At 33.5% G+C, this 71,275-nt stretch overlaps 4 protein-coding genes across 7 annotated transcripts; 2 read left to right on the top strand and 2 right to left on the bottom strand.

The window, feature by feature from the left end:
• Positions 1–10,727: 10,727 nt before the first annotated feature.
• LOC126773722 (kinesin-like protein KIF12) lies at positions 10,728–33,368 on the top strand. Its single transcript, XM_050494822.1, has 13 exons — positions 10,728–11,000; positions 11,836–11,977; positions 20,733–20,825; positions 21,405–21,558; positions 22,614–22,745; positions 27,169–27,309; positions 27,683–27,824; positions 28,113–28,349; positions 29,160–29,275; positions 30,494–30,598; positions 30,982–31,099; positions 31,527–31,746; positions 33,015–33,368. The coding sequence occupies exons 1-13, from the start codon at positions 10,838–10,840 to the stop codon at positions 33,136–33,138; spliced, it is 1,887 nt and encodes a 628-aa protein (XP_050350779.1). The 5' UTR covers positions 10,728–10,837; the 3' UTR covers positions 33,139–33,368.
• A 35-nt stretch (positions 33,369–33,403) lies between these two features.
• On the bottom strand, positions 33,404–35,050 carry LOC126773728 (PHD finger-like domain-containing protein 5A). The gene is made up of 3 exons (XM_050494831.1): positions 34,879–35,050; positions 34,607–34,797; positions 33,404–34,464 (listed from the first exon to the last, which is right to left on the bottom strand). Exons 1-3 carry the CDS (start codon positions 34,928–34,930, stop codon positions 34,375–34,377), a joined length of 333 nt encoding a protein of 110 aa, XP_050350788.1. The 5' UTR covers positions 34,931–35,050; the 3' UTR covers positions 33,404–34,374.
• A 764-nt stretch (positions 35,051–35,814) lies between these two features.
• LOC126773723 (probable ATP-dependent RNA helicase DDX47) lies at positions 35,815–39,238 on the top strand. The gene is made up of 8 exons (XM_050494823.1): positions 35,815–36,020; positions 36,196–36,454; positions 36,687–36,853; positions 37,247–37,483; positions 37,735–37,958; positions 38,204–38,336; positions 38,573–38,701; positions 39,054–39,238. Exons 1-8 carry the CDS (start codon positions 35,892–35,894, stop codon positions 39,216–39,218), a joined length of 1,443 nt encoding a protein of 480 aa, XP_050350780.1. The 5' UTR covers positions 35,815–35,891; the 3' UTR covers positions 39,219–39,238.
• Positions 39,239–40,493: 1,255 nt separating this feature from the next.
• Positions 40,494–61,107, bottom strand: LOC126773721 (CCR4-NOT transcription complex subunit 3). Of its 4 annotated transcripts, none has more exons than XM_050494821.1 (16): positions 59,920–60,271; positions 59,291–59,523; positions 58,158–58,313; positions 57,527–57,706; positions 56,231–56,438; positions 55,509–55,606; positions 54,556–54,650; positions 52,968–53,050; positions 49,266–49,372; positions 48,829–48,858; positions 45,791–45,951; positions 45,160–45,310; positions 43,564–43,656; positions 42,931–43,047; positions 42,584–42,793; positions 40,494–42,411 (listed from the first exon to the last, which is right to left on the bottom strand). In XM_050494821.1, the coding sequence occupies exons 1-16, from the start codon at positions 59,942–59,944 to the stop codon at positions 42,313–42,315; spliced, it is 2,046 nt and encodes a 681-aa protein (XP_050350778.1). In that variant the 5' UTR covers positions 59,945–60,271; the 3' UTR covers positions 40,494–42,312. The 4 variants fall into 4 exon arrangements, with proteins under 4 accessions (XP_050350778.1, XP_050350776.1, XP_050350775.1 ...); XM_050494819.1 differs by lacking the exon at positions 59,920–60,271 and adding an exon at positions 60,893–61,107 and having other exon boundaries at positions 40,652–42,411; positions 42,931–43,056; XM_050494818.1 differs by having other exon boundaries at positions 40,652–42,411; positions 42,931–43,056.
• Positions 61,108–71,275: the final 10,168 nt, after the last annotated feature.

Here is a 71,275-nt window from a genome sequence, read left to right as displayed (position 1 = left end):
AAAAACGGTCGAGCACCGAACCGAAACTGACACGTTATTGTTTGAACCTCACCTGCCCTCTCTTAATAATATTAAATAATAACATGCATATGCTAATATTATGACGATAATGTGCAATGAAACAGAGATTTATATATTTAGATAGAATTCAGTGTATTAACTCGCAATATTCGATTAAAATTCACGTAATTGTAGCCACTGGGCCTTCTCAATGAATAAAGAACCGGGCTTAAATTGTGTGGGTGTCAATATTTATTTATTTAAGCACATTAATAATATAAATTTTAAAATTGTTTAAAAATAGTATCTTATTTACAAAGTTCTGATAGTCTAGTCAAAATAGACAAAAAAGTTTTCTATTATTGACCGGACCCCTTGGGCTGTTGTCGTCTGGAGTCCTTACACAAGCTGTTCGCCTAATAAGTAGGTTAAATAGGAATATTATATTAGAATAATTCTTTAAAGATGAGCATTGTTATTTTTGTTAAATATAGATATTAATTATAAATGTTTACGTCTACCAACATTGCAAGTTGGAGTACAAATAAAACAAGCGAATTCAGGAGGAATCCTTCCTAAGTCATCCGAATGTTCGTCGAGCTGCAATACAAATGCTTACATGATAAATATATATGATGTCACACGTTAATCAAAGTGGCTGCTGGCCCAACATATTATAATAGATGTCCGCAACAAAATGGATACCTCATTAGTAAAATCAACTCGTTTTAGACCCGCCTTAATTCGCGGGTATGGCGGATGACAGATGAGAGTATTCGTAAAAACATCATTAAACAGACAAAGTACTGTGAGGTCACGTCTATGTCATTGACACGAAATTGTTATGTTTCAAAATAATTTCACTCCACTTGCGAACTTTCCTGTCTTTACTCGGATACATATTTGGTAAAATTGATACCTTAATTTTTTCTTGTAAGTTACATATAAGTAGCATGAATTATTTGTAAGATAATATTGTCATTTGTCACAAATATGGAATGACAATAATTCCCCTCCAATTAGCTTTAAAATATTTCAACTGAGCATACTATACTTTTATTCCAACTACATATTGTGGTGGTCAAAAAAGTTTTAAGTAAATAAATATACATAGTATATTTATTAGCTTACTATAATAAAATAAAAAATTGTGAAAGGTTCAATTTTTAACTACACACGGCTTGGCCACACTTTTGCCCTTCTAGTGTGAATAAGGAAAAACTCCGATCAGAAGGTACTGATGTTCCATAGCGTTAATACGCTATGGAACTCCAAACCTTCTCCTCAAAAAAGGAGAGAAGGCCTTAGCCCAACAGTGGGACATTCACAGGCTATTACGGTAATCAGTAACAGCCTTTAAATAATCAGTAACAGTCCCACTGTTGGGCTAAGGCCTCCTCTCCTTTTTTGAGGAGAAGGTATGGAGCTTATTCCACCACGCTGTTCCAATGAGGGTTGGTGGAATACACATGTGGCAGAATTTCAGTGGAATTTAACACATGCAGGTTTCCTCACGATGTTTTCCTTCACCGTCAAGCACAAGATGAATTATAAACATAAATAGCGTATTAATTAATATTAATTTATATATATATATTTTTTTTTAATATATAGGATAAATATTTCAAAACTTTGATTTATTGAAATAATATATATTTGATTGAAATATTTATTAAGTTTTATCTTAGAAATTTTTTATACAATTATGTATAACAGTATATTCTGATCTTATATATTAATACTTCCTGATAATATCTCTATTTAGCTATGTTATCTTGCTTTTATCTCCGCAATTTGGATTTACAGGAAGTCACCCTACTGCATCTAACTTGGCTTCTGTTACATGTTTTGTTACTAATTTGGATAGTTACCACCCACTCATTAGATATTCTACCGCAAAACAGCAGTAATTGGTATTGTTGTGTTCCGGTTTGAAGGGTGAGTAAGCCAGTATAATTTCAGGCATAAGGAACATCTTAGTTCCAAAGGTTGGTGGCGCATTGGTGATGTAAGCGATGGTTAACATTTCTTATAATGCCAATGCCTATGGGCTTATCCGCCTACCTATACTATATAAAAAAAACTTTAGACACTACACTGATTTCGGCAAAGTATTCGACACCATCAGCCAAAGCATTTCAGTTTCAAGCTCTTAGCGTCGTTCATAGCTAAGTGCCGGAACATCTAGATTTGTAGTTAGCGCGTTTTCTTCCGAGTCATTTACGGTCGTCTCGGTTGTTTCCTAAGGCCACTATTCTTACCTAGGCCCCATACTTTTAATATTTTTCGTAAATGATATTACTTTCATTTTTGAACACGGTAAATATTTCCTTTACACAGATGATTAAATTTTGAATTTAAATTTAATTTTGTGCAACTGGCTTACACGTTCGTAAACAATATTTTTCACTTTAAAAAATTATTTAGTAAATATTCATTTAAATAAAATTGAGAAATTATAATAATTAATTATCAATTCAAAAAATAAACACATTTACAAAATCAAAGCTCGATTGACGATTGCTTTCTTTCATCAAGCAAATCGATGTCAATATTCCGATTAAAAATATCGATTAGATGTCAATCGTTTGATAGGCGTTCTCGTAATCGCTGCATTGTTGTGATTCGTCAAATATGTTGCGGACCATTAACCAACAATAAATTAAAAAAAGAAAACATTTTTTTAAAATTATATCCAACGTTTCTGTTAAACCTTTCTTGGCATTCTATTAACTGATACTTATAATAAAAAAGTAAAAGTAAGCAACCCTTATATTTTTAAGAAGGCTTGAAGGTTATTTCAATGCGGGTTGGTTGTTTGAATACATTATGTATTCATGAAGGTTTTCTCACGATGTCATCGTGGAATTGAATATAAAAGCCTACGTCTTATAAACAACAAACTTTCTTATTAGCTTACCTATTCTTAACTTAGGAGTTTCGCCATGATACCTCATTTAATATATATATTTCGTACCGATGTGTTTTTTAAATACTCACAGTACTTTAAGGTATAACTTCCACTTTCCACACATACACACACACAAACACACACACACACACGCCTATGTGGTTGTGGGTAGATATATTTTTGTGGTCTTATCCTTTTGTGTAGAATAGTTTATTTAAGAATAAGATATTTTTATTATTAATATATGTCTACATTAAATAATAGTTCAAATAGAGTAATTTTTAGTGATTTATATTCCAACAATAAATAACGCACATAACTTTCAAATATCAACATTACTATTTTTATAGTAAATTTCCATTGAACTTGTACACTACTGTTACTATATATAAAAAATATATACATTATTTTTTAAGCTAAGCTTTAATGGCCGTGTATTACAAATATTTTAGTTTGCTGTCTGTAAATATATAATTAAGAAGTATGGTAATTCACGATCTCCATGCCAATGTACATTTGCTATTGAAAGCGCAGATTTCATAAGCATATATTATGATAAAACTTCTTCCTAACTCGCCTGACATATTAATATTTAAAATCAATTAATTCTTGCAACACAAATCATCACATCATATCGAAATGCTTACTATGTAGCTATGTAGTACGTTAAGTTAGCAGGTTTTCATATTTGAGTTATTAAAGAAACTGGGCAAATTTGTTTTCATATATTAGGTCCTTACATATGAAATTGGCGTTTTGTACGGGAGGAATATAAAGTCATTTTTTTTTGTTGTAAAATATATTTAATTAATCAAAGTATGCACCGTTGTTATCTATGCACTTTTGCCATCTCATAGGTAGTTCATCGATCCCTTTACTGAAAAAACCATGGGGGCGAGAATCAATAAACTCTTAGAAGGCGGTTTGGACTGCCGCATCGGAGTTGAATTTTTTTCCTTGTAAGAAGTTGTCCAAATTCCGGGAAAAATTGTAATCTGTTGGAGCAAGGTCCGAGGAGTACGGTGGATGTCGCAGACATTCCATTGTATCTCATCTAACATAGTGGTTGTTTGTTGTGCAGTGTGTGGTCTTGCGTTGTCGTGAAGCAGTAGTGGCCTAGAGCGATTGACCAATCTCGGTTGTTTAGCAGCTAGTTCTTCCTTCATGTTTAAAATCCCTTCATTATTGTGTCGGTTGAGGAAAGTAACACAGCAGTCGACGCGTGTTTGCAAGTTCGATTCACTCAATTCATCAGTTGAGACTGTTTTCAAAACTCAAATGTACCAGCTAAATGTAAAATTTATAAATTTGAATTTGGAATTCTTAACCAAAGAGGAGATATTTCAGATCAAAGTGGTCAGTACGACAAAACGCTAATATTAAAATATTGAACAGCTTCGTTGGTCTAGTGACTTGATATAAGGCCGCAGATCCGGAGGCTCTAGGTTCAATTCCCAGTTCGGGCCACTAAAAAGTTATTGGGTTTATCTATCAGAAAATTCTCAGTAACAGCCCGTGTCCTGCGGTGCATGTCCTGCGCCTGAACTCTTTCCGGTCGTATCGGATTGCCGTCCCATCAGATTATGAGAGTTAGGGAATAGAGATTGCACCTGTGTTTGCGCACACACTTGTGCACTATAATATCTCCTGCGCTTCTTGAGATTGGCTGCCGTGGCCGAAACGGAGGAGCAGATTCTATTGATATTTACAATAGTAAATAAATCAAAGATATAAATAAATGGGTTTTGAACCTTTACCTGTCACGGCATTGTCTTTCACACGTATAGCGTAATTATTGTCCTGAATAAATCATCCACTGACAACACTAATGGGCTGTTGTCGTACGAGTATATGTTATCTGTGGGTAATTATTTGGTTACTTGTTTGAAGGGAATCAATAATTTCAGGATGCTATTTATCGTTTGTTACCTAGCTGTAATATGAAACCATTGGATATATCTAAATAAAGCATCAATAATATTGTACTTTGTAACAACAACGAAATGGCGATCGCAGAGAAAATGTATAAGACACCGGAAACTGACTTCGGTTGGTTAGTAGGTTTTGTTTTCATACGGAAACTGTATTTGTGGAATGGTAAAATTGGTTGTATGTTAAAAATTGATCGTTATCATATATATATATATTGTATGTACACAGTTTGCCAACGTAATATTTTCGCTTAGTTTCTATCTCTATTGTTTAGGTACAATTAGTTTTAATAAAAGGGGTGTCCAATGGGGTAGCGTTTGTTGACCCTGAACATGTATAAATGGGAATGGGAATGCAGAGTAGCATACATTTTTTTTAATGAATAAGTGAATACTTCTTGAAAAAAGCAATAATGTTTTCTAAATTTACCTTAGTGTCAAAATTAAAAAAAAAAATACCGATGTGGATAAACCAAATAATGAGACGCCTGAGAATCGGTCATTCTTATATACACACAAATACTACGAAAGTCAGTTCAATATCATGAAAAATGATTGTACATTGTGATAGCAAATTGCTTTTAGAATTCGTTCTTAATTTGCTACAAGCAACCGTTAATGAAATCCATTTTAATGGCTGTAGGGCTGCCAACAATTTGCATTGAAGAGTAGTGAAGTTTCAACCTTAGTAAAGTATAGGCTGTATATCACGAGGTCCTGGACTTCATCTCCGGATGGGAACTAAAAAAAGTTATCGAATGTCAAGAAATTCTCAGTAGTTACCTGGAGTTTGAAACGTTACATTTCCTCGCTTCGAAATAGCGCCTAAAGCCGTCGGTCCTGCATCTGAACTCTTTCCGTTCGCGTCAGATTTACAGTCTAATCGAATTATAAGAGTAAAGAAATATACACTTGTGTCTTTGCACACATTTATACTTACAGGGTAGAAGGGCTTTGTGCAAGCCCGTTTGGGTACGTACCACCCACTCGTCACCTATCCTACTGCCTAATAAAAATATTTTAAAATCTAGCTTAAATTGGTTATTAAAATATTCCGCTGTGGCATAGACAGGAGCTCATTTTAAGCCAATCTAACCTAAATTATGTGATATTTTGTTATATATTCATACCTTCTTGAATTTTATCCGTGCAGTGACGGAGAAAGAATACATTTCACTGCCCCTCTCTTTCCCATGGGTGTCGTAAGAGGCGACTAAGGGATATCTGAGCGACCATCTGCTCATCTGGTGGTAGGATGCTAACATCCGCCTGGCTTGTTACCACCGTACGCATGGTGAAAAACTCGTGAAGTGGCTTGCAGCCGCGTTTCGAGGTCAGCCAGCGTACAGCCAGTGCCCGAGCGAGTATTGCTGCGATGGGTGTTGGTCCAGTGGAGACGGCTGTTGAACCAATGCCGGGGGAAACTGTATTGACCTGCCGGACAGGGAGACCCGAAGAAACGGCTGTTCCGCTGGCCGCCCGTGGCATAGTACAGGGGCCCGAGCGTGCCTAACCAGCTCTCGAGGCTGCCCCACCAGGCCACGCATAATCTCGGGGTGGACCGTCGTGCCGGTTGGTGACCGGAAGGTGGGGTCCCGGCGGCCACTTCCGGGGGGGTTCGGGGGCCCTTCCGTCCGGCGGATCAGTTCCTTTTTCGTTTCCTTTTTGGCAAACATTTGGGAAAACACGCCTCCATACTTTGCCCATCCCTATCGTGGCAATACGTCGCTCGCCTCACGTCTCTTTTCCGAATTTCCAAATGGTAGCGCAAATAAGGAATAACGGTCGTTCAGCGGTGGACACCCCCACCATACCCACGCTGTTTGAGGTCGAGTTCTCTAACATCCGAGGACTCCACGCTAACCTCAACGCTGTCCACCACCATATCGAGACAGCACGGCCAGCAATGTTGTTTCTCACGGAGACGCAAATACTCCGCCCTGCCGACACCAGCTACCTTAACTATCCCGGCTACATGCTTGAAGAATCTTTTAAAGCGAAAGCCGGAGTATGCTTGTTCGTCAGGGCGGATGTTTGTTGTCACCGATTGCGCTGCTTGGAGGACCCCTCCTTCTCCATGTTGGTGGTACGTGTGGACCTGGTTCGTCAGAGTCGAGTCTACGTGTGCCTCTACAGATCCCACAATGGTGACTTGGAGACAAGCCGATTATTCGACCATCTTAGTCGGGTGGCAGATGCTGCGCAAGAGCAGTTTCCTAACGCGGAATTGGTGTTTTTGGGGGATTTTAATGCTCACCATGAATCATGGTTGAAATCCCTCAAAACTGACCATGCTGGAAGAACTGCTCATGCTTTTGCTCTCACACACGACTTGACCCAACTGGTTGATCAGCCCACCAGGATCCCAGACATTGATGGGCAAGCGCCTTCTCTACTGGATCTTCTGCTGACTTCTCACCCGGTGGAATATAAGGTTGTGGTTCAAGCTCCACTTGGTTCTTCGGATCACGGCCTTATATCTACCAAAGTGCCACAGGTCAAGCTGCCGCCATCAGCGGTATGCAAACGTCGCGTTTGGCACTATAAGTCGGCAGATTGGGACGGTATGCGCGATTACTATGCGTCAGTCCCTTGGAAGGAACGTTGCTTCAGTGGGAATGACCCGACAGCTAGTGCCGCTGCTGTTGCTGATGAGATCATGTTAGGAATGTAATACTACATTCCTAGCTCAGATCTCATCAATAGGGGTACGCGTAACCGTTGGTTCACGCGTGAATGTGCCGACGCTGTATCATCTAAGCAGGCGGCATATCGCGCGTGGATCAACGGCTGCATTAGCGGGGCATCTAACATTGACTCACTGAAAGCAAACTACAATAAAAATTCCAAGTCCTGTAGGAAGGCATACACGAGAGCGGATGCACAGCGCATTGTACAGATTGGTCATGACCTTATTTCGCATCCTAGGGGCTCCCGTAGCTTCTGGCGTCTGACCAAGTCTGTGCAAAACAATTTCTGCCAACCTTCGCTGCCACCGCTCAGAAATCCGGACGGATCGCTAGCTCACAGTCCGCAGGAGAAAGCCGACCTCCTGGCTAAACTCTTTGCCGACAACTCTGTGATCGATGATTGTAGTGCGCAGCCACCAACAATACCTTCATGTGGCCACACGATGCCTGACATCAAAATCAGGCAACGTGATGTGCGTGCGGAGCTGCAATCACTCGATATACGGAAAGCTAGCGGTCCCGATGGAATACCAGCCATTGTGCTGAAGAAGTGCGCGGCGGAGCTGTCTCCTGTGTTAACGCGCCTGTTTCAACTTTCTCTCTCTTCGGGATGTGTGCCGGAGGCTTGGAGAAGAGCTAATGTGCAAGCGGTTCCCAAAAAAGGGGATCGGTCTGACCCGGCAAATTATCGGCCAATAGCTATCACCTCAGTACTTTGTAAGGTGATGGAACGGATTTTAAACAACCAACTGATCCATTACCTAGAAGATCACTGTCTAATTAATGATCGTCAGTACGGGTTTCGACCAAAACGGTCCACAGGTGATCTTCTAGCGTACGTAACGCACCTCTGGGGTGAAGCTATCGACAAGCATGGAGAATCGTTGGCTGTCAGCCTCGATATCTCCAAGGCTTTCGACAGGGTCTGGCACAGAAGTCTTCTCTCCAAGCTACCGGCATATGGTCTGCCTGCTCAGCTATGCACCTGGATTGCCAGCTTCCTACACAAGCGTAGCCTTCGTGTTTTAGTAGATGGTTGCGCTTCACAATTCTATGTAGTGAATGCTGGCGTCCCCCAGGGATCTGTGCTATCTCCCACACTCTTTCTTTTGCATATCAATGATATGCTCTCTCTTGGGAACATACATTGCTATGCAGATGATAGTACAGTGCATGGTGGATACCACGCCCGCGCAGTGGCTGGGCGGGCGGAAACTGAGGAGAGGCGGGAGAATCTTGTTATTGAACTTGATAGGACATTAGAGCTCATCGCCAAATGGGGTTCTGATAATCTTGTTGAGTTTAATGCCAAGAAAACACAGGTGTGCGCTCTCACAGCGAAAAAGTCACCATTTTACCCTCATCCCTCCCTCTGTGGCACACCGCTGATGATACAAAGCAAAATCGCCATGCTGGGGATGGACGTTCGCTGCGACCTTAGTCCAAGGGATTACATCGAGGCTATTATAAAAACAGCTTCACGAAAACTCGGAGTTCTGAACAAGGTGCGGCGTTTTTTCACGCCACAACAACTGTGCCTGTTATACAAAACACAGGTACGGTCTTGCGTTGAATATTGCTCGCACCTTTGGGATGGCTCCGCTAAGTACCTTATGGAGGCCTTGGACCGGTTGCAGCGACGTGCAGTACGCATTATTGGCGACGTAAAGGTCACAAACACCCTTGAACCTTTACAATTGCGTCGTGAGATAGCAGCACTGAGCGCTTTCTATCGTCTGTATAACGGCGAGTGCTCTGAGGAATTATTCTCTCTAATTCCTGCTTCCCCCTTCCTTCTTAAGTCCACGCGAGCTGGTTCTCGATGTCACCGCCTAACTGTGACATCAATTCCATCGCGCACAAAGAAATTTGGTAACTCCTTTCTTTGTCGCACTACCAAAGAATGGAATTCCTTACCAGCTCACGTGTTCCCCTCCTCTTACAACCCGGGTTCCTTCAAACGAGGCGTGAAGAGGCATCTTGCGGGCCGGCAAGGCGGGGACGGCTAGTACAGAACATTCTTCCCGACTGTACTGGCCGTCGTCGCGTTTGGACTCTACTACCACTTACCATCAGGTGGAGTAGAGTCATTTGCCTTCCCGGGGCATATAAAAAAAAAAAAAAATTATACTGTTTTGGACGTTGCGTCCATATATTTGTTTTTTTTTTTCTTTTTTGATACCCCTGATAAGATTTGTACCACTTAAGGAAATGGGTCAAGGATAGTACTATAATAATAGAAAACCAAGTTACTAACTTAGTAACCTAATTAATTAATTTACTCAATAACGGTTATACTAATGCTAGCATGTTTGCTTTCTTTAATTTTCATGTGTTCTGCTTAATTTCGTATGTCTTAACTCGTCTGCCATTTCTCGACTTGAAATTTTCGAATTAATTACTAACAAACGTGATACGAGCGAATTTTACGTCCAAACGTTACACACGAAAACGTTGCACTTGAATTCTACCTTGAACTCTCGTCGCGACCAATAAGCTTAAACTTCAAAAAGAAACATTCTGAATTTAAAAGTACAGAATGTTACTAAATATATGCGGGTAAGCGATTTCGATTGTATACCTATATTATTATTGATCATAACTCACGGACGAGTAGATAGACGAAATGTCAAAAGGACAGTTCTTAGTGTTAGTTTCTCTTTTCCGTTGAATGAACACTTAAAACAAAAACCAATAGTACTTTATTTTAATTAGTTTGACCTATTAATTTCACATAAAAATTACAATAATCAATAATAATAATCACATTTATTTAACCAAAGCTACTTAGATATCAAATAAGTTACTTTCACAAACCTGAAAGGCTGAAACCGATTTAGTCAGTGCCTCGCGCGCGTTATTGTCACACGTGTCGCCATCTTGTTTTTATATTTCCCGCCGTTTTTATATTATGCAAATCGAATTTAGAATTTCAAAGAAGAAATTATTTCGTGTCTTTAATAATTAAAATAATGCTGTCAATTAATTGATATGTGAAAAGACTGATGTGTAGTGAACACGCATCGATTTATAAAAATACTGTTATTTTTTATTCAAGTGACATTATTAATACAATATTAACTATAAAAAAATCTCCTTTTTTTATAAAAAAAAATATAGTAACCATTATTTGTGTAATAAATGTTCTAACCCGCATTCGCTAAGCACTTAATGTTAAACAATACTTATCGAAAACAAAACGGTGTAAATAAGTAAAACAGATTATCTACGTGTATACCTAAAAATATATTTCCTAAAAAAATGTCAAAAATGACAATATCTCTAATATACGCCCAAAGTAAACAATGGTTGAAGCCATGGCACTGACGAACTTGAGTTTGTTTCGTCCGAAGAAGACTGATATGGTGTATCGTCAACGTCAAGCGACGCCTATGAAAGCGCCGCCCACTGCACTGTCAAAAATCCTCTCACGAAGCGCTGAGACCTTGGTAGCTACAACTAGATGCGGTAAGATTTTTAACAACATACATCTTAGTGAGCCAGTGAAATTACAGGCGCAAGAGACTTAACATCTTAGTTCCCAAGGTAGATGGCGCATTGGCGATGTAAGCGATGGTTAACATTTCTTACAATGCCAATATCTATGGGCGTTGGTGACCACTTATCATCACGTGGCTCATATGCTCGTTCGTAGGTAGGCACCTATATTCCAATATATTTTCAATAAGAAGAAAAAACTTAACTACAAATGTTTCTATAGAAATCATGTCTTTTAAACTTACTAGTACAATATTAATGTAAATTATAAATTAAACAGCTCTGACGTTTACTGAACTGACTGCTGTTTCGCTGTATAATGTTATATTTAATTACATATTCAGTATTATGATATAAAAAGTAAGTTAATAAGAAAAACTTGTCCAAAACTTCGAATTTTCTGATTTGCAAATAAAATAGCTCAACGTAATACAGCCCGCTTAACGATGTCCAAGTATCATAAATGCAGAATCGATCCTGAGAACAGCCTACTGGCATTCCCACTAGCTTTTTTTTTTAATTTCAAATACGTTGGCAGACTGGTCCGCCTGATGGTAAGTGGTTGCTAAACAACTTTAATAAGTAAGTCCGATTGAGTTTTTTTCTTAAAATATTTCAATGTGTAATATTGTTGAGGTATAATTAAATTTGTTTTAAAGTGAACATAAGCATAGCTCTAAATCTTCTTAAAAGAAGATTTAGACCGTATCCATCACACCTATTAAATACGTGCAGTATTTTTTATGTAATGTTAAAATGCTTTTCATTACCTTATAACAATACATTTTTATTTCGTTACGTACAGGCAAAGAAATCAAGACCCGCAAAGCAAGAAGCACCGAACAACCAGGTGAAAGCATTGTGAAGGGGGGCAGCTCCCTCGTCCTGCCATCACTAGGCAAGTGGGGTGACGAAGACAGTCTGAAAAGCAGGTCGAGAAATGGGAGGTAAGCAACTATCACATATTATACTAGAAGTTTTATTTTATACAGTTTAAGCCCAAAAAAATCGTACCGAGTTTAAAAATATACATATTCTTAGATCTATATATAATCTCTACAAAATCAAAACTTACAGGATTTTATTTAAAACCTAAAAAAACTTTAATAATAAATAAAAAAAGACTTTTATTTTAAAGCCTTGTAACCAATATACATAAAATATACCAAAAAATTAAGCGCATTTCTGAGAATTTTAGTTATAGTATAATATTACTATATAAGTTTCAACTCATCCAATTTTATATCAGACTACTAATGTGACAATCGTTAATTTAACGTTTTTGTTTAAAATAAGTAACAAAATTTATATCCTTACACAAAATAGATAAAATTACACCTCGAACGGGTCGATTGCTATTCTATTGGAGTCTCTACAAGTTTACACTACAAGACGAATTATTTCCTAATTACAATTAATTTATATTATATTTTATGCTGTACATTGTCTGTCAGTATTTAAAACAATACATATATACATAAACAACCATGTGGAATAGAAGACTTATAAAACATTCAAAATAATCATAATTTTTTTAAAAAAAGAAAAAAAATTAAGAGTATATAGAGGAGGAGGTCAAACTAATGAGGTTCAATGGTAAGGCGAGTAGTATTTTGTAAGATCCACTGATTATGTCCTTCTGACTGATTTCGGCCACGGCGGCCCATTTCAAGGGTGATTATCGAACTGCACAGGACATATTATAGTGAACATGTGTTTGCGTACATGTGCACTCTCTATTCTCTCACTTTTATAATCCGATGGGACGGCAAATCCGAAAGGACCAGAAAGAGTTCAAATGCAGGACCAACGGCTTTTCGCCCTTTCCAAGGCACGGGAATGACCATGTTATAATTAGGGCAATATTTGTTGTTTTATTTCAAAATATGTTAAACGTAAACACAACACGTATTATATGTGTTGTGTTTACGTTAATTAATTTTAGAGCCATACTTGCGCGTCACATGGGACATTCTCATGTTTTCGTGTTAGCTTATAAATTAAACTTAGATTAATGATTAGAATTATTTCTGGTCAACATGGATGGCCAACGGCCAGTGTCTATTTTATATTAACTTACCAAAGCGTCGATAGCGCAATGGTTTACGGGCAGCCTGACGAAATAAATATCGCAGATTCGATCCTCTTGGGCTATTGTAGTTCTAACTCCTAACACAAGCTTTACGCTTAATTGGAGGGGATAAATAGGAATATTACTAATTCTTAAATAATGTATATTGCCAATATAATATTATACTTTATTTCATTATTTTTTTTTTAAAACGTTTATATTTTTTGATACGCAATTGCAACGTTTTCCAATTTTATTTCGTTCCATTTGAACGAACATAATTCTTATTTGAATTATAGATATAAATATTTAAATTTATAGGTAACAGCGGTAGTCTAAAATTAAAAAAAAAATGTTTTTGGTCTCTTTCGTAAATAGCCATATTAACTTAAAAAATGATAGTTATTTTGCAATCACAGACATACACTTCAATTTTAATTTTTGTATATAAGCCTTGTATATAGTACACAATAAAGATAACGTATGTTAGTTAACATAAAGTTATGTTTCTATACTTTTGATCCACTCAACCGATGTTGATGAAATAAAGACTAAACGGTACCTTAGAATACTCCTTATAATAATTCAATTATTTCCGTTTGATTCGAGTAAATTAAGCCTAAAAAACACAAAACTCTTAGCTATAGTACTCAAATCCACGGAAAAAAAAAATTAAATTGGTATACGAAACGGAAGTCAAGTGAGTGTCCTAAGTAAATATTTAATGAATGCAATCAGTTCACCCTAGCAGTTAGCCGGCACTTCGTAAGTCGACACGCGAACCCCACAAATTGCCTAATAAGCTAATGCAGGAACACAGGTTCTGTAATATATAACAAAATACTCCTTGAGATAATATACTTTGGATTTTATTTAAAGTTGATAAAATATAACATGTGCCTAGACCACATCATACGTACAAACTCCGAGGATCTTGGAACACAGGATTGGTAGAAGAAAATGTACATGAATGTACATTTAAAGCACATATTAGTTACGATAGAACAGGGTATGAATAAATTCACTAAGAACCTGTAAATGTGTAAACTGTTTGGTGGTAGAATATATGATAAGTAGATACAGTACAGTAACAGCCTGTTAATGTCCCACCGCTGGGCTAATGCCTCCTCTCCCTTTGCTCCAATGCGGGTTGGTAGAATACACACGTGGCATAATTTCAATGAAATTAGACACATGCAGATTTCCTCACGATGTTTTCCTTCACCTTCAAGCACAAGATGAATTATAAACACAAATTAAGCACATGAAATTCAGTGGTGCTTGCCCGGGTTTGAACCCACGATCATCGGTTAAGATTCACGCGTTCTTATCACTAGGCCGTCTCGGCTATTTTATAAGTGGGTGCTACCTACCTTCCAGCTTTCACAAAGCCCTACCACAAAGGTGTATTTTGTGGTAGGGCTATGTGCAACCATAATAACATTACCAAAAATCAAATCAAATCAAATGTTAACATTTTATTTGTTAGTGACGTTTTATGTTCAATTTCCATTAATCTATTTTCAATTAAGCTCTTCAATCGTCTGGAAATTTTACTTATTTATTTACTTATTTATTATTTATTGATTTAATATGTTCTTCCCAGATTCTTGAGGTACCTACTTTTTTTATAAAACGGTAGGTTTTTTACTGTTAATAATACAGAATACTAAGGAATTATAATGTTTCTATATTTTATAATAATATTTAAATTTCTATATTTTTTTATATTTTTTTCTATATAATATTTAATATATATTTCGTACGCAAATATATTTTTTCAATAGGAGTTAATGTAAAACAAATAAAAATAAATAGAAATAAGTCAGGTATTGAAAGTTTACTGTAATGAAAATAAAGAAAGCCTTAATTAAAATAAAAGGTTTATTTAAATCAAAAATTAAGCTACTGTCCTTCGACATGAAGATAAATATTTAAAGCGTGATTATTAGATTTGTTATTCTATAGAAATAACAACATAAAAGCATAGATTAGTCATATATGTATGCGTATCCGATGGTACTGTTATTTCTTTCGATAGAAGTTCAAATCATATTGAATAACATTTTACGTAATATACCAGTTGAAGATATTGATTCTGCTATTAAGTCAAATAGCGTAATACGTTAATAATATGATTTAAACAAGGATTTAGAAGGAGAAACGGATAAATTATTAGTAAAGTTTTAATAGAAAATAAGAAAACCAAGCAGGAATAATTATTTAACTATATAATCACTATATCTTAATTACTTTATGTAAAACCTCTTTCAATATTGGGAAAAATTTAAAATTATTACACAGTTATTTTTTTAAAGATTTAAAGAGAATCTGAATTGAACAATAATAAGCCGAATATTAAATAATATAATATTAATATTTCACTGAAATTCTGCCACATGTAAATTCCACCAAGCCTTATTGGAGCAGCGTGGTGGAATAAGCTCCAAACCTTCTCCTCAAAAAGAGGAGAGTAGAGAGAGGAGGCCTTTAGCCCAGCAGTGGGACATTCACAGGCTGTTACGGTTACGGTTACGGTTAAGCCGAATAATTCTTTCGGCGACATATTCCAATTCGATATTCGAATAAGCTAATCTCGTTGACTACTCTCTCTTGAGATTGGCCGCCGGGGCGGAAGTCGGTCATGATGACATTTTCATTATTATTCGAAAACTCTTATATTTTAAAAATCATATTAATGCTATAATAAATATAAAATTATGTGTAATCATCACACCTTCTATTGTTGTAAAATAATTTCTAACCAATTTCTCCAAAACCGAATGATTCAAAGAATTTCATGAATCACATTACTGACTCCAACACGCATTGCGGTTACTTAAAAGCCTTAGCTTCAGCGTTACTCATGTTCTTAATAGAACTGTGATTTTAATTGAAAACATCGAAACGCGAAATTTGGATATATCTAAGAAAAAAACAAAAGACTTGTTTAAGTTGGAAAGCCCTTAATTTTAGGCGTGACGGTAGAATGTCCTTACTACTTTTTTATTCCGTAAGGAATATTTTTGAAAAACGTGTTCGATCACTACAGTATATTTGTTACTACGATCAAGATAATATAATATGAACATACACATATATAATATGTATTTAGTTAAAGTTAAGTCAATTAGGCTGTTGTAAGTGTGAGTGATTTGCTACTTTTTCCAAAAAATAAAATTTAATAAAACTTTATTAAATTGTCTTTTAATAAAGCATTTCGTTCAACTTAAAATACGTAATTACTACCAGCCGCGCCCGTGGTTTTACCTGCGTTAAATTTGTTTTAAACATGGAATTTTAAAAAATCCTAATCAGAAATCGAAGATTGCTTAATTGTTCGATATTACACAATGAGATATATATACATATACGTATACGTATACATACGTATACGTACACATGTATGTATATATGTAATATATAATATAAATTCTTTATTCTTCTTTAATTTATTTGTAAACGTGTTGTTTACGCGATATCTTTAAAAATGTTACGTTGGAGCGAACGAAGCTGAAAATGTGAAATTGCATGATGAGTTAGTCTATAATTGCGATGTATAATGTTAATGTATTATTATTTTAAATTTTTATTTTCTGGGACAGACATGTAAAAACATTGTACATTGTGTTGGCTTCCTATAAACAAAAAAAATATATATTTGAAAAATCCTATAATAATCTAATTAGTCACATTTAACAATTTTTACATTTAAGGGTCAAAATAACAAAAAATGCGATTCGATACAATGCGAATTCGCAACATAGTTAAACTGAACTGAACTGAACCACGCGTGCGGCAAAGTGTCTCACTACAGTGGTAATGTGAATCTTTTTACATGATCTACAAAAAATTCTTATGTTTTTGCGATTCGTCGTTTAAGTTCGCACATTTCTGACAAACAGACAGACCGACAGACAAAAATAAAAACAATGCTTGTTTCGGTTTTGGTCAACAGTCATATTAACTTTAAAAAGTACAAATATTTTTAAATATTATACAGACATTTTAATTAAACTTATTTCCTAAAGGTGTGCTTAATATTATTTGGAAACAATGAATATATACTATATCTATGAAAATATTCGCACACATTTTAACACCTAATACAAATTATTTTCCACAAAGATTTAAGACCTACAAAACCTTGGTCTATATTACAAATAAAGCAATACAAAAACTGAGCTGGTACGTTATTGTGTGATAGGATGGATGAAGGTTAGTTATTTAGACTACATCGTTTAACCGTAATACTTTATTGAGCCACGCAGACAATTAATGGTTTAAACTGATTTATATTGAATATAGCGGCCACAGCTGATCAGCCTATCCAATCACAAGAGAAGTATCTCTCACCTTATAGCGCGTGTTTTCTATAATTTTATCTTAATATAATACACTTAATAATGATATAACATTTATAGTGGAGTTCATTTGATAAAGTATTGCATTTAGGTGGGAACCTTGACATTAGCCGCCGTTTTAATGGAAGATCGATGTGTTAAGCTGTCAGTTCGAGGAAGTCATTTGAATATTTAACGAGCCCTTCAGATATACGTATAATGTGTTAACATTGAAATCGAGTTTAGTCCAAAAAAATTGCCAAAATGTAATACTTTTTTTGGTATATTAATATTTAAGTTAAATATAATTATATAAGTAAACTAATTATTTAAATAGAACAAGGAATATATATTATAAAAGGTAGTGAACATCGTATTGTCTGTTAGTAAACGTAGCAATATAAAAACCTACACAATTAATTACTAATTATTATGCCAATTACCTTTTTCTCTTCTTTCTTCTTTTGGTAAACATATTATAGGCTTTAAAACTCTGCATCAGGTTCTGGGAATGATGTTTTTACATTATAAACTCTTAGATATCTCTAAAATGAGATATCTAAGAATTCGTTGTTTTTTAATCTAATTAAATAGTTTTTAAATTATTTGAGATTCTATTATATAAATATGTATATACATTGTTTCTTAATATTTTTTGATTACGAGATCGAGGTGGCAAAATAGGTGGTAGGTGGTTATTAATATGTATCAATATTAACATTTTTAATGCAATTTATTTTTAATTTGTACAAAGAGTGTATACAACAACAAATAACAATAACTTTTTACTCGCCATTTATTAAAAATCAACAAAAGAAGCTACGATATATTGAAAGTTGCTTTAATAATAATAGTTTTATTCAAAGTTTCGTTTCCTTTTTGACATTGACGTTCGACAAACAACTATTAAATATGGCGGCTGTCAGTAATTACTTTGTGTGTATATGACGTAAAATATTTTTTTTGTAATAAAAGCCTGCAAGTAAATGTACACTGCTGAACAGTCATTTAAATGCTTCATAGTTTTAATGATCCCATATGGCATTATTTATAGTGACATACCACAGGCATTGTAATTTAGGTATATCTGTATAAATAGGCTTGTCTGTCAAACGATTTTCTTTTTTTTTGTTTTGTAGCTATTGATAAGCGTTAGTGTAGAGAACACTCAACCAATTGAACAAAAATTGGAAATAAGAGTAAAAAAAGTTTTCTAAAGATATTAATACAAGTATTCCTCAAATAATGATTTTACGGACGAATTTCGAAAACTGGGCAAACAATAGTAAAAACAATTTGAATAATACTTGGTCCTTATCCAATAAGCCGAGATGACCCAGTAATAAGAACGCGTGAATCTTAACCGATGAATTTGGGCTTAAACCTGGGCAAGCACTACTAAATTTTTAATGTGCTTAATTTGTGGTTAAATTCATCTCGTGCTTGACGGTGAAGGAAAACATCATGAACCTGCATATGTCTAATTTTACTGAAATTGCCACATGTATATTCCACCAACCCGCATTGGAGCAGCGTGGTGAAATAAGCTCCAAACCTTCTCCTTGAAAAGTAAAATATTATTTCCAAATGATTCACCTTGAGACTAGACAGCGGACAGTGTTTGCCCCTGAAAAACAAGCAAATTATTCAATAGATAACTTATCTACATGCTACCCTGCCACTCTACTGGAAAGAGATACACCTTTGCTTCTAAATCGTCAGAGTTCCTCATACTTTTAAATAATCCAGAATCACTCACGTTATTTATCGATGAACACGCACCACTTTTTGGAATGCCTACTATTTTCATCCAGTTGAACTCATGTCACCGTATGCTAGTGTTCCCGACGCATGACGAGTATTTCTCGATAAGTTTTTTTTTTATTCAGTAGATATGCGGAAGAGCATATGGCCCACCTGATGGTAAGTGTTCACAAACACCCATAGACATTAGCATTGTAAGAAATGTTAACCATCGCTTACATCGCCAATGCGTCACTAACATTGGGAACTAAGAGGTTATGTCCTTTGTGCCTGTTATTACACTGGCTCAATCGCCCTTCAAGCCGGAACGCAACAATAACAAGTACTGCTATTTTGCGATAGAATATCTTATGAGTAGGTGGGTACCTACCCAGACAAGCTTGCACAAAGCACCAGTATAATAAATGAATCCGGATAAGTTGATAATAATAGCATAGATTTATAAAGTACTTGTGTTTGCCTGCGTGTTACGGGGAGGAGTTAGTGGTAAGCATAAAAAAGTAATGTCCTTCCTTGGGGTTCAAAGTTGAACCTTGAAGGGTTTATACCGAATTTCATCAAACAAACATCAAACGTGTGTGTAGCTTTTTTGTGATTTGTATTTACGTTATTTAAAGTGCCATTATTATTTTATTATGTTTAAGCTCTTAAAGGAGTGACATGATTATTATATGACCAAATTACAAAAAAAAAATGTCCATATTTTTAATACCAGGCAGCATCTCAAACTTAAATGGAAATTTGAACATTTTTTATTACAAAATATTTTGTACTTAAGGTCCAAGGAAATTACATATTCAAACTTCTACGCTTTCGACCGCAACTAAGATAATTTACACTGATTTCTGTTATTTGTTAATCAGCATTAAATTATATTAAAATAATGGTGTAAATATGAAATAGTTAGTATGTAAATATAATGTGACCGTTATATTCTATGCGAATGCACTTGGCTTAGATCCGTGCCATCGATTTCTTTGCATAAAATATGAATTATCGTTCAAAGTTTGTTTGTTGCTTAAATTCGGTTTATAAAATACTTGGATGTCATGTTCAGAAGTCAAATCAATATTATAAGTAATGTTTGAGATTGTTAATAATTTATATTTTGTGGTATATAATTATTGAAAAGAAATATTCGTTAACAAAACACTATACACTAAAATATTTAGAACAGTTTGTTGTTATGAAAGGAAATTTTTCTTTTTTGTTATAAAACAATAATATAAAGATTAAATCAAACAGACAATCGCTAAAACCACAAAGTATTCGATAATCCACCAATGCAAAGTCATAACATTAATCATACAGTTGATGTAACATTTGAATATACTTAGATTTTATGGTAAATCTTGATAATAATTAATAATATTATTCTTTTTAATATGAAAAAAAATATCTGATTGGGACAACCTTGGTAGACTTCCACAAACTTAAACAATACAGACAAAAACAGTAAAAACTTCCGTAAGAAATGGTAATTTCGGTAGCAACAGTATTATAATTACGTATTTGTATTTGCAGCGGTAGTAGTAGAACCGGCAGCGTGGACAGGAGCACACAAGGATCCATAGCCAATCTAAACGCTGATGAAGATAATATAAATGTTGTAGTCAGGTAAGATTATACATAATGTGTAATCCCAAATAACGTCATCGTATCAGATATATCACACCGTTTTTAAGTGCAAAACTTGTGTATATTTAATATCTGTTTGAGAAAATGAATAAAGACCACATCGAAATCTTTGTCAGTACTTCAAGCCGATTATAAATAGAATAAATCTAGGGTAATATCATCTCCAATGCCAGGAGTATATGACGCAATACCCAAAGTAGACATGGGTTTCGACACTTAGTATAATGACTTCAGAAAGAAGGTCTCGAGGTCAGAAGGCTTATGCTTCATTTTGTAGTTGTTCTATTAATTAATTTCATCGACCCTATTCTAGTACACGTTGTATTTACAAGTGACTGGCATAAATGGTTAACATTTAAACATTAACTGTCATACTAAGCTCGAATTTTTGTTGTGTTATATGTGTACTACTGTTGGAGTGCCTTCTAATTATCTAAATAAATAAATAGCCTTATATGCTAGCCAATTAACCAAGTAACCAACTTATATACAATATTAATAATTCATTGACATTTGTACATTATATTGTGTGGAAGTTAAATATCGTAATATTTCTAGAGTTCGTCCAGTTAATGACAAGGAACGTTCGCTGCGTGAGCGACACATGTTAGAGTTCCCGGGTAAAGGGCAGATCATCTGCCACGGAACGACGCCGGGACAGAAGCCTAAACTATTCTCATACAACGTTGTCTTTGAACCAGCTGCAACACAAGTAAGTAGACTCAATTCACTCCAATTTCACAAGATTATGCCAATTATTTCAAAATATTCAATCATTTACACCTGACTCAGCTGCTACTCAGTTGTGTCATTTGGTCTCAAGCGAATTTGTAAAGAATTTTAACGCTTCATCGCTTATTTATAATTCTAAACAACAATATTTTCTTAAAATTGTTAAGCTATACCTAAATAATAAAATTAATACTCCGGTTTCTACAAATTTCGTGAATTTCTTTAAATAGTCTAGTCACACAAGACATTCTATCGACAAAAAGCAATGTTTTGCTCTGTTTTTATTTTTATTTTTAAAAGAATGTTAGCAATGCCCGTTTTAAGGAAATTACAAATATTCATACTTACCCCAATTAAGCGATGATGAAGATGAAGTCATTTGATCTTCAACATTAGAAATAAATTATTTAATTATTATAAAATGCATGATTATTTAAATTTATACTTTAAATAATTTCAATTAGGATTTCGCCAAATGATTTTTTAAAGTTTTTTTTTTATTATAACAATGACATTTATTTATAATTAATAAAATTAATTTTAACATATAAAAAAAATTACTGATGATTTTTAATTTAATTAGATTAAATCTGGAAGTGCTATGTACACTTGTAATTGTCATGCATATAAGATATACTATTATTGTTTTATAAGTTCATTTTCTCAATGCTTTATATGTATGTTGTAAGTGTGCCTTTACAAATAAATAAATAAATGATAATATGTCAAGTAAGTTGTCGAGTAGGTTTTTTTTCTAAACATTATAAATGCCAGTTAGCATATTTTTTTTAATATAACCGTCAACATTAGAAAGTAATAATGTTATGTCATTTAGATATATTTATTGTTGGTAAGTTTTTCTGCAAGTAGAGCGGAAGTCCACCATTCGTAACCATGATAATACTAATGTACCTTCCATTAGTATAGTCATAGTTAAACAAACTATTGTAAAATAAAAATCAAGTAATATTTGTAATTAATAAGCCTTATTGTAAATATTCACGCAATTGAAGATTTTATGACCGTTTTTTATAGGAAGATGTTCTTGAATATTCTGGTATAAAACGTCTACTAGAGATGGCGGTCGAAGGGTTCTCGTGTACAGCCTTCTGTTACGGACAAACGGGCAGCGGGAAGACTCACACTCTCACCGGACCACCGGGACTCGTGAGTTATTTCTAATTACGCCCAGATTTTTTAGCTATAATAAATTGCCCTCCCGGCGAATATAAAAAAAAAAAAAAAATACCATAACGATACTCCACTATTATATTGTAAAGTAATTTAATCAATCTAGCAGTAACAGCATGTGAATATCCCACTTCTGGGCTAAGGCACGATCTCCTTTTTTGAGGAAAAAGTTTGGGCTTATTCCACCAAGAGGATCCAACGGGTTAGTGGAATACACGTGAATACATTTCAGTGAAATTAAACACATGCCGGTTTCCTCACGATGTTTTCCTTCCCGTCAAGCACGAAATGAATTATAAACACAAACTAAGCACATTAAAATCATTGGTGCTTTCCCACGATCATCGGTTAAGATTCACTGGGCAATCTCAAACTTTATATAATCAATCATATTGTTCATAAAAAAAACAAATGTATTCACAATTAGGACGCATTAAATAGATACATCGAAGAGGCGTTGCATGTATTTTTTATATTTATATAATAAATACTAACGAAATTAATTATCTGCACGATCTGCTATCTTGTCGACCAGATTGATATATGTTATAAGTACAATAACAGATAGGTGTAAACTGACATTGTAACTAGTGGCTTTAACATCTCGTTCTTGCAGTGCCGGTGTCTCGTTTGCTTTCGTAAAATAACTTATTTTTTCTATTTTCTCCTATTTAATATAGAATACAGTCCTAGGAGCACCGGAAAAAATATTTTATCGTCAATCGAAAGCCAGAAGGACGTAAAATTCGGTGCAAAATTTACCTAGATTAAGCGAAATAAAATTAATAAATCAAAAGTATTCTTCCTCAATTATATTAAAAATCTTCTATACTACTAAATAAACTAAAATAAATCATAATGTATTTTTGACGATTTAGTTCTTAAGCTTTCAAAGCCTATTCCAGAATCCAAACTCAACGAATACTGGCATAGTTTTATAAGACACGGTAAATTGATTAAATATGCACGACACAAAAATTAAGCATGTTACCTTTATCAAAATATCTTTTCAATGACAATCATTTGGAATAAAAGAACCGCGTAAATATTAAACAATGATTTATAAAAGTCGAACATAATGTGGATAAAGGCTTATTAAAACTGTGGACGTAAAAACACATCGCGTGATAAAACCACTATGCTGTCATGTTCATAACACGCTTATTATCATTATAGAAAACATTTTGAACTTTTAACGTTTTCCGAAGCTTTCGATTAATATCCTTGTTATAGTATACAAAAATAAATATTATATAAACAATAATTGCCTCTACTGGTCCGGAGGGCTGGTTCATTTTTCGCCCAGAGAATCGGAATTGCGATTCAAAGGGGAAACGCTGCTATCATTCTTGCCATCAATCCACCCTATTACGATTTGTACGGTAAATATTTTTTTTGTGTATGTATAATAAAATATTTATTATAATTTGGAAACATGATATCCTGGATATTTAATGGAAAAAATAGGAAGAAGAGCGTCACAAAGGTTGTTATCAGTGTCTTTCATTGGTGGAAACATACATTTCATATTATTCGAAAGATTAATTACAGGATTCTGTCAAGGTTAACTCGGTCCAAAATATTTTAATTTCAATTATCTCAAATTATAATGAATATATGTTTTACTTTCAAATTTCGATAAATTGGACTTTATTGTATTATTATCACTATGTGTCGTTAGGTCTTATCTTTCAATTCACCATGTACATATTGATTGTGACAGAGGAAGGTAGGTACCACTCATCAGATATTCTACCGCAAAAGATAGGTGGCGCATGGGCCATGTAAGCGATGATTAACATTTCTTACAATGCCAATGAATACTATAAAAAAACTCTACGACTATTTGTAGTAAACCTTCCTAGCTGTTTTACTCACACTGTCTGCACGGGATAGCAGGAATATCATTTATGTCTTGGAAATAAGCAATGAGCTGAACAAAATCGTAAAGCGCTAAAAAATAGCCTTTCTAGGTTTAGTTTAAAAATATATTAATAATTAATTAATGCATATTTTTATTATGCACGGTAAGATTGTGTCAAAACTGCGGTCGTTTCCAATAAACGATTCTTGATTTGTTATATATTTCTACTTTTAATATTGTACTTCATAAATCTAATTTAAAAATATATACAATAAATTTTATTATAATTTGATTATGATAATCAAATTAATAAAAAAATATTATAAGAGTAAACTAAAATATCATCACGAGATCTCATAAACTATCCGCCCGTTTGATTCAAAATTGGACGTAGTTTTTCAAAAAGAATCCAACCCACAAAATGTTATTTTTGAGTTATTCAAGTTTAAAGCTGTATTTGCTCCTAGATGTGCTTGTTTGTATTTATCGCTTCCTGGAGAAATATTTGTATAAATGTATCATTTTTCATACAAATAATAAAAAATAATAATAATTTCATACAATATTTCTCGAGATATTAAAATAAATATATGCATGTATCTTTTTTGATAAAAACCATTTTCAATGAGAACAAGTCCATATTCAATTCAGCAAAACGATCCAATGTAGCAATTAATACTTGGATAAGTAATTTATTCAAAAAAACAACATATTTATTTGTGTATTAGTATCAAAATATTAATTTGCTTACGCATTTTCTACCATAAATAGTAATTTATGACTTTTTTAAGTGAGTATCTTATAATTACCATGACGCTTTTTTTGATAATGCTATTATAATGCTATTGTCTAATGAATCTTCATCCTGTCTAACGTCTATATTGAAGTCCGGTTCACCACCAAACCCATCAATATCGTTTGAAGACTAGGATTACCTTTAAGCGATTTGTAAAAATCCATACAGTGTTTAGGAATATACTCAAATAAGGATTTTGAATTTTCATATAAATAGTGTATTTCTCTTCTCTCTTCGGCAAAATTTCCTTTTTTTGTAGCCAGTTAGCTTTGGTCTTATCCGAGAAAACTTTTCTATTTACTATATTTTTCTCTAATTTTCTCCTACTTAAAAAGTCGTTCTTGTCCATTCTTTGGACTTGTAGAGGATTATTTTTTTTTACTATTTTTTATGACTGAATTATATTCATCTACTAAATTGATATCAATTCTTTCGTGATATTTCATTTGTGTCTCAATTTTGGACCGGATTCAAGATCTTTGAGTGTGACTGTATTTAATGTTTTGTGTGAATTTAATAATGCCTTTAGCAAAAGTACAATTTTTATATTACGGTTTTGGCCCCCGCAACGTTCACTCCACAAAACTATTTTTTTTTACTTTCGGATTTATATTATTTTTTATATATTTTATTAAACACGATCCCACTTCTTGGGCACCTCAACCTGCTTCGCCTTCTAGCCATACATAGCAGTGACCATTGTTATCGGAGCCCGAATGAATGCCGCAGTTATACAGCCATTATTGACGTTTGTAAAAAATTATGTTCGTAGGGATTCGAGGTAGTGGAAGTGTTTTTTCTAAGTCGAACATTCAAAACTTTCCTCCGATTTCGCTTTTATTAAATCTTTTTCATATTGTTTCTTAAATCCTCAGCTCGTTTTATCTGTTTCATTCTTTCTTCATTTCGTTTTGTTTGTTCTTCAGTACAGTATTTAATTTTATTGTTAAATGCGTCACACCTACTACAAGTACTTATCTTTTTTTACCGGTAGCAAAATATGACTAAATAACATATTTTTTATGATATCATCAAGTAATAAATTGAAATGTTTTAGTTTTTTATCACAAATGCGAAGATTCGATTTAATTAAATTATAGATACATTATTGTTTTATACGATTTATGTGTATGGGATCATTTTTATTTTTTTCATCAACACTTATTAGATATACGGAAATGTATTTAGCGAAATAGATCCAAGCGGCTTGATTCGTTTTTGTGATTTAATGCACAAAGAAAAACAACAAAGCATTGATTTGAATTAAATATCATTAATATAAAACGATCCATATGACTTGGATTCTTTTTAACATAATCGTGTTGGGCCAGTTACTTGAACTGACAATTTTACAATATGATCCAAAGAGAAAGGTTCGTTTTTACGAAATTAATATACGATTCCGCCATATTGTGGGTTACCTACGTCACATAAAACGTCATCTATTCGTGTTTTACTTGCGGTGTATTTGCTCGAAAATATCAACCTTTACGACTACTTTGGTATACTAAACTCATTTTTGATCATGTTGTGGGTTTGATCCTTTTTGAGAAACTACGTCCAATTTGTCACGGTTACTCCTTTTCCGTCCTAGGCGCTCACTTAGAACATAAAATACATTTTTCTTCTTATCTACCCGTGCAAAGCCTTTACCAAAACAAAATTATCGTTGTAACTCGATATGAAAAAATATGAATTTCTACAATAAGATGTATAAGCTAATCTATTAAAACATCTAGGTGGAGAGTGGAGCAAGCCCTTACGCAGCAGAGCATGGGCTCGTGGTGCGTTCCTTCGTGTATCTGTTCCAACTTCTCCGGGACAAACCAGACAGCCACTTTATTCTTAAGGCGTCTTTTTTGGAAATTTACAATGAAAAGGTTCTTATCTATCCGAAGCTAATATGATATGCATACGTTTTTACTTGTCACGATTATAAATATCGAAATAGTTTTGCATTAATCATTTTACAAAGCGTAAATATTTTTTCGAATGGAGATCCCATATAATAAATAAATAAAATAAACTGTAATTATTTCAAGTATGCTCTTACAAAACACTTTTGTTTTGATACACGAAATTAAATTTTAAAGATTGTATAAAAATCAACAAATTTCTATATAATCCGTCTATATTATATAGGACATGAAGGGTCAATTAAAAATCTTCTAAACCTTTAACATTTGCCATGCTTCGTGAACTTGTCAAATTACTCTCTTGAGTCTAAAACTAAAAATGTATCGGTTATTTCAGGTGATCGATTTACTAAATCCGGGCAATTCGAGGAAACCGCTTCAAGTGAGATGGTCCAAGGAAAGCCGCAGCTTCTACGTTGAGAATCTTTTCATGGTCGATTGTGAGGAATTGGACGATCTGTTCGCTGTTTTAGAAGAAGGTAAGTTTATATATGTCGCAGGGTTACTTTAAAGTATTTATTTATTTAATTGTAATTTTACTTGACTTTTCGAATGACTATAAAAAAACCCTAATTTCATTAGTTTTATTAATAATAGTAGCAACACTAGGTGTCCTTTTATTGGAGAACTTGCTATTGTTTATTTAAATAACATATTTAAAAACGTTTGGTCATTTTATATGGATATCGTTAGGACATGTTCATAAGATCGTATCGATAAAGTTTCAAGATGACGTCACTACTAACTCGAAGGTAATGCTAATTAAGGCATGCGCAACCGCGCGGTGGGCGCGCACGCGATGAACGCGCACTCGTCTCGCTCGCACACCGTGCTCAGCGTGCGCGTGCGCGGCGACGTGCGCTCGCACCGCGACGTCACGTGCTCCACGCACGGGAAGATCAACTTCGTGGACCTGGCCGGCAGCGAGGTCACCAAGCGCACCAACAGCACCGGCAAGACCTTGGAGGAGGCCAACAACATCAACCGGAGCCTCATGGTCCTGGGTGAGTGTGATTTTTTCAGCATTGAAATATTCATTTTATGCCAATTTTTTTTTTTTATTGAATAGGTAGGCTGACGAGCGAATGGGCCACCTGATGGTAAGTAATCACCCCTGCCCATAGACATTGGCATTGATAGAAATGTTAACCATCGCTTACTTCGCCAATGCGCCACCAAATTTTGGAACTAAGATGTTATGTGCCTTATGCCTGAAATTACACTGGCTTACTCACCCTTCAAAACGGAACACGACAATACCAAGTACTACTGTTTTGCGGTAGAATATATGATGAATGGGCGGTATCTACCCAAAGGAGCTTGCACATAGCCCACCAGTAACCAGTAAATAATATTAAATTTATTAAATCCTGGATTATATTAAATATAGATATCAATATTCTCTCTCTCTTTAAAACCGACTTTCATTATTATAAAAATTTGTTACGAACTTTGCAGAGATCATTCCACAAAGGTTTAGTTCAAGATGTTAGAAAATGATAGCTGTGCTTTCCTAGCGCTTATAACACGTGAGTCTTAACCGATGATCACGGGTTTAAGCGCTAGAAAGCACCACTGAATTTTCATGTGCTTAATTTTTGTTTAGAATTCATCTCATACTCAGCGGTGAAGAAAAATATGTGTCTAATTTCACTGAAATTCTGTCACATGTGTATCCTCATTGAAGCAGCGTGGTGGATTACGGTCCAAACCTCCTCCACAAATATAGAAAAGGCTTTAAATCAGCTGTTATTTTTCTATTTTTCCTAAAATGATAAATTTCTTAAATATAAATATTTATCAATCATTTTCAGGATACTGCATAGCACAGTTAAGCGATGGTAGAAAGAAGGGTCACATACCGTATCGGGACAGCAAGCTCACTAAGCTGCTAGCTGATAGTTTAGCTGGGAATGGTGTTACATTGATGGTGAGAGTTTTTACTACTAGTAGTAGTAATAGTAGTCTCGTTGCGAATCATTCGACATCTCCTTGACCGACCGGGTTCTCGACGAACAGGACCAAATCGTATGCAAATCTGCGATGAAATAGGCTGACACCGTGGACGATGCTTCTATATGTCTCATTGTGGCGCTTTATTGCATTTTACAGGACCGATGTAAAATCTTCGGGTAAAATTATATCATTTCTTCTTGATCGATATAGATGTGTTCAAGTTGTCCAGCTTCACCAACTTTGTCATATAGCCAACACATTAATATTTCAAGCGTTGATAGAGCTGAAATATAGAGAACCGAACACGACTCCACACTGATGATGGCCTCGTAATCGACGAAAGTCATTCACTTGTGTTGAATTGTTGCATCTTCCTCTTAAGCTGCATGAATTTGGCTGATAGGGAGAAATACCGCGTCCAATTCTGTTCAACAGAAAAGTCATAAAACAGCTACTGGTAAATATTAATCATATGTGAATTATCCATTTGTTTCGAACTAGTTTTCGTCGGCGGCTTCGCCCACATGTTAGGTAAGGGAAGTGTTGGTGTTGAGGTACTGTTATAAAAATGTAGCCTATGTAAAAATGTTTTCTTCCTCAGGGTTCAATCTTGCTTCATACCAAATTTCATTAAAATAGGTTCAGTGTTCTAGCTGTGAAGCGACACGTACAATATAAACACTAAAATAGAACAGGAATCAAGACTGAGCAACTGAAATATTATTTATGCGATATCCACCACAACCGAGAGTCTAAGCGTGTGTAACGCCAGCCTGGTGGGCCGATGAGGTCGGCAGAGCTAAGCCCCGATGACCATCACGTGACCAAGTCGAGCCGCTAGGCCACGCCTCTTCGGAAGATATTTCTAACAATATTATATAAATTTAAACGAAGAATAATCTTGATTTAAGCCGGTTAGCGTGGTTGGTGGTTTCTTGCCTTTCACGCCGAAGGTTGTGTGGTCGATTCCCACCCAGGACAGACATTTGTGTGCATGAACATGTCTGTTTGTCCTGAGTCTGGGTGTAATTATCTATATAAATATGTATTTACAAAAGAAAAGTAGTATATGTAGTATATCAGTTGTCTCGCTTCCATAGCACAAGCTTTGTACAAGCTTAATTTGGGATCAGATGGCCGTGTGTGAAAAATGTCCCAGGATATTATTATTATTATTTATCTTTACTCGCAGATCGCTTGTATAGCCCCGACTAAGTCCAATTTGAACGAGACGATCAACACGCTTCGCTACGCCGCTCGCGCCAAGAAGATCAAGTCCAAGCCGATTGTCAAAATGGTGAGGAATTCTCATCTGCGTGTTCCAAGAAACTTCAATTCATCATTCAGCACCATTGAACATTTTCATTTTGATTTGAAACATTTATTGGCGCGCCTCGGAGGGACTAACGGCATGACACACTCTTATACCGTCAACACCATTTTCTTCCTGGTGTGTGCGTGGCGCGTATACTATGTATACGAATCTTATTACTTTGTAAAATGATGCAACAGAAGTTTAAATCAATTTCGCTTAACTGGTTTGGTGCAGGCTGGTGACAAACAATCAATTTATTTATTTATTATGATAAGTCAGTCATTATTTTCTATATAAATAGTTTATATTATATTTAAGTCATAAATACCTTGTATTAAAATTGGTAACTCGCTCATCCAACCTAGGACGCAAGAGACGCGCTGATCCTGAGTCTGAAGAGGGAAGTGGAAGCTCTGCAAGCAGAGAACCATCATCTCCGAGCCGCTATCCACGTACACTCCGATTACAACGCGGACTCGTTTAGTAAGAAATATACAGTATAGGTACATATAAGATAGCTGATACCAACTGAAGTCCTGGGATCCAATCCCAAGTCGGGCCGATAAAAAGTTATTGGCATTTCCTGTCAAACATTCTCAGTAGCAGCCCGGAGTCTGGAAGTTGGAATTGAGTTACTCCTTTGCCTCGGAAAGCACGTGAAAGACGGGCTCGGGTCTGAGTATTTTTACCTTTCCTCATTAAGGTACCCTAATGGCAGGTCACTGAATGTAAAGTTATTTACAACGGGCATACTCCCTATATATTAAATATATATATAAACTAACTTTATTTATACTTGTTTGAATTTCTGGTACTAATTATTTTATACACATAATTAAATTCCAAACCCAATTCATGTAAGTGCTTCTAAAGAAGCTTAAAATAATTATAATTTTACGAAATGTAATAGGTCAAAGGAACCGCGTCACGCCGTCGATTGAAGCGAACAAGTTGTACCAACTCCCGCAAACAGAGTTGGTCGAGCTGGTCCAATTGCATATGGCGGAGAATTCAGCACTGAGGCAAGAAAATACTGAACTATTTGTAACGAGAGACCAACTGTTGAGGGATCAGGAACTTCTGAGCAGGGAGAACGAGAGGCTTCTGAAGAAATTGGAAGATGTCAATTCGTGAGTAAAATTAGTTTAAAATAAAATGCGAGTATCTTCCGTTACACCGTTTCGTTCGGCGCAAATTAATGAAAAATTTGTTAATGATGTAGTAGGAAATATATAATATAGTAAATTACCGAAATCATTCCTACACTGAAATTATCTCTATTTTAATAGCTACTTAAACACCATGTCGCAGCTTGTCCATTTCAAATGTTCAATTTTATTTACCTTATGAATGTTATTAACGTTGTAGAATATGATATTATCTGTATCGTTAGGTTTAATGTTATTAATGAAATGAATCTTTTTCTAATTTTTTTTTTTATATTTTTACGTACCCCTCTGTCGCCCAATCAGTGTGGAACAAAACGTTGTGCTGAACAGACCTTATTGCAGTTTCTTACTAAGAACTTTACAGGTTTTTCGGTAACAGCCTGTGATTGTGCCACTGCTGGGCTAAGACCTCTTTTTGAGGAGAAGGTTTGGAGCTTATTCCACCACGCTGCTCCAACGCGGGTTTGTGGAATACACATGTGGCAGAATTTCAGTGAAATTAGACACATGCAGGTTTCCTCACGATGTTTCCTTCACCGTAAAGCACGAGATGAATTATAATCACAAATTAAGCACACGAAAATTCAGTGGTTCTTGGTCGGATTTAAACCCACGATCATCGGTTAGATTCACGCGTTCCTACCACTGGGCCATCTCGGCTGTACAGGTTTTTTATTTAAACTTAATTTTCTTGATCTATCGTCCTCCTTGTTTCTTATACTCACCCTTATAATGAATATTCTTGTACTACTTGTATAGAATTATATGATCTGTGCTTGTACTATGGTGTTACCCTTCTAGAAATTTTAATTAAAAAAATTTAAATCTTTTATAAAGTATATAATTGATGACAATTCTTACTAGTTTAAATATAGTGAATACTAATTATCGATCTAAAATAAAATTATAGTAAATTGAAATGTAATTTATTCATTTAAAATTTCATTATGCTACTGTTATTTCTTGTAGGACTATGTTTGGACAAAGCTGATACAGGTCAGTGAAAGAAACACCGAAACTGATGCATGATATGCATGTCTGATCACATAAAAACATTAATTTATTAATCAAATAATATTTAGGACTCTTAATTACACTTTTAGCCATCACCGAGATATTAGTTGAATAGAACTTCATTATATAACTTTTTTATTCAAATATAATGATATGCAAATGTTTTAAATGTACTTATCTACTATTCATTATTAATAATTTATTAACATTTTCAGTGTTTGTACTCGATCTCCGATAATACCAGCAAGGCCAGCGTATTCTGATGTTGGTACCAATGAAGCAAACATTTGGACCAACCCAGTCAGCACATCCAACAGTATCATCAGCGAGAGAAGTTAAAACAAAATTATCAAAAATATATATATATTTATATATAAATACATACATACATTTATAAAGCTATATAATATATGGTAAAATTATGTAGGAAATTGAAACACTAGTATTTTTGAAGTACATATAATTTATTAGATTTAATTCTAGTTTAAGGTATAATAAATGGAGTTGACAATATTATATCATATTAAGATATGATTTGGTAGTTGGCTTGCTTTCAAAATCAAATATATATATTTTAAAAACAGTGGAAATTTTATTTAAACATGTTTACTCTAATTTACAATATACTTTTAATGTTAATTAGCATTTATATATAAAACACCCAATCATCATCCTTAGAAGGAAAGGCCCAGCAGTTGTACATATATGAACAATTACTTTTTACTTTACATAAGGACAGCTTTAAGGAAGACAAACCTCGGTCAAATTTTTATCCCTTTGCATTGTTTAGGCTAACTTATTATGTAGTTTTTCTCTAGCTCATATTATAATTTATAAAAGTAAATTACACCTACTTATGATTTAAACAGTATCGGCAAAAAGTAGTACAAGTAGTAATTATTATGTTACAATACAATTATACCTATTCCTCTTTTATTTAAGTTATATATTTTTTAAATATTACAATTTAAATTAAATAATCACCCTCATATGCTGAATGATGCCAGTGTTTTCATTGAAATGCATAAGCGGACTCAGCAGATATCATCCTGCCATACAGACTTTTTTCAATTGGTAACATATAAATTGGAAGGCTACCTACTGGTTCTAATTGTGTTTTCAAACAGATAATTTGAGAAATCGGTCCAGCTATTTAGGAGTTAGGTGACAAACAGACTCACTTTCTTAAAAAAAAAATATATATATATATATTTTTTAAATAATAATGCAGACGACAGTGAAGGGTGATTGAGCCAATAAAACTATAGGCACCAGTGACAAAACATCTTAGCTCCCAAGGTTAGTGGAACATTTCTTAGTGCCAATGTCTATGGGCAACAGTGAATTAATAACAGATGGAAAATTTGCCCGATCACATATTTATTAAAATAAAAAATATTTTAAAAAACCTATGCAATGCAGTCACAGTAATAAGTAAGGGAAAAATTAATTACAAATTATATATGACTCCAAGTTATAAACTCTCCCAACATGTGACTAGTTAGTCACTTTGTACTGTGACTACAAATTATAGGTCTAGAAAGTCCATATAAAAACTAAAAAAAATTACTACTGCTAGTGTCTCCTAAACCCATATTTCTTTCTTTCATAAAACAGATCAGTCTTAGAGCTACCCAAGTTGACAATCTTAGGACATCCATCTCTCTGCAAAAAACACAAATGAATAATGTAAAACTTAAAATTTATTTGAACTCATTTTTTAAAGATATGGAATTGAATATTCATAATTATATTATATATTTGATTATGTTATAAATTTATATTATATATTACATTTTTAACTTACATCTTTCTCCTGAACCGTACATTCTTTACAATAATAGGCGTCAGACACGCCGGGTCCACCGCAAATGACGCATCTTCCTTGATATGAACCGTAGTTACATTCATCACAAATTCGCACTAGGGTGCAGGGACGCACGTAAGAATCGCAAATAACACATTTTCCATCACATTTTTCACACAAACGACCGATAGCTGTAAACAAAATATAGTTTTTATATCCGAAAAATGAGAACATGGTAAGTTCTATCAAATAGCTGTTTTTATAAAACTTACCGACGCCAGGTTGTTTTCTACAGAAAATAAGATCGGGATGATGTTTGGCCATCTTTAGTCAGATGGTTTTAAGGTATAATTAATTTATTATTCTGTTGATTCACTATTTTTTAATACATCAACAATCGCTTAACCTCTAAAATATCAAAAAGCGTTGAATTGTTATTGATGACAGTTTTACAGTTGACAAGTGCTTAAGAACATTACCAGTCTTTTATTTTAAAGGGTGACTCGAAGTCAACCCTCGCATTTATAATCTAATACAAAATATGATCTATTTAAATTTAGAAATATGAAATTGTTATGGTTAAAAATATAAAATTCGTTTCAGATAGTTTTTAATTAAGCATTAAATTCAAATAAAACTATTAATTAGAACTTAGCGTTTGGTATATTTTTGATACTGCATCGTATATGGGTAATTGTTACTTAAAAATAAAAAATTCTCAGCATTTAAAAAACTTCCGTAAAAGCATCACACATATCACCATATCAAATGGGAATAATCAGAAATATTTTGTTCAATTTTTTTGTTAATAAAATCAAATTGTTTGAATGAAGTGATAGAAAAAATATATTCTTGAAATGTTCAGTTTCTGCTCGCGTGTATGCAATCTTCCATAATAATCGATCGATTGAGTTGTGAAAATGTGAACGTATGTTTGCGTAGGTACCATCGCATTATTATAATTTTAGTTAGTATAGTCTAGCAAAGTCACAATATTTGAGATATAAAAAAAAAAATATTTTATATATCCTCCTTACACTAGAGATGTAGTTTGTAAGTTTTTAGGTGGTCATGATTTGTATAGTAGCTATTTTTTATTTATATTTGTATATACTTAAGGCTTTAATGTTAATAATTATTATATTATTAAATTATTTTTACACTATATAATAATATGTATTGACATTTGACAGTAGCTGTCAAGTAACTTATTTTTACATGCATGGTTTTGTGTTGGTTGATTGCAAATATTTAATAAAATAAAACTATTTGTAAAGATTGAACAATGACGGCAGATAGTGAACAAAGTGATAACGCTAGCGCAGCGTCGGAAGAAGAAGAAGTAACAGAAGAACAGCAAGTTGAAGATCAAAATGAAGAAAATGAAATAGAAACGGTCACGTTCAAAGACTTGGTTAGTATATATAAATAACGTGAAAATTATTGAATGAACAATATAATCACAAAATTCTTAAAATCTAAATCTACTTTCTAAATTCGATCACTTATAATCACTAGATTTTATTAATAATATGTTTTAAGGTTATGTTATGTCTAATGTTTATACTTTGTCAATTCTTTAATTTTAGGGTGTAGTCGACGTACTATGTGAAGCATGTGCTGAACTAAAATGGAAGAATCCGTCGAAAATACAAAAAGAATCCATCCCAGTTGCCTTGCAGGGCAAAGACATAATTGGGTTAGCAGAGACAGGATCCGGCAAGACTGGCGCATTCGCTCTTCCCATCCTCCAGGCGCTGCTAGAGAACCCACAAAGATATTTTGCACTTATATTGACACCTACACGCGAGTTAGCATTCCAGATTTCAGAACAGTTTGAAGCACTAGGTAACATTCTTATCTTTTACTAAAATATTATAATAAAAAACTGCAAAACATATAATGTACATCTTCTGAAGTATTGAGGGAGCATCCTTGTTTATGTCCATAACAATAATACTGGGATTCTATAGTTCTGCCACAAGAATGTTCTATAATGTTTGAAATCAAGTTCTGATAATTGAATAAAAATTATGAATAGGTTGTAAATAATTAAAATACATAAGTAATTCCTTCGCAGGTGCTAGCATAGGGGTGAAATGTGCTGTGATAGTTGGTGGCATGGATATGGTTGCACAAGCTCTAATGTTGTCAAAAAAACCACACATCATCATCGCTACCCCTGGCAGACTTGTTGACCATCTTGAAAATACAAAAGGATTCAATTTAAAAGCTTTGAAGTATCTCGTAAGTATTTTGACAAAAAAATAAACTACCAATTGTATAGAAAATATGATGTAAATATTCTGTAACCTATTCAATGCAAAGCATGCTATTCTTCTTATTTTTGATCTAGAACCAAATACAGACTACAGGAAGGGGAGTACAATCTAACTTTGTTAAAACTTCACAATATGAATGTTTTTAAACTTTTGTTGAGAGAAATTAACCATTGTAGTGGTCATATTTCATGAGATGCATTTTTTAGAAATGATGTCAATCTTATTCAGGTGCGGAAAACACAGATTGAAAGTGGCCTTGTGTAGTTTTAATTAATTTTTTTGTCAAATTAAGTGAGTTTAAAAGTTCAGTGAATAATGAATGTACTGATTCTAACATAGTGATTGTTTTCTTACAAAGGTTATGGATGAAGCAGACCGCATCCTAAACATGGATTTTGAAGTTGAAGTGGACAAGATACTCCGCGTAATCCCGCGCGAGCGTCGCACTTTCCTGTTTTCTGCAACAATGACTAAAAAAGTACAGAAACTGCAGAGAGCCTCCCTGCAGGACCCTGTGAAAGTCGAAGTTTCTACTAAGTATCAAACAGTCGAGAAACTACAGCAGTACTATATCTTTATACCTGTCAAGTATAAGGTCAGTAACATTATATGCCTTAATAGATAGGTTCTTATGTTCTTTTTATTTATTTCATATGATAAGCATATTATAAGGTGAGCATTCATCTTGTGTCCTAGTACACAGAAGAAGTGGGACATCTATTATGTTTTGTTAAAAGTCATGTTAGTAATATAGTCTTGCGAGGTTGATAGTGTTTTACAAATAACCCCGTATAATATTGTGTTTATAGGTTATTTATCCACTAACTGACAAGTCTCTGCTCGTAGGACGTGTACCTGGTGCACATCCTCAACGAGATGTCCGGCAAGTCCATGATAGTGTTCGTGTCGACGTGCGCGGGCGCGCTGCGGGCGGCGCTGCTGCTGCGCGCGCTGGGCGTGGCCGCGGTGCCGCTGCACGGACAGATGTCGCAGCACAAGCGCCTCGCCGCGCTCAACAAGTTCAAGAGCAAAAACCGCTCTGTGCTCATATGTACTGATGTAGCTTCTAGGTATTTTAAAGAATTCATTCTTTACAAGCAAATCCCATATGAGAATAATAATAAATATTAGAATTTAATAAAACACTGTACAGTACATTCTGTTGTGCTTAGTATTTGTTAAACTGTTTTTTAATTTGAATCAGTCCTAAATGAAAAGTAATTATTGTTGTAATAAATACAATAAAACTTAGTTTTTTATTTTATGCTTATTTTTTTCACGTAATGTCATTGTTAATATTTGTTTAATTTTGTAGAGGTCTGGACATCCCCCATGTAGATGTGGTGATCAATCTGGATATACCATTGCACAGTAAAGACTATATCCATCGCGTAGGACGTACAGCTAGAGCAGGTCGTTCCGGGAAAGCTATCACTTTTGTTACCCAGGTAATGTAATACGTAAAGTAATATTTATGTCACTTGTATTTAAAAAGATATGTATCTCATAGTTCTGTATTATATTATTTTTTAATGAAATCTTTTTGTTAACATCAGATGTTCGTTTATTATAATAAAGTCTGTAAGCACAAACAAGTCATTGTATCAAATATAATAAGAAACTTGACTGCATCACTAAACCATACAAAGCCGATTTATAAAAATGATCATATTATTATTTCCAGTATGATGTGGAGCTGTACCAACGTATTGAACAGCTCATAGGCAAGCAGCTGCCAATTTACAAGACAGACGAGAGTGAAGTTATGGTACTCCAGGAACGTGTAGCAGAGGCTCAACGTCTCACTAAGATTGTAAGCTAACAGACCGTTACAGACTAATTTTAAGTTTATTGTTAATTTTAATCAGAAGTTTACAAAAATTAATTAAATAAAAAGGCCCATCCATGCTTTTTTATGTTAGATGGATTCCTTGTACAAACGTTTTTTATATATTTGTCTTGAATTCTTACGGTAAATATTTATTTTAATGTTTGTTAAGTTTTTAAGTGTCGGCCATGAATGGAAAATTAAAAGGTTTCAAAATCTTTTTTAATGCTATATGTATATTTACCATATAGTGAATCAACATTTTATTGAAATCCTGACCTACACTATAGAGTACGTTATCCGCTTGCGATGTTAATATGTCCTTAATTTTAAACAGGAGATGAAAGAGTTGGAGGATAAGAAGGGCTCGAAGCGCGGCCGGCGCGGCGCCGACTCGGACGACGACACGGAGGAGGCGGCGGGCGTGCGGCGCCGCATTAAGGGCCGGCCGGCCGGACGCGCCGGACGCGCCGGACACGGCGGCAAGCGGAGGAAACGATAAATACACGATTACATATGTTACTTTGTTCTTATTTTGTGACATATTCCTTCCGACCTATTCAAATATGCGTCAGCATTTATAATAAGGAAAATCAGCAAAAACTTATTCTTATATATATTCAATTATATCTATATAACTTCGCCATTTTATAATAATGCTTTTAATGAAACTATGACTGGTTTAAATTGTGTTATGACAGTGTCTAGCTTTTATGCAGTATTGGACTCAAATTTTGGGCCGTTATAGAATGATCTCTCACTCTTTCGTAGATCTAACTTACCTCGCTCTACCTGGATTACAGTAGACAATATATTATAGTTAGTTTGGAACGAAACTTGATCGTTTAAAAACAATCAAGAATAATTAAATAGTTAATGAGTATATTCTGATACTTTTGTTGGTTTGTAGATTTCGGTTTAATTGCAAGGAATCAACAAATTTAAATTAATTCAACATAAAAGCATGACGCTTTTTATTGATAGGCGAATTTAAAAAAATGCATCATCCAGCGTCATAAAAAAATCGCTATACTGGCAGCCCTGCTCTAAGCAGGATAAACATACATGTGCACCAACGTGAGCGTATTGTGAATATTGTCTGAAAAATTCTTGCTAATTTTAGTATTTACTATATTAATCGAGTTATTTCTTGTAATGTGTTTGATTGCTTGTCTCCGTTAAGATGATAATTCAAATTTCAAGACATAAATCTTGCCAACTATATATTTCTAATATATAACACTTGACCGTTACTGTTCAAATACGCAATGTTATATATTATAAATATGTGATTAATTGACGCATTTGTTTCATAAATTTTATCAAGTATCCGACGTGTAGTAATTCTCAGGTGTTTTTAGGCAAACTAAATCAATTTTCAAGATCTTTTCACATTTTATACAATCAACAATTTATTGCATAGCGTAGAAAAAGTATTTTCGTTGAAATGTTTCGTTTATTGTACTTGCATTTTTAGCTTTCTTTGTTTATAGTATATTGCTAATTGTTGTGATATGTGTTTATACTTTGTTTGTCTTGTAATATTTCTTTCCTAGACTTCAGGCAGAATAATTGGCAAGTCTGTTGTGTTATTGACAATAGTGCTGCTTTCTTACTGTACTTTGTATTTTATATGATGGAATTATGGGATGAGGAGAGGTAAAAAATTTGATAATTTCAACATTCATAGCTGGACTCGTAAAGCTATGTTCACTTTTTATCAATTTTCGATTGAATTAACAAATGGAAAATTTATTAAACAAACAAAATGTTTAAATGCTTTCTTACAATTTATTCTACAAAGTAAACAGTCATCTCTTTCAAATTAAAAAATAAATAAGAAAAAGAAATGCGATAAACGCGGACGCCCCAATACGAGGCGGCGCTCTAAACCGACGCACTTAAACTAATCGTTAAGAAGAAATCACAACATGGTTTTTAATTTTTAATCGTTATTTATTATTTCTATACAAATAGAACTGTACAGATAATTTTTTAAATTATTATTATTTACCACATTTCATCTGCTCGCACGATAGACTTTTTACAAAAATGAAAACTATCAACACCACGCACGGAATTAACGAGATCGCGCTGTTACCGCTCGCCGCGCCCGCCCGGCCGGCCGACGCGTCGCCGCGGCCGCGCAATAGACGCGACCGCGGACTTACGGAATCACTCTACGGTCTAACTAAATGGAATAGTCTCCCCACTGGTCGTCATCGGCGGTGATACACCATCCGGCAGCACAGTTCCGTTCCACGGATTATCAAACGGACCCGTACACTCCGTCACCTCGTCTCTATGAGGAAATATCACAAATAAATAAGTACGTTTCAAGCTGTCCTATTTAATTCCCCGATACGCGATATATTTATAAATAAAATACACATGGCAGTGATTATATATACACGCTCGAATAGTTTTATCAAATTTTGTTCGATTTAAATGCACTAAATATATAGTCGATATACAATAATGTTATACTAATTTTCAACATTGGAGGTGAAAGAGTGTACCGGTGACATCATTCCGGAGATCCTTAGCTACGGTCAGCACGGGCTCGCGGGTGTCACGGACCACTTCCGAATACTTTATACACAGTTTGGAGTCAATCCATATTCTCTTTTCCAGGTAGATATTGAGGCACTTGAACATAGCCATTCCGAGCTTAATAATAAACCTGTTACTATTACAAGACAAAAATTCTATTTTCGTCCGAAGCAAATTTGATCCAATGAATCTATGAAAATTAGATCAAAACAATGAATGTACCAAATATTGGTCATCAACCGATACATTTTCACACTCGGCCCATACTTCCGTGACACCAGCGAGTCGGCGCCTATTATAATTTCAACTAATCCAGTCGCTACAAACAAGTTTTAAAACGAATCGCCCGAAGCGCTCTCGGACCGCCACCCGGTCGACTGACCGCCGAGTACACACCCCGAATTGTCTCCAAGCCGACATCGACACGTCTCTCCCGACACGGCGTATGTGTATGATGTACACGGCGTCGCCTCTTGCCTCGTTCAAGTACTATGACTAGCATAAAAAATTTATTGGACTCTTAGTTACTACTTAAATATATATTGCTTTTCCGATAGAGGTACGTTCATTCACATGGTGTTCTGAATAAAATATACTATGTCCTATTTATTAATTTATACATTCGATGTAAATTTTATTATTCGACGCCAAGTTCCGTGCAGCTTAAAATATTCAACATGTCAGGCGCAGGTTTAACACTCATTTTATCTGTAACGACTTCATAAAATCTTATAAAAATGAGATTCCACATTATAAAAACATGATTTAATATTTACTGGGACATTTACATTCTTATTTTATATATAACATAATATATAAAGCCGCTTAAAAAGTCCAATAAAGTCGAATAAAACGGTCGTACGGCATCCGAGTACGCTACGGGTTCCTAAATCGATATCACAATGGTTCAGCGGTCGCCCGCACTATCTTATCGCATCACATGATATCTGCGGACCGCCGGAAGAGGAAGGTATGGTACAAGCCGCCGTCACGGAGGGCGGCCCGCGCGCTCGGTAACGGAATGACGGATAGTTTTCGGCGCCTCAGTTGAGGTCGCGGTCCTCTAAGTACTTGTACTCGAACGTGAAGCCCTCCTTCTTCCGCTGGCCCCACTTCTCGTAGTCGAAGTATATGTATGTGCCCTGGAACAGAAGACTCACTTTACACATTTATTACAAAAATAGAATCAAATCGAAAGCGGTTCGTTTCACATTCATTAAACCGTTGGAAAATTATCATAGTTAATTTCTATCCAAGCGAAAGATATATAAATATTTCGACTACACGTTATATCAAAGTGAACATTTCTCTTACCTGCTCATACTCCTCATTGATGACCTTGGGCTCCTCGTGTCGCTGGAACCACATCATGTACTTGGTGTGGAATCGCCAGCTCTGCTTCTTGAGTGCCTTAGCCGCTAGGTACTGCGCCTTCGTGCCCTCCATGTAGTAGAACACGAAGAACAGCGTCTCGGTCGACAGGCGCTGGAAGAACTCCACCGAGTCCGAGTGGGGTAGCAGCACCTGATAGCACACGAGACGAGAATATTGATATTGTTATATATTTACATTTAATTTATTGTAATTATATCGGAAAATGTCTACATATATATTTGTCGTAATATGTTGCATTAATGATCAGTGTCGCGAGTGAGGCGCACCTGGTTGTAGTAGACGGGCGTCTGGCAGATGTTCCTCGGCAGGTAGACCCGCGTGCGCTCCGAGTCGGACGGGTGCGGCATGTGGTAGAACGCGGCCTCCATCATTTGGAACTGCACCTGGTGATCCTGCAGTGGGTAAATACACGATAGTAGCTACCGTCGGTTCGACAGTATCTACCATTCCTATGATCACTTTATTAATATGTGAACAGCGAAAATTCTCCAATTTTTTTAGTACCTATTACAATAGGAGCGGAAAGGACTTTTTTATAGAAAAGTTAGGCGGACGAGCATATGGGCCACCTGATGGGAAGTGGTCACTAGCGCCCATAGACATTTGCATTGTAAGAAATGTTAACCATCGCTTATATCGCCAATGCGCCACCAACCTTGGGAATTAAGATGTTATGCCCGTTGTGCCTGTCACATCACAATCACACTGGCTCAATCACCCTTCAAACCGGAACACAACAATACCAAGTACTGCTGTTTTGCGGTAGAATATCCGATGAGTGGGCCGTACCCACCCAGACGAGGTTGCACAAAGCCCTCCCAGCGGTGATCTCATAGTCGAGTTTGTTTCGACACAGACGTGTGTCGTTTGGCAGCGGCTGCAAGGCGGGCAGTACTCACGTTGTTGAGCGGCAGCGGGCCGAGCGGCGCCACGCCCAGCAGCGGCGGGATGTGCGCCTGCGACAGCGACAGGCCGCGCCGCGCCAGCGCCGACTGCACACACACACACACACACACGTGTAGCGAGCGACACCACATGTAACTCTATCTCTTGTTATCATGTTGCATAGTACATTTAAATTAACCGAATTTTTATCTAGCGGGGCTGACGGACAAGAATTATAGAAAATACTCATCACTGGTAACAATCGGTGTGTTGCGACATCGTATTAATCCTAAAATAAATTGATAACCTTAGATTGTACTCTGTGGGTTTAACGATTGATGTTATATAGTAGAAAATGGTAATAGTACTAGATTGATTCGTAATACGAAACCGTTGTGGCGAATTAACATAGAAATGAAAAGCAAAAATCTACCGACATATAAAACGATTAACTATAATACATATATTGTAATAAATAATAACACTAATATATTGTAGTGTTATTGTCCTTATAATTATATACAATGGAAAATTTTGTCCTTTAGAGTAAAAAGCTTGCTTAAAGCATCAAAGCGGTTCAATAAAGCACAGCAAAATATATTAATTATTCGGTAAAAGAGAAAATGTATTAAAGATACTACAACCTCAAATCCAAACGAAAACCTAAAAAACGAAAATCTTGAGGTTTTGATAATCAGCGATTTAAACAAACACAAAAAAATTAAAAATATTTAGTAAAAATACTTTCCAGGCCGAAATAGTGAAACCAGCATGAAGGCAGGCATAGCTGATCATCAAATCAAAATATTGAGTAAACAATAACAAATAAATTCATAAACAACGGTATATTGAATTAGATTAAACAATATTATTTTTTTGAGGACATTTTTCATACACGGCCATCTGATCCCAAATTAAGCTTGTACAGAGGTTGTACTATGGAAACCAGACTACTGATATACTACTAAATGCATACTTATATAGATAATACATTACTAACTTCTTAGACAGATATCACATAGCCAGAATTCCATAAAGTAATATGTCTTAATATATAAAAGACGATCCAATTTTTTTTTTAAATATCTTTTAATAGGTATAAGACGTCTGATTTGCCTAAGTTGTCAATTGTAAAACTTAATTTATCTGTGATTGAGCTTCTTTATTAAAAATCATGTGAAACGACATGTTTGTTAAAGAAAAAACTTCATTAGACTATAAATCCAGTTTGTTTTTAACATGTAAACTTGAAGATCTTCACAAATGATTTAACAATTAGCTATCATAGATTTTGAGGTTCGGTTATATTTCGTGCCATTAGAAAATCTAGATCTAAATTAGACCTCACCAGAGAAAGCATTAATTAGCTTCAAGCAAAGCAATAAAATATAATATTTATTTATTTTAATAGGAAGCCTGTGTTGCATATAAAACTAGGTAACTTATATATAAAAAGAAAAAATAACAATATATTGTATACCCCACTTAAAAGCGAACTCAGCATGCATAATCTTACAGACGTTATTTGTTACATTTACTAATTAAAATGAGATAACACTACCAAAAAAAACCGCAATAAATAAGGAAGGAGTAAATGCCGCGCCCAGTACCTGCGAGTGGTGGTGGTCGAGGCCGGCGCGCTGCACGGCCTCCTGCGCCATGCTCTTGAGCGACGCCGTGCCGCCCGCGCTCACGGCGCTCGCCGCGCTCGCCGCGCTCACGGCCAGCGCCGGCGTGCTCGGCGGTTCGCTCACTCGCCCACTGTGCTCACCGACGGGTGCATATTATAACACTACTATTTGGGAAATTATATTTCTCCGTCCGTTCGTTACCTCGTAGCGATCGAACCGATCTCGACGAAATTTGACATAGAAGTGGCCTGACGAAAAAATTTTTAATGCGGACGGAATTATGGAGAACGGCTTCTATTACGAGAGATAGAAATCATACTGAAGAAAACGTTAAGTTTCAGCTAGGATTTTTTACTCTAATCTCCATACGAATTGGTTCATTATAAAAGAGAAAGTACTTTTTATTTTTTGCTAGAATTTATATTCTGGACCAGTGTTAGATGTAATTTTAGTTCATTAATTTAACCAAAACCCCACTGAAATGGATAAAAAAAAAATTTTAAACTTTAAATTAAAAAAACAAATACAATTGTGTACAACTGCATAATTTACAAGATTCTACGTTCACCGGCACTGTGTGTGGAGTATTTATTGTAAAACAAACGTTTACTTGTTAACGACGTGCTGCGGCGTGTGCGCTCGCGCGTGCGTGGGCCCGTTGACGGTGAGCGGCGAGGGCGCGCCGGACGCCAGCGCGCTCGTCACCACGCTCGCGACCGTCGACGTCGCCGCGCTCGACGAGAGTGTCGTCGAGGACACGCTTTTTGATGTCTAGAGCAAACATTGAATATTTAAAACCCATTAGTCGCCGGAAGATGCCTAAAAATTATAAACCAGTAACAGACCATATATAATGTTCTACTGCTCCTCTGTGATTACAATTTACTCTAACTCCATACGCTGCTCCACTGCGGTTTGACCATCGAATATATATGACAAAATTTCATTTGAGTCATGTAAGAAAACTCACGATTTTCCTAAAAAGTTATTGTAAACACAAATTAGGCACGTGGTGTGGAAGCTCAGTGGTGCTTGCCGGGATTTGAATCCTCGAACCTCAGAAAGGACCCACGTGTATTTACGACTGGGCCATATCGGCAAACAATATGTTGTATTCTAAATTCTAATACTTATATATAAATAGTACACTGTTCATAGCCGGAGTAAAAAGAAATGATATTTAAAAACAAACATTTTTTAAATCTACCTAATATTTATAATCTTTATGATATTAAAAAAAAAAAAAATTATTTGATCACCTTAAATTACATGTTGTCATTGTAATAAGTCACATAATTGCACTGCACTACATTGCATTGAAAATAACCGTGCATGTTCTACTATAAAATAATTCCGAAAATTACACGTTATTATGATCGCGAACGTCAAACTGAGATTATACTACATATACATTCATATATACATACAAAATAAGAATCTATTTTTATCTTAAAATACCTTAAAACCGAATATAAATGCATGCAAACGAAGAAAATCCGATATTTTCGTGACGTTCAAACGTATTTACAAAATCAATAATCGATCGAGTTAACGTAAAATACAAAAACAAAAGCAAAACACGACACTAAAATGTTATCAGAAACGCAAAAAACACTATGATATTTATACGAGAACACAATTCCCCTTTTCACTTACATCGGTTCGCACATTACAGGTCAAAATCATTAATTTCGTCGAACAAACCATTATTCAATCGAATTACCATTAAAAAAACAAACGATCACACGAATTAAGTTAAATTACATTCGATAGCGTAACAAAAGATCTTGTTTTTACGTAGGAGACATGTGTTTTAATATTTCAATGAAGGTATACCAATAATACCAACATAATAAATCTTCGACTAGTGGTTCAATATGTCAGTACAACAAGCTCTAGATAATATGCGCGGGAAATTCAAAATGGCTGAAAGGGTAAAGCGTCGCGGTAACCATTTCTTAGTTGTACCTAATATTTATATGATATGATAATATGTTTATGACAACTGACTATCAATATATTTATATATTCTGTTATCCGTCATCTTTTATTGGTAATAAAATGTTAGTATTATGGCATGAATTGAAACAAATTGTGATTATTTCTTATTTATTAAATCGCACAAATATTTTTTTTTTTTTTAAATATTTGACATCATTTTTAGACAGGTTAAATTTATTGTCTTATATAATCTTGCAAAAATAGACTTATAGGATATATGTATCTTTCAAATTTTTTTTTCTTCAATAAAACAAAATGTTCATTTTTAATATACACTAAAAATATATATAAAAACATAGGTTGATGTATTTTATATAGAGTATTTTAATAGAGTATCTAAAACACGTATTTACATGAATTTTATTATTGTTTTCTTATATATCAAAAATTAAACAACATTAAATCATTAAGTTATAAGTGAGCCAGTGTAGTTACAGTCGCAAGGTACTGGTTTGTACTTATATCAGTATCAGTGTTTATGGGGAAAGATAGCCACTTACCAACAGGGTCCAGTTTGCTCATCCTTTAATAAATAAATATTATGATTTTTACCTACAACCTATATAACCTATGATTCATGAGTATATACAATTCATGACTTTTGCCTATAAGCCATATACACTATGATTCATGATTCTACACGATTCATGATTTTAGCTTACAACCACTATACATTATGATTCATGATTTTTCTCTATTCATGATTCCTACCTATAACCACGATACACTATGATTCATGTTTCTACTATATTATATTTTTACTACTCATGCATTACTATTCATGACTAAATACCAATTTTTTTTTTTTTATAGAATAGGAAGGTGGACGAGTATATGGGCCACCTGATGGTAAGTGGTCACCAAACGCCCTTAGACATTGGCATTGTAAGAAATGTCAACCATCGCTTATAGCCAATGCGCCACCAACCTTGGGAACTAAGATTTTATGTCCCTTGTGCCTGTAATTACACTGGCTCACTCACCCTTCAAACCGGAACACAACAATATCAAGTATTGTTGTTTTGCGGTAGAATATCTGATGAGTGGGTGGTACCTACCCAGACGAGCTTGCACAAAGCCCTACCACCAGTGACACTTACCAACATATGGAATTAAAATTCTTGTTTTTTGTAACATTTTAAACATTTACAGTAGTTAACTAACTTAATTATAAAATGTGTGCAAGGAAGTTTAAATTTGATAGTTTCGAAGAGAAAAATATATATCGACGAACATGATTTTTATTTTAATTGAAAACTAAGGTATATGTTATGCCACAATTACATCAAACTTTTTTTATCAACAAGTTTTGTCCGGACAAACGATAAGTCCGACTAGATGCCATCTATTTTACAGCTGAATACCATAATAATACCATATGTTTTGTGTTGCACTTGATTCAGTTGAAATGGAATTTACTGTACAAGCTAGTGTAAATTGGGAAGTTTTATTATGTGTTTAAACTATCAATTTTCCACAAACTTGTTGTCCGTGCCAACGATGTACTACTAATAATTTTGATTAAGTTAAGCAGTTTCATGTGTCTGCATATTTTTATCTGCAGGGAGCATCATGCATTACATTTATGTGTTTACAATGTACTTCATTCGGTATAAGACTAAGAAAATGGAGGAGTAACCTACTTACCATTAGGTGGACAATTTGCTCTTCTGCTTTCTGTCATGAAACAATAAAAAAAAGTATAATATACATTCTTTTAAATAAAAACAATATTTTGTGAGCTTTGCAAAGCAGTTTTGGATAGGAAGTAAGGATAGATACCGCACGTTTATTGGCTTTTCATCACAAATATCAATTTTTGTATTACATTGTGCTATGATTATAGTGATTCGTTTAACCTTTCTTAATATTATTTCAACGGATTGACGGTGTAAGGAATTTTTAATATTTTTTACAATACCAATGTATAGGGGCGGAGAACAATTACCATACCGTGATTCATTCGCCAAATTGCTTTCTTTTTAAGAATAAAGATGTAACAACATAAATATGTAATATATTTAGATCAGGGGTGAAATTGTTTTAAGGTCAAAGTAAATAGAAATGGCGCGGGTAACACTCACGGGTATGGAATGTGCGGCGAGCGCGACGTGCGCGGCCAGCACGGCGTGCGCGGGCAGCGCGGCCGGCAGCAGCGGCGTGCTCGACACCGGCCCATTCTCCACTACTTCTGCGGACATACCGGGGACTCACTACTAGCGCTCGAACATTTTACTGTCGTGGTGTATTTTACTGTCGTGGTGTATTTTACTGTCGTGGTGTTATAATAAATATGTTATAGTGTGATCACGTTTGTTGTATATTATGTATGTATTTTATGTGTATTTTTTCGTATGTTTTTCTTTGCACCTTGTATTATCCGACCAATTTGTGTTGACTAGAAAAAAAAATCTTTTTGATATTATGTCTGCCATGTTTTGCTTTCTATAACTTTGAATTTTGTTATCTACATTTTCTTACACAGTCGTTTTGTTCAGCTTATCACACGGATATTATCCGTAATTAAGGAGACACAAGGACAATATGACAAGAAACAATTAGTAATGTTTAATTAATGCCTGGTTCGAATATTTTGTATTTTTATTTCCAGAACCTCACTACTATTCGTTTCATCTATTAAAATGAATTATACAAATAGATCAAAATAAAAAGATATCTCGTAATAACTCAGGACGAATCAGCTAATGAAAAATAAGTTACTAGTAATTCGCTTGCCCATATCCCATTTATTTGAGGGATCACATTAATATCCATTCTATCCAAAAAATAAGTATTTTTCTAGGTATCGGTCAATTTAATTAGCAAAATATTCAATATTCTTTAGTATTTTTGGATTATTTATATTCTATAAATTAATAATTCATAAGTACTCAAATTTAGATACATTAATTGTATATTATATTCATTTTATTCGTACAGTTGAAAACGTAAACCTAAATATATATTAAGAGCGTTTTTAACACGCGAGTGAATGAATCACGTCTGACGAATACACGTAACATTGACATTGCACTCGTGTGCTTCATTAGTAGCAGGAAACGAGGTCAACTTGATTAATTTATTACATACATTATGTAAAATACGCCTGATATTACGAACGAATATGATTTTTTTATGGAAATTTTATTTCGGAGATATTATTTTTAAATCGTTTACTAATACGAATAGTTATATTGACACTGGATTCACGATTGACATACACAAACACTTGTTACGAGCTAAAATCAAACCTTTAATGTATTGTGCCAGTATGTGTGTACGGGTATAAAATATTGTATATATTTTTTTTATTTCTAATATTTTAATGCATAATGCATAAACCGTATAAATTGATCAATTATTTCATTCAATTAATATTTTATTTAAAACAAAGTTTACTTTACCGTAACATTTATGTTACGGTATATCACGAAAAATACGATATATTAAAAAAAATATGTAAATACAACACAAAAATTAATGTTACAAAATGAAGTTAGAACCGGTCTAGCAACAATTAATAATAAACAAACACAAACATCCCAATACATCTCTCTGCATGCAGTTAACGAGGTGACTCATTTTGCGCACGCGCAGGTCATTGACACCACGTGCAGGTAACAGGAAATAAACGATTTTCTCTCGTAGTAAAACCGATATATTTTTTATTTTTTTTACTTAAAGATATTTTTTTTACGTAAGTTATAATGTTTAAAAGTAATTAATTTTAGTTTTAATATTACAATTTAAATTGTCAAATTAAATGGAATATTTTCAAATTTAAAAATTACATAAGAAGTAAATTTATTATTATCAAAAGTGAAACTTTGGGCTAATTTTTTATTTTTATTTTAAAATCTGTGAACTGTTACTGTGTCGCTGAATACGGAACAACCCGTTCAATAACTATGAAAACTGGATAACCAGGTTCCTGTGCCACTATCTTAATTTAATAAAAAAAATAGACTAAAATTGATTTGATCATTTTAAATTATAATATATACACTTAGACCAAAAGCAATTATATAATGATGATTTGTTATTTATTACCGAATACTGGCTGTATCAATAATTATTATTTCTTATATTTATCATAGCTACATATTTAAAAAAGGAATAGTCAAATGTACTGTTTTTGTTTCGTGGTTGGTATTATAAATATTGTAATATTCTAACGATTAATAAACGATGATGTTTGACACAAAACAAAACGTCAAAATTTTAGAACTAACATTGACAAGATTGTTAACCTAACTTTAAACGGAGATTATCGAACGCTGTGTAAGCAACACATATTGATGAATCGACGATAAAAGTACCTCAACAACTCGGCATTATTGGCGTTTAGTAAAAAGATCCTAGCGGAACATAAAATGTATGGCGGAACATATTATGACCAGCACATCAATCCACTTTTAAAACAAGCAAATTTATTGTCATCGTCAGTGAAGCTTTGTTATAGTTATAAATGTTTTTTTTTTTATTATTATTATAAATTTAAATTCTACTTAACATTAATTTTAATACAACAGAAGTTATTAAAGTTATTCTAGACATAATTTTCAAATTAAAAATATTAAAACGTGTAGTGTTAGTAAGCCACATCTCAAAGATAATTACTTTTTTTGTAACTTTTTCTATTAATAATTATTATATTAATAGGTAAGAAAATACGTCATTCTTCGTCAACTTTCTCCCTATTAAATATTAAGTCACTGTCCCGTCATCGATTGAAGCCGAACAAAGCAATCTAATTATAGGAAATATGTTAACGTAGAAAATAATATACATTAAATTGGACGATAGATGGCACGTATGCTGAGAATATATCAAGTTACGATCACGTTCAATTCGCGGACTACACAATAACATATAGAAACTTACATACAATATTTACACATTTCGGAGATACGATACACCGACACACAAACAAAAACATCACATTACATAACCGGCATTGAACTTCGCAAAGCTCGAAACTACGCATTAAACACATCACGTTATGTTAAAAAAACGATAAAGTTTAAACATGCACTAAAAAACACTTTACCATCGTCCATATTTATCGTACATTTGCGCGGGAAAACATTCTTTTGTTTTTTTTTTTTTTAATTTTTCTTTAGACACGGGTTACCTCCGATAAGGTTTGACGACTGAACGAAGTAGCTGTGTCATCGTATTGGGTACACGCCAATTTATTCTTTGCAATGTATACGCGTATTTTTGTAGTTCATTGAAATATAACCTCCATTTACTATGTGTTAAGATCTTATATTGCATAGCTCCGCCCTAGGTTCGTTGTAAGAAGATTGGCTCTATGCCAATGCGCTGTAATCATAATGCTGGCCGATTGTTCCATTCATTCTTTGATAAGACAGTTTGTTTTGTAAACAAAGCTTCGTACGACTATCGAGACGCATTGATAACAGATTACTTGAGTTTTTATTTTTATTTTATCTGTTAAAGATAATACATGTGATACCACATATGTATATTGTTTATTAGAGCAAAATTTAGTGTAATAATAAATAATAATATACTTATATTAAGATACTTTTTTTGTAAATATTTGATAAAAAAATTACCTTTTCAACTTACCTGAGTTTATCCAGCATATATAACCTAAAACACTTTTCATTTAATATATTTTTTATTATTTTAATACATAAATTATGTATGTATTAGATTCGGTCAATTGTAAAGTATACTATAAAATGGTATCATTGAAATGTTACCGAAGTGTTGTGGTAGGCGTGTGGCGGTGAGTGGTGGTGAGTGGTACTAACCGCTGGGTCTGGCGAGGTGCGGCGAGGGCGGCGCGGGCTGCTTGATGGGGGTGGACGCGCCGGACGCGCACGTGTTGTTTATACTGACAGACGTACACACACAATGTACACAAGCGTCATATTCGGCAGCGCCTTATTATTAAAGTAAGGCGGTTTCACATACGTTACTTATCGAGCAGTGACCGACATGTTTCGGTAAAACTACGGTTTCCATAATAACGGAGCCGATGCCTCGCTATCGACCTTATGTCGATAGATAATGTAAGTGAAACCGGTTTAATTAAATAATAATATCATGAACGCTTCAAGTTCATTTCGTATAATAACTGTTTTCGCATGCTATAAGTACGGCTGGAAGGCGTCCATCGCTAATATTACTTGTTATCGATGATTTTTGTTTTAGCAAACGCATTCCACTCGCATTAAATAAAACTTTAATTTAACATGCAAATTAATACATATCCATATATTTATAACATTGAAAGGTTGTATAGTTACAACATTGCTCTACACGGTTGCGTACATAATAACAAAATATACAAATTCTACTTGTATATATATGAGAAATAGACACAAATTTCGTTTATATTTTTAGGATTCATTTGTAAAATAAGCGATATTGATACAGGACAGAAACAGCTGGGCAAGGAGCTTTATCCACCGCGCTGCTGCACGGCGAGTTGGTGGTTTTACATGTGACAAAATATCATCTGACACGTGAATGTTTCATTAATATATTTAAAAAAAATGTATAAACACATATATATTAAGCACGTTATAACTTTGCGGAGCTTGCCAGGGATTAGGATTCAAGTGTTATTTCCACTGGGCCAGTCGAGGGCTCAGCTAAACAGTCGTTCCAATATCGTATGATAATTTATCACAAATGTAAATATTATAATAGGATGCGAATTTCATAGATCAATTGTTCAGAGTATGTCGCTTAGTAGAGGACGCACGCCGCTGTAGCGAGTTAAGATTGTCATAAATATATGAATAGTGAATCAGATAACAATATTTACTTCCGATTTCATTTCGATTGAAATGTCAAGAAAAAATTCTCAAAAAAAAAAAATTTAAAAAAAGGTTATGAATTTGTTAGTTTAGTACTAAATAATGATGATTTGAATTTTCCCTTGATCTACCCATGAAAGAAATAAATAGATTTCAATTGTTAGATTCGGTACGTGAAAGTGACATTATGACGTGTAAACTTAGTACAATACGGTCGAGAGTTACGCACTTTGGATATATATATATATAATAATATTATTTATATGTAATATGTGATGCGGATATCGAGTACGGTACTTTAAGACTTGCTTTAGAATTACACTTTGATACGATCAAATGTGGCCATTCAGCGCTTGTCTTTCGTCTGTTGTCTTTATATTATAAAATTTATTGACTGGAAATAATTACGCAATAGACGTAATAAGTGTATCGATTTAATCCCGTTACATTGAAGGCAACCCTCACAACAATATGTTCTCGAGTAAGTATATCCCAAGTGAGTTTATAACGTATGAAGTCACTTTCGCCACACCAAACCCCGTTGATGAAATATAACAAAAGTCAGAGGACTGACCTATTTGTGGATGCGGCGGAGTTATTGAGCAAACTAACGTTAGCCGGACTACTACTGACGCCGCACGTCACCCGCAGCGGCAGCGGTTTGACCGGCTGCAAACAGACACGGACACGGTTAGTTTTTGGTTCCATTTGCACTACGTCACGTGTGCCCCCCCACTGCGCTCGTGGCCCGAGCTCTAACGGATCGATCGCTTTGGCGCAACCGCCACGAGCGGACCTTGAAGGTAATACGATGGAATTTGTGATATATTAATATAGCGGTGCGCTTGTAAAGCGATATTTTTTCCTTTTTGAAGAAACCCCATATAATATCTGAAACGCGACTTTCGCATCATATTTTTCGATTAATTAATCTATTGAGGCATCTTTATATAACACAGGTATGTATTCAACTAAATAAACAAAACATTATTTATTATAAATTTTTCCCGTATTTATTTCATAAATATGAGAAAAGAACGTTTTTGTTTATTTATGACATTCATAGGATGTTTCACAGTTCTAAGAAAGCGGGTCACAGACACACTAACAGTGGCGAAAAGTTGATCCAATAAATATGAATGAAATATATACAAAACAATACGATATTAAAAGCAAAAATAAAAATTCTACAACTACGATGCTACTAAGATATTATATACTGTGAAGTCGGGGACATATGGTATATGTTATGTTAGAAATTATAATTATATATATAATTCTATATATCTTTTAATAACCATATATTTTTCTATGTATTGATAATAATTAATTCGATGAAAGTGCATTAACGGAACCTTAAACTAACCGCAGGAACTACAAAATTTAGAAAAAAATAAAATAACAATAGACAATATCCACATCAATACTCCACACAACTACAACTTTATAATAAATATAAAATTGAAGTTAATGATGAATGTAATATTATGTTATGAACGATTAGCCGTGTGGGGGGGGGGCGCTTACTTTAGTCGTGACCTCCTCTTTCTTCTTCTTATCTACGTCTATTGAGTCCGTCGCGTGGTTGTGGAGGTCTAACGAGGGGGACGCGATTGGACTCGTTCCTGAAACCATTAACACAAGCTTTCAAATATACATTTGCTTCAGTTTTTTTATGGGCAGAAGTGGTCACCACCACCACTGCCTATATAAATTATAACTGTAAGAAATATTAAGTATTCCTCAGAGCGATAGCGCGCCGCAATCATGGAAACTAAGATGTTATGTCTCTTCTGCTTTTAATTACACTGGTACACTCCCTTTTAAAACGGAAAAACAGCCATATATCGGTGTTAGAATAATTCATGAATGAGTGAGTGATTGCTACAAGAAAGAGCAACACTACCCCTACCACAAGTTGATGATATGTGCATATATTAGGAAATTACTTAACCTTAAACTTAGACATTATATACATAATAATATATAAGTTTAGTCTGAATTAGTCAGCATTGTTTGAACTGCAATTTAACAAAAATGATAAAATAAATTTGTTTTTGCAGTGTCTTCAATTCTGTTTTTATTTAAAATGTTCATAATAATGCATAACATTCAGAATCTAAACTGTATGAGTCTTAGTAGGCTTTTTAAATTTATTTAATTTAATACAAGACAAAAATATTTTATCCACAAAATATATTTTCTTGACATAAATGTATATCAGAGAGTATATAACAACATGCAATCACCTGAAAGTATGCTAGTGGGTGATCCGGGTGAGTCATTGCTGTTATTGCTGTCGGTAGTGGCTGATGACGGTAACCCTACTCCGCTTAGCTCAATCTCATCCAATCCATGGATGTCTTCATAGATATACTCGTTCTCTTCATACCCAGGCTCTAATGACGACCCTATGTAGTATTCAACATCTTCTCTTATTCTTTTTATCTGCAATATATATAATAATATTTTTTTATTAACTTATAGTTCATAATTCAGATTTCAGTTTTTGTACACATCATTATAATAATAAGAATAAAATACAAACTTCAACTTGAAAATAAAAAGCTATTATATTGAGTCTATATCTAGACATCCTATATCTACTAATATTGAATACAAAAGGCCGAGATGGCCTAGTGGTTAGAACGCGTGAATCTTAACCAATGATTGTAGGTTCAAACCTGGGCAAGTACCACTGAATATTCATGTGCTTAATTTGTGTTTATAATTCATCTTTTGCTTGACGATGAAAGAAAACATCGTGAGGAAACCTGCATGTGTCTAATTTCATTGAAATTTTGCCACATGTGTATTCTACCAACCCTAAGCTCCAAACCTATAACTTCTCCTCAAAAGGGAGAGGAGGCCTTAACCCAGCAGTGGGACATTAACAGGCAGTTACTGTACTGCAGATATAGGATATTGCAAAACAAGGTATTCTGATAATTATTTAAATAATTATAATCATATCACTAACATTTAATGTGTATAAATTGTTTTGTATTTTTTATAATTCAGCGGTCGAAATATATTTTCAAACTTATGTAAATAAATTATCAGAACTTTGGAAGTTTAATGAAAGTGTTTGTAACTTGTTAAGTATTGTATTATAGATAAAGGTAAATTAACCAAGAACTGAGTGTAGTGCATAATAAAGATAATACATAAATAGAGAGTGTATTGCATAAATAAATACAGCAAATCGCATGGAATATATAAATTTAAGGTTTGTTTATCTTTACTTCTTCTCTAGGTTTCGTTATTTTTAGTTATTTTTAGTTGTAGTAATAGTAAAAAAATAGTTATGAAAAAGAAATTTCCCCTAAATATATTTTTATTATTATATGTAGCATAGTGCTAAAATGATTATCTTCATAAATGTCTCATTGACAAATAAATAAATAAACTGATAACTGTTTACAATATTGTTTAAGTTAAAAGCATTTTAATTAACATTGACAGTAGCCATTTCTTATATTGACGTACGGTAATCGTAAATATTAAGAACATGCAATTTTTTTAATCTAGTATATAATGCTCACCTGTTCAACTTCTACAGACATGTTGTCTAGCATTCGTAATAATGTTTCAAGTTTTTTTATATGGAACCTATGTCTTTCTAGTTTGTATTTGAGCTCTTCCATGCGGTCTTGTTTCTCTTTATCCAGCCGTTTTTTCTTACCAACTAATAGTGATTCCATTTCAGACTCAAAAAGATCAATCTGGAATGTATACAAAGATTACTTAAAATTTATAATCTCAATGTAACAAAGCACAGTCAAATACATATTACATAAAACCTCATTCAATAGAGAATTTCATAGTTTGGTTGAAATATTTCAATAGTACACAGTAATATATCAACTTATTCATTTTGTATAAGTAAATAAAATAATTTACATAACTAAATAAAAGTAGATACAAAGAATAAGAATTTATTATAAATAATATATTCAAGTTTTGATTTATAGTATGAAAATGAGTTTAACTTAATTAATAACAAGCGTTTGATGTATTTACAGTCATTTTCAATTCAATTTATTCATAAATTGTGAAGTTATTATTAACAATGTTTATTTTACAGATGGTTAGCTTTAAATAATATGTTTGAAATAATTTCAAACAGTTTGTGTTTATCATTCAGATCATATTTAGAACTTTTAATTATAATACCTGTAAATTAAGTGCATCAATAGAAGTTATAAGCCACGTGGACATCTCATCCCGTTCTTTTTGCGCCGGGTCCAGCTTTTGTGCTGCACCTAGCCCTTCTTTAGAGTATGCCTTTGTTTTTGTCTCTCTTTCAACAACTTTAAACCTCTCCATTTGCTGTAAATTAAATAAATTTTATATTATATCTTATTTACCAGTACGAAAAAGAAAGTTAATAAATATAAATAAATAAATAACTTTATTATCAAACTAAGACTTCACTTAAACTCTGAAGATATTTATAAGGATCTGTTGTAATGTTGTTAAAGTATTGTAACAAAATTTGCCATTGGTCCAAAAGTAGTTCATTACATACAGGTTTCTATTTAGGGCACAGATCCTGATGTGACAGCATTGATTTTAAAAATATTCTTAAACAAGTTAAATATGTTTGTGTTACATATTGCAAGACAATATTTAAATTATATATTTTACAAAGTAAGAAACTACTTAATTATTTTAATGGTTTTTTTTTTTAATTTTGATAAATTTAAAAGTCCTAAAAGTCAACACTCCCAAATGAGATTTATGTTTATTTTATGTAACTATTTTTATAGTCTCAAGTAAAGCAAAATGAATATTTTATACCTTATTAAATCTAGTGACACTGCTAAGAATCTGTCAAGCGTTTATAATAAGTAACAATTACAAATTATAAATATTATCACAGCATTTTAATAAGAAACTAATAAATGCATTTTTTAAGATGATTTTGGAAAACAAATATCTTAAATAACATCCTCTGAATATTTTTTAGTAAAATGTAGTATTTTTATCTGGTAGTTAAACATTTTTTTTGTCTCTAGTGTTACTGTAACTGTTGTTTGAGGTTTTAATACAATTGTATTGTTCATGGTATTATAAGATAATAAGAACAACATTATAGTTTAAGTAATAATAACATTGATTTCAAAGCTATCAAAATATATTAGAATAAAAAAATATATATATTGACAAAACATTTTCTAATGAATCTATCATCAAGAAGTCTTCAAAGATTATCTTTAGTTACATTACACTACATTAATAAACATTTTTCAAAAAAAAATTATTTGTGAGTTGATGTTATGAATGAAAAAATTACAACCACTAACCGTTTCAATTAGTTTCCTATATTCTAAAAGTGTACTCTTATCCTTAATCTCGCCCGAAGCGATCCATGACTTGATTTGATCTCGTAGCCTCTGGAGTTTTTTAATCTCCTTCTTGAGATCTGCCTCATATTTCTCCTTCTGATTACTGTTCGTCGCATTGTGTACCTTTTGCCAGATGTCCTCAAACGTCTCCACCCCTTCTGTGACCTTTTTTAAACACCTGTCTATCTCACCTGCAACAAACATCATCACTTCACAATTGAACTAAGAAAACCTGTTTTCCGAACGCAATTTCCAATCGAACGCGCAATTATTCGCACTTTGCACTGTTTATAACATATTGTACAGGTTTTAAGGCTTCGTTCGTGTTTAATATTTATGAAATATCACGTTATTCAGGCGGTAAAAGAAAATCAACGTAAAAAAAGCACGTAGACGACAATCGTTCTGTCAATTCTCACGATTACCGCCTAGTTTTGTTTTCACTGAAATGTGTTGAACACTATCAGTCTGTTCCTAGCTTTGGCTGCACAGCTAAGGTTCTTGACGGTTGGACAATAGAACTTAAGAACACGTATCTACATAGGTTGGGGTCAATCAATCTCTAACCTGATAACATTGTGAATTACCTTGTAATTTTCTTGTCGCAGCCATAGCTATTTACACATGTGGACGAATGTTCCGTACATATCCTAAACATACAAACTATTTACAGGGAAATGCACAAAAATTATTGATAAACAGACAAACTACACATCTGAAGCTTTGTTCGAATCCAAGATGGCTACCGTACACCGCTCGAACTGTTAGTGACTGAACGCATCCAGGCTGACCGCTACAGAATTATTCTGCCTCGCGCCTGGAATGGTAATTAGCGCGAAGCTTTCATAAATAATTATGGATAAGTTGTCACTAAAACAACAAACTTCAAATTTTCCACAATATGATTTTAGGTACGTCGCGTAGCCCATCAGTCAAGTGCGCAGGCGCAAAATAATAGAGCAAAGCATAGACAAAAAAGCAACAAGATGACATATTGTTTGGTATGTCTTTGGTTTATATGATACACAAATATAAAGTTTAATTAACAAATATTATCATTGCTTTACAATTATTGAAAGTTGTATTTAATCCATTGTTTTGGGATATTTTAATAATTTAAATACAATAACAAAAATTGTCATGCCAAATTTAAAACAGATGGCGCTGTATTTTTCTAATGTATGTTGTATAGAAAAAGTATCCTTTAAGTTGTTATTATTTAACAAAAGATGGCGCTACAAATAATTAAATCATTTTCTTTTTTCAATAATAATATAAAAGTAATGAATAATAAAATCAAATAGTTAAACAAAAAATTTTTTAAATCTTTCTTTTTTTTAAAGAAATATATTCAGAGTATAACCATTTTTGTATCTTGTTGAGTCAGACGTATAAACCTACCTTTATTATAAAATACATCTAGGGGTATTTAAAGTATTCTAATTATTTGGATTATTAAAATCTAATAATTAACTTACTTATATACTTAATTCACTTAACCATATTACATTTCACTTAAAAACAATCATTGGAATTAATAGAAAGAAATACGCAAACTACCTACTGTTTTTGAAGTTATTACCATTTTCCCACAAAACTACCTCCTTATACCGGTATCTATGTTTCAAAGGATTCTTTTAATTGACGCCAGCAAAATAAATTATACCACACCAATGGAACTTTAAGTTTATATTTGCAAACTAATTTTATCTTTCACAATATTTTTTGATTATGTACGTGATACGGTACGACCTAATTGCGATGCAACCAATTAATGAGGCATTGGACTGAAAAGGTCTTCTGTGACACTTTTCATCACAAACAAAACAAACATAGTTGACAAAGGCCATAGAGAACTAATACTATAGACACAGGAACATAGGTGCGCAGGGAATTTTTATCGATAACTCCCAATCGACCAAGGCCAACGACTTAAATCCACCTCTTAACACAAATATAAACTAATCAATAATAAATTAATAATGATCACCTACTAATATAGAAATTACATGATTGCGATTTACTAATCGAAATATGCTTAATAAGTAAGGGTTATTTTGAAATCCTTTTCGGTTTTTATATCTATGCAGCCTGCATAGATATAATCATTGCAGGGAGGCAGGATACTATATTTCACGGTTTGTATTATTGGTTTGTGTTTTATTAGTTAATTCAGAATTTTATTATTTAGAATTTTTTTAATTTTTTTATTTACAATCAAGCCATATAATGCTTAGTAAAAAATGTATAGTTGTCGATGTAATTTTAATAAAATATATGGACAACATTCCCCATTATATTCCGAATGATATTTATATTTGGCAGGGAACGGTATCAAATTCCATTACATCTTACTTTAGTTATATTTGATTGTATATATCTCAATAAAATGCATGATTTATAGTAATCTATAAACGCTTTATTTTACGTGTTTGCGTTAGTAGAATGAGAGTTGCTCAAAATGTTTTTACGGGAACTCGTCAAAAGATTGTGTTTATTATTTTCATGATAATAAAGCTTAAAGTGCTATAAATTTATATGATGTGCCTTATTATTAACGCAAACCACAAACCATTCTTATAGGCGCTGTTATAGATCGTAAGAATTTTAAAATAAACCGAGAAACTAGTTATTTATATGTTTATAAACTAGTCCATCGTTTAATCATTTTCAAAATGTCTACAGATTAAAAATAACGTTGTAAAGTCACATATCACTTTTTTTTACTACAGATAATAAATGTTATCACAAACAAGCCGTGCGTTCGATGGGATTTTCTTAAATTCTTGGATAATATGCTTTGTCCATGCTTTTAGTAGCCTTTAAGTGCTCTATTATTGCTAGAAAAAATAATGATAATGATAAATATATGGCCATGCACTCCACATTTGGGCACAGCGAGGAATTGGTTTCGTGTAAATAAATAAAGCCTAAAAAATCAAGGGAACCATACGAATTTTTTACGAAAGTGACGCAATCCATACAATCTTTCGTTCTTTGTTTCACAACCATGGTTGATTTAATTGACTATTATTTATGAACAAAAGCATAAAAAACGACCATACTTGTAAGTTCAAAAAATTATGAAGTACCATACAAACCTCCATCTCCTATTTGACCCTTTTATAGGCTGAATTTTCAAAATTCCTTTCTCACGTTGGTGAGCACCTCCGTATAGGATATAGATGAGGAGCACCTGTGAAATTGGGTAATTTCATTCGCCTAGACCCACTGGTGTTGGTAGTGTGTCTCAGTCAGCGTTACACTTTTTAGTAAAAAGTTAATAACGAACAACACTACAAATATTTTAAATGTAATTTTATATTTTTGCCATGACTATATCATTTTCTAAACACGCACGTAATATTAACAATGTGCAGTGTTAAAGACATTTTTCCTTATTATAAAAATATTCGTAGAAGTGTTATTTAAAAAAATTATGTACTTTACTTAATGGTAGGGCTTTGTGCTAGTTCGTCTGGGTAGGTACCACCGCCAACAGCAATACTTAGTTGTTCCCAAGGTTGGTGGCGCATTGGCAATGTAAGGGATGGTTAATATTTCTTATAGCGCCAATCTCTAATCTCTATGAGCGGTGGTAATCACTTACGATCCAGTAGCTTATTAGCCCGTCCGCGTATCTATTTCATAAAAAAAAAATTAAGATCTAATAAGGTTTTATATGTGTCAAATATATGTATAGATATATTATTATGTATAGATTATATATTGCCTATTTGTATAGATAGAATTCGAATTTAGAACGGAGAAAACAAAAGAATAAAGAAAAAATAACATTATGGTATAAATTATATGCAGATTTGGAATATAATATTAACATTTTGTGGTGTGACGTATAAATTTAATAATGTACGGTGAGTTTATAGGTATATAGTTATAATAATTATTTTATTCTCCTTTAGGCACGCAATGGCGTTCAATTCCAATCACATTTAATTCTTGTCACTTCAGTTAAGTGGGCACCTAAATCTTTAAGATTTTACAAATAAAAAAATGTATATGCGCGTGTCTGTAATAAAACACGCTTAAAATAACATGAAATTTCTCATTAATTAAGTTTATTTATATTGAACTTAAACGTGAAACAGTGGTACCTAATAGATGCTTAATATATCTATCAGCTGATTGTAGGTTAGGAGTAATGTTCCTATTGCTAATGATTTTTAAGCATAAGTTTGAAATCGCATTACGTATTTATGTTTGAAGTGCGAATTATTTACAATAATCTGTTATTGAAGTAATTATAGAAAAAATTATAATATGACATAACGATAATTCTGCTATACCTTTTATTACTAAGCGTTAGAAAGAGATAGCGATGTATGATGTATAATAAAAAAATAGTTCTTGTTGTTCAAACGAATTTAAATAATAATTTTAATGCCGGGAAAATTACTATATCAATTTGATCATTAAAACACGCGGAAAATTTAGTTCACATCGAAAATCGGGAAAATCTTCATTATATTTTTCTTTTAACCAAACTAAAGCTCAAAGTTAATCTTAGTTTATATATTTTTTTCGGCCATATTTCGTAATCGTGGCAAAATGCAACATAACCAAATATAAAGAACGCACAGTTTTCAAATAGCTTAATAAGTTTCAAATACTAAATGATCATAAAAAATAAACTACAATTCATTTATGGTCAGTCTAATCCATTCAATTTCATGTTCGAAGTTGAAAGTAAATAAATGATAAATAAGTATACCTCCTATAAATAATTCTTACGTCAATGCAGCGATTGAAGGACATCAAATAATGTTTTTAGCACATCTTTGAAACGTGACTATGTTTTTAGACGCCTACCACGAGCCATATACGACCACGCACTATCAAATAACATTAAAAGTATAGTTGTATACATAATAATCTGGTCAGAATAGACATAACATATAGTGCTTAAGTGGTAAACGCTGATTTTTTCTTCAAGTAGCCGTGCCCAATGTAAGCAAGGAAAGATTTTTTTTATAGTAGCATTTCCCAGAGTAGTTTGTAAACATTTTTTTCTGAACAAATATGTTTTCTAAAGTATAATAATAAATATACCAGTTATCCATTATTCACTAGACACCTGTATATATAGTCACCTACATATATGTATATAACTTCAGACGTAGGGCGTGCACATAATTTATTTCGATTTTTCTAATAGTGAGATTTCAGGGATTCTTACGAAAAAACTATGCAATCAATTTTTGTAGATAATTGCATAATCTAAACTTTTTATTCAACCTATTTTATGATAACACTTCCCGCTTATGAAATAAATTCAAGTATCAGATACTTTTTATATTTGACTTTAAACAAAATTTTTAGTAGACGTTAGATTGGTGGGCTTTTCGATTATTAATTCGTAATAAAGTATAACTTTGAACGTTCCAATATTCAGCTCTATGCGATTTATTGTAAATTGAAATATCTATTTTGACCGCTATACTAATAATTCCAACTTGATACATATCTTTTCTTTTCTATGCCATTAGCTGACTGTGTTTCTTGTTTGATGGTGAAACAAATGTTATTGTTGGTGTTGCTCATTTAGATGGGCCTCAATAAAGCTTTATTATCGGTTTTTATACTAAATGGCTTAATATAAAATAATTGAATATACATATTATCACCGGATTATTTTATGTTTTCTCACAAAATTGTGCTCTGTAATATATGCTGCGCAGTTATCTATTCTCTCTTAATAATGCCTGCCATGGCTGAATCATCATATTATAGCATCTGTGAGGCAAAATATACTAACTGTACCAATGTTTAAGTATAACAGGCAGCCCAATTATATTGTCTTCAGTATGGCTTCAAGCAATTTCTAATTAATTCATTACTTCTCTATGAGATATCTATGAACACAAATAATGTCTGCTAACAATGTTTATACATAATAATGTATAATAAAATTAATATTTTGTATAAATAATAATATTTTTATTAGTTGCTACAAATTCACAGTTTGATTACGTAATTGGTAATTGGTAGTTGATTTTAACCAAAGTGCTCGGTAACAAGGATTTACTCAAACATTATAACTATAGAAAAATATTTTCCATATCCAAAGATCTAACGACAAAAAATATCTTAGATAACTTAGCAAAACATTCGATATAGATATGAACGAGAATTTGCAATTACCTATATATAAAATGTATGTCTCGTTTTGCGTCATAGGTCCATTATACTGAAACTCATCAGCATTGATTTTCAATTAGGTTTTGTTTGACAAACATCGGTGTCAGTTTCACTAGACAGGATCAATTAAAAAACTATAATTTCACACAATCATTCATATCATATGTTTTATAAATATTAACATAATATAATACTGAGTAAACGAAACAGTTGAAGGAAAGTCGAGCTAGTAAATGTCACTGTTGAGCAAGGGCCTCTTCTCCGATTAAGAAAAATAAGGTTTGTAGCTTATTCCAACAAGCTGACTCACTGCGGGTTGTTAAAATTAGATGCAGATCTCCTCTTCGTTGGGTTCTTGCTGGTCATGGCGAACGTCTGATGTGATGATGGTATCAAGTCTCCGCTTCTGCACGTAACACCGCTAACGCGTTATGTCAATACGATCACATAGCGCCTCCTTAATTTTAGTTGAGGAATAAAAAAAACTGGTTACTACGAACACATAATTTGTAATTAGATTAAGTAATTGTAGAAAGCAATAAGCTTTCGAGGCTAAATTCAGTGGTGGTAACAATTAAGTACTACTAAATTTTGGAATATTTGAAATTTTGGAAGATATTGTTGATTTTATCGCGCATTCCTTTGAAAACACTAACAGACGGATTAATATTAAGCTTGGCGCTGACAGCTTATACTCGGTATTGACGATGAAAGGAAATATTACCGATGTTTATATGACGTACTCATATATATGCGCGTTTTTTATAATAATATAACTATTCAGGCGCACTTACAATTTTACTAATTTGTAAAGGTTACATACCATATTATACGTTCCCGATTCGATTGCGATAAAGTGACAATTTGTTAGTAGAAGCAGGACTGTAAAAGCGTATAAACTGCATCTGTTGCATATTTCGATACATAATTCAGATAAATCGATTAGGTACGCAAGTTTATTTAGATCCTGAAAAAGTGTACTAATTAATTTGTCTAATTTTGTTATGTTTTACATATATATTAAAACGTACATTACGAGTGTACAAAAAAATCTATTAAGCAAGGTCAATGTCCTCAAAAAGAGTAAGTGATGTCGATAGGCACGTAATTAATTCCATCGAGACACATTATATTATAATCAAGATATAAATATAGTTTATCATTACAAATATATAGCTTGGAATAATTATTAACCTTTGTTCATTCATTTTTAATTTCGCTTTAAAAATAATAAAAGTAATATATCTTTTTTTAAGATATATGATTTTCTGCAAAGGTCGATTAAAGTCGGATCAAGGCGCGGGTGTATTCCGCTAGGTCAATTGTACATACGGAACATTGGAAATCTATACTTTTATATTGTTACGAGCTTGTGGGTAGTAAAATGTCGGCGGTTGATGAATTAAGGACTGATTTATTACCACAGTACAAAAATTAAAATGTATTGATATAGCAAAGAGGTCCGGAGTCCAAAAGTCTTCGTAATAGTCGCGGGTAGATTCCTTGTATATCGCTTTGCACAGAATATTCACTGTCGCTTCCGAAAGTGGACTGACTTTATATCGTCATTATTTATAATCGAGAATATTCATGAAATATGTTGAAACATAAGGTACACACCTATTAACGACAAATAAATAATGAACTTCTGCGAGTTCAATATATAAATTATATAACTTAGCCGACTTTACGTTAGATGAAATATGAGGTCTTTTTTTGTATATATGTCTAATCATTGTACATTCCCGAACGAATTGTTGAACATTTAAGTTATATTCTCTTTGTTGATAGATTCCACATTAAAATTATTAATGCGCTTTACCAAATACCTGTTGAACGCTGTATTTAAAACTTACCGCGGTCATAACAATATTATTGTTTTTATAGTCTTTTAAATTATATGGATGTATGATTTAGTAGGTAAACTAATCGAATACCTGCCTAAAAACTTATATCTCTTTTTTTTTTATAGAATATGAAGGTGGACGAGCATATGGGCCACCTGATGGTAAGTGGTCACCAAACGCCCTTAGACATTGGCATTGTAAGAAATGTCAACCATCGCTCGTAGCCAATGCGCCACCAACCTTGGGAACTAAGATTTTATGTCCCTTGTGCCTGTAATTACACTGGCTCACTCACCCTTCAAACCGGAACACAACAATATCAAGTATTGCTGTTTTGCGGTAGAATATCTGATGAGTGGGTGGTACCTACCCAGACGAGCTTGCACAAAGCCCTACCACCAGTAGATCTTCTCTTTGTTAATGCTCATTAGTCATCATGTGGACATACACTCGGATTTATGTAGCTTAGATAAAAATATAGCTTAGCTAGGTAACAGACAAAACAATTCCGAAATAATACTTATCATAAAAATTTAATTTATTGTACATACCTTAGATAATGTGATCTGAAAAATATCACTATCTTTACGAACGGGTTTTAAGACTTATCTTGCCGTAAATAACATAATCTTTAGTACATGTGGTATTGTAATGCTATTTTCAATTTGTATTCTTTGTTTTTATATTTATTAGCAGCTAATGAGATTATAGATTGGGTTGCATTGACTCTTGTATATTTTTTAAGCAATCGTCCAATAAGATCAATCTGTTGTAGAATCTATACACTTTTAGAAGCGTTTCTGCACACTTGCCAACAACAAATTTTTATATAGAATACGTATAAATAGTTAGTATAAGTTGGTGACATTTCTTTTCTGTTTTTTCTGTACGTTTTATTTAGCTAACAATAAAAACAATTGTCAAAAGATTGCATTGATTGTATTCGTAATCTTATTCTCATGTTGTATAATTTTTGAACGGTGGGTAAACTTAAGCTAAGAAAGTCACTACAATTAAATTGACCACCTTTCTATTGGGTCAAATGGCCATCGTCGTTGTTTGATTTATGAATCGTTGCTGAATCGGTGAACGGAATCAGCTTGAAAGCTAGACATACTCACTTTATGCAAACAAAACAACATTTCATGTACCTAGTACAGAAGAAGTTTCCCGTTTTGCTGAAAGTTCCTGAATCTAGAGAATACGAATAAAGGTCGCCTACAACTAGCTCAACTACACCAGCTCAATTATCTTCGGGATAAATTTAACCCTTAAAAACTGAATGCTACAGTGTACGTGGGATATCATAGAACAAAGAAAGTAACTTGCTTGCTTCGACCATCGAAGATGTGAACGTCAATCCAACACAACAACAGGCAACAATGTCATTGGACGCAAAAATAATCTCAGATGCTCAGAGTAACACAGACTATGGTCGGATGGTTCGCTGAAAAGGCCTATAGTGGTATACTTTTAATCTGAGAGTACTTTACAAATATAAAAGAACTTTGACAACAAAAAATAAACATCTGAATATCTACCTCTATACAAGACCGACCACTAAGCCACATAGACATACAAAACCGACTAAAACAGACCAAGGCCATGTCTTTGAGTAGCTTTGAATTGATTTATGTAAAAAAAGCTTGTAATTCCTAAGAAATCCTGATAACATAACGTTGCAGTAATATAAATCAAAAGGAACGTGGTGGGACGTGGACCACGAAGTTCAATATAGAGTGGGGTAAAGAAACAATAGCTGCCCACTTATTCACATAGGGGTAATAGTTAATTTAAGTCATGACACGGTATACCTTGCGAATAATATGTACACGCGCAGATCTTGGAAATAGATAGGTAATGCTTTAATATTTTTTATATTGTGCAGAAGTGGTAAGGTTTATATTAAATATATTTGCAACAATATTTTAATCAATAAGACAGATAAACACTTATATTAATAGCATCATTTACGTCAATAAAAATAACCAGCCCTCGCGAATCGTAAAGATATGAAATCGAATACTTATCAGAGTTTAAACACGAAAATAGATTTTGACAAATAAAGATGTAATTACGATAATGTGCAGAATACTTATTTACATCTATTGAAAGGAAAACGTAATCTATGTTTTCTTAATAATATTATATTAATAAAAAAATGTCGAGATTGTCACTGTCACTCTATAATAGATTACTCTATAATTTACCCTTTATATCTTATTTATGTATTAATTTAACCTTTTATAAATTTCTATGTTTATGTAATTATATTTTGTAAACACATAGTTTTTATTTAATAGGTCCTTACATATGAAATTAGCTCTTTGGTTAAGCAAAAGAAAGCAACGTACCGTACGTTGTTGGATTCAACGTTTTCGTTCTGGAAATTTCGACCTTCAGAACCAACCCCGTGGACGGCCGGAGACCAAAGTGGAAAATGAAGAGTTAAAGGCTATTGTGGAAGCGGTTCCATGACAAAGCACTTCAGAGATAGCTGCAGGCTTCGGGGTAAGTGATAAAACTGTATTAATCCACTTGAAGCAAATCGAAAAAGTAAAAAACTTGATCCGGAAATTTTTTCCGGAATTTGGACAACTTCTTACAAGGAAAAAAATTCAACTCCGATGCGGCAGTCCAAACCGCCTTCAAAGAGTTTATTGATTCTCGCCCGCATATTTTTTTTAGTAAAGGGATCAATGAACTACCTATGAGATGGCAAAAGTGTATAGATAACAACGGTGCATACTTTGATTAATTAAATATATTTTACAAAAAAAAAAATGATTTTATATTCCTCCCGTACAAAACGCCAATTTCATATGTAAGGGCCTAATAGTAGTACTCTTAGTTTTTTATTTTCCTTTTAATTATGGAAACAATTGGTCACGTTCCAGCATTTATAATTAAAATAAATAATATTTATATATATAACATAAATAAACATATTATAGCGAAATAGACTTGAAATAGGCGTCTTTCGTCTGCAAAACTGATTGGACTCTGAAGATTTGGACAAAACTTTAAAAATGTGGTCAAATACAATAAGAACTTCTAAGTAAATAGAAAGTTAATCAGCGATCTCTTCTGACTTCTAATGTAAGGTGTTATTATATATAAAACTTCTAGTATTGTCATAAAAGTAAATATATTTCCAGTAGATTACTATCAAAAAGTTTCACCCACATCGGCCAATTAGCCTGATTAGCGATAGTAATCAAATAAACAATGACTGCTATAAAAGTAAAGATAATATGCATTGCAAGGAATGTATCATAAAGCAAATTTATCATTGTTATATTTATTACTTATATCTGACTAAAAATATAACACATTAATTTATACTAATAATATTCGGCGCGTGAAGATCTAATGGACATGATAATTCAACTATGTAGTTGAATATTATAATGATTCAAGTCAATAATCATTGACTTTTCATTGATATATTTTTTTCATTGTCCGATATAAAATCAGAAAGTACAAAATCTAAATAATTCCACATCGATTATTATCAATTAATCTTTCGAAAACAATTATACAAACACACAATTATACAAATACACTGACAAAGCGTCGTTTTAGTTTTATATTTCGCGTAGATTATTACCAAAGCCCTCCTTTGTTTATTTAATAAAGGAAAAGTTTTATCATGCAACAAAAGCATGATATAAAAAATCGATTCATATTTCGATATATTTAATCCAATTAATGCATCAACTGAATGCGTCTTGTTGAAAATCAATGTTAATCTTGGAAGTAAATAAATCTTGAGTTTTTTTTTTATCAAGCATTCAAATTGGTTAATATTTTATCGTATATATTGTTAGTGTTAAGCTTTTGAGTATAACGGCAGCAACGTTTTGCCAAGTATTTTTGGTTAGAGCTAGGTAAACATCTCCGACCCTTTGGTGGTTTTGGACAATACGAATGGCCA

The sequence above is a fragment of the Nymphalis io genome, chromosome 15, assembly GCF_905147045.1.
Source record: "Nymphalis io chromosome 15, ilAglIoxx1.1, whole genome shotgun sequence".
Taxonomy (NCBI): domain Eukaryota; kingdom Metazoa; phylum Arthropoda; class Insecta; order Lepidoptera; family Nymphalidae; genus Nymphalis; species Nymphalis io.
The sequence above is the reverse complement of the archived record's forward strand: the minus strand, read 5'-3'. Positions and strand labels throughout refer to the sequence as shown.

Excerpts from the sequence above, each read along its gene's own strand:
- LOC126773721 (XM_050494819.1), bottom strand. The coding sequence starts at position 60,917 with ATGGTAATAACTTCAAAAACAGTAG. Across the intron at positions 53,051-54,555 it reads TCCGCCGCATCCACAAATAG|TATAAACAACACGTGCGCGT; the intron begins GTCAGTCCTCTG and ends TACGTCTGTCAG. Across the intron at positions 43,057-43,563 it reads GCCCGCTGCCGCTCAACAAC|GATCACCAGGTGCAGTTCCA; the intron begins GTGAGTACTGCC and ends TACCCACTGCAG.
- LOC126773723 (XM_050494823.1), top strand. The coding sequence starts at position 35,892 with ATGACGGCAGATAGTGAACAAAGTGATAACGCTAGCGCAGCGTCGGAA. Across the intron at positions 36,455-36,686 it reads AGAACAGTTTGAAGCACTAG|GTGCTAGCATAGGGGTGAAA; the intron begins GTAACATTCTTA and ends ATTCCTTCGCAG. Across the intron at positions 38,337-38,572 it reads CTATCACTTTTGTTACCCAG|TATGATGTGGAGCTGTACCA; the intron begins GTAATGTAATAC and ends TATTATTTCCAG.
- LOC126773728 (XM_050494831.1), bottom strand. The coding sequence starts at position 34,930 with ATGGCCAAACATCATCCCGATCTTATTTTCTGTAGAAAACAACCTGGC. Across the intron at positions 34,798-34,878 it reads TAGAAAACAACCTGGCGTCG|CTATCGGTCGTTTGTGTGAA; the intron begins GTAAGTTTTATA and ends TTTTGTTTACAG. Across the intron at positions 34,465-34,606 it reads GTACGGTTCAGGAGAAAGAT|AGAGATGGATGTCCTAAGAT; the intron begins GTAAGTTAAAAA and ends TGTTTTTTGCAG.
- LOC126773722 (XM_050494822.1), top strand. The coding sequence starts at position 10,838 with ATGGTTGAAGCCATGGCACTGACGAACTTGAGTTTGTTTCGTCCGAAG. Across the intron at positions 21,559-22,613 it reads TTGAACCAGCTGCAACACAA|GAAGATGTTCTTGAATATTC; the intron begins GTAAGTAGACTC and ends CGTTTTTTATAG. Across the intron at positions 27,825-28,112 it reads GTTCGCTGTTTTAGAAGAAG|GCATGCGCAACCGCGCGGTG; the intron begins GTAAGTTTATAT and ends ATGCTAATTAAG.